Source organism: Leptodactylus fuscus, chromosome 10, assembly GCF_031893055.1.
Source record: "Leptodactylus fuscus isolate aLepFus1 chromosome 10, aLepFus1.hap2, whole genome shotgun sequence".
Classification (NCBI taxonomy): Eukaryota; Metazoa; Chordata; class Amphibia; order Anura; family Leptodactylidae; genus Leptodactylus; species Leptodactylus fuscus.
The window spans coordinates 52,495,467-52,567,555 of NC_134274.1; the positions used below are offsets into that span (position 1 = coordinate 52,495,467).

The 72,089-nt window shown below is 43.1% G+C and overlaps 1 protein-coding gene across 4 annotated transcripts; it reads right to left on the reverse strand.

The window, feature by feature from the left end:
• Window positions 1-6,616: 6,616 nt before the first annotated feature.
• On the reverse strand, window positions 6,617-33,784 carry CUEDC2 (CUE domain containing 2). Of its 4 annotated transcripts, none has more exons than XM_075288275.1 (9): window positions 33,758-33,784; window positions 25,473-25,564; window positions 23,170-23,313; window positions 22,780-22,841; window positions 20,943-21,055; window positions 13,359-13,526; window positions 11,288-11,340; window positions 8,793-8,853; window positions 6,617-8,225 (listed from the first exon to the last, which is right to left on the reverse strand). In XM_075288275.1, the coding sequence occupies exons 2-9, from the start codon at window positions 25,544-25,546 to the stop codon at window positions 8,079-8,081; spliced, it is 822 nt and encodes a 273-aa protein (XP_075144376.1). In that variant the 5' UTR covers window positions 25,547-25,564; window positions 33,758-33,784; the 3' UTR covers window positions 6,617-8,078. The 4 variants fall into 4 exon arrangements, with proteins under 4 accessions (XP_075144376.1, XP_075144374.1, XP_075144377.1 ...); XM_075288273.1 differs by lacking the exon at window positions 33,758-33,784 and adding an exon at window positions 33,502-33,685; XM_075288276.1 differs by lacking the exon at window positions 33,758-33,784 and adding an exon at window positions 33,502-33,683 and having other exon boundaries at window positions 20,943-21,052.
• Window positions 33,785-72,089: the final 38,305 nt, after the last annotated feature.

The following is a 72,089-nucleotide window of genomic DNA, read 5'->3' on the forward strand; positions in this document are numbered from 1 at the left end:
TCAGCAGGGTAAACCCAGAGCAATTGCTATGAACAGGGCCCATCAAATCACTTTATAGACTTCCTTTATAGAGGAAACTTTCACATCCTCTTGTGCCCAATGGTCTTATATACTACTGGAAAGCCAACAGTATGCTGAAGTCAGCGATAACACTAAGCTGTAAGAGCCGTCCTTTTGACAGTATAGAAACACTGGAAACTAAACTAAAGACACCAATATGTCTGGCACCCAGGCACATACAGTTGACTTTCAACAACAATAAAAAAAAATTATGTCCTTATTATACCTATACAGAAACCGTCAAAGTTTCCGTAGGTATAAATGACATGCTGCGATTTACAGAAACGCAACAGTTTTTGAACTCGCAGCATTTCCACTTACTGATATTTTTCTGCAGTGTGTGGATGGGTTTAGCCAGAATCCTATCCACTTTGCAGGTACTGTAAAAATGCTGCGTTATTTCTGCCACAGCCAAATCATGTCGTTTTTGCAAGGTGGGGCCCCGGCCTAAAGAGGTTTTGCAGTGGTAACATACAGATATAGCAGGGTTGATACGAACGTCTACAATTGCTTAAACTGCTGCAGCGTGACATCTTATCACAGAAGACAGCAAAAACCAAATGAAAAGTACTTTAAAAATGTTTTTACAATAACTTTTCATTGGTTTTTCTTGCCTTCCGTTATAAGCTATCAGGCCACGGCAGTGTAACCAATTGCAAAAGTTCAAGTTAACTCTGTGTGTATTATATTAGAATAAAGTGCTGTATTTTTACCTCTCACAATCCCTATCACTTTGGTTGCAACGCAAGAATATCACTGCATTGCTGTCAAGGATACCTGAAAGGTTGATAGAATCACATCAATGCAGGTAAGACACGTAATCTAAGGATGAATTCACATGTAGCACATTTCTTCCATTCATCTGAATAAGGTTTTCAGAAAACCCATGTACTTACTACAGAAACCACCCCATTCATATGTAAGGAACTGGTTTTCAGTTGAAGATACTTCTATTAGAAATTCTGATACATTCACATAATAATTGAGAAAATGTAAAAAAAAAAAAAAAAAAAAATCAAACCCATAGCAATAGTCATCAAATAATCTAATCTACAATTTATTGAACACCACAGTTGTATAAATAAAAGACAGTATACACAAACATTAGCGCCAGAAATATCATTGTTATATAAATATGGCCGAGCAGGATGTGCTGCAGAATTGACGACAAGTAATATAATATTAGGGCATTGAGAATCATACCTGTTACTATAACCACCAGAATCCTCTTCTCGGTCAGGATGATAAGCTGTAGATCCTTCCTATCTATATTCGGTGCTAGTAATGTAAATGCAATTATTTCAGTTCTCCAGTCTAAAAGGAATGAAATCAACAAATATTGTAGCAAACAACTGGATTATATAAAGCTTAGAGGTCTACAGTGAGTAAGTAGGACACATTTGTTTCTAATAAACCTATGAAATAGGATGGTATACAGGGAAAAAAACTAAGCAAAAAGTTTGCTATTACCAAGGGTAACAGCTATTCAAGGAAATTGTTGGCTGACAGCGCATGCCCACAGGCCACAAGAAAATGGCCGCTTATTTACTGTGTAAGCGGCCATTTTTCACGTGGCCACGGGCATGTGCAGTCGGCTCTGCCCGAGGCCTAGAAGTTTGATCACCGCGCTGGAAAAAGCCACGTGAAGAGGCGGGGCAGGAGAGTTCTCTCGCAGCATTGGGAACACCCCCAGTGCTGTTGAGCGCTAAGGCCCACCCCTAGTGCTGCGAGAGAACTCATTTCTATACCGACGAAAACCGGGATTATACCGAATGGCGGCGCGGAGAAGACCTCTAAAGGTAAGAGAAGAATAGCCTTTCTTAAGGCTATGCCTAAGTGTCAACGAGGAAAAATTCGATTTTAATGGTAGAATCCCTTTAAATTCATTTTAGAACTCACCACCCGAAATATATGAATAAACTGACATGTTACCATTCCTTCTCAAAGGGCGAATCCCTACAGTCTGATAGCACTGATTGGAATGTGAAGAAAATCTGCAGGTCTGAAAAGCAGATGTACGGCGAGATGCACATCTGAGTTGTAGATTCCACCTAAAATTGTCAAGGAGAAAAGTACTTTTCTCTCCGGTTTTATACTGGGTGGATTCCATTACAGGGCCCGCGAGTAACTGCTCTTTGTATTTCGAGTCCCCATGCAGACCCAAATGATAGAGAGCCAAACGCTAATGTGAACCTCGCAAAAGCATTAGAAGGCCTAGGAACAAGCACAAAATTTGAAAGACAAGAATTTACTGTGTTATCTACCTTTAGCTTTATCATAGAGGCGTTATCATCTGTCATTGTAATATTATCTAATAATGAGTTAATTACTGAGATGTGATCTCAACATTAGTTATGTGTCAGCCTACTATGGCGGTCAATGCTCTGTGTGAACACAGGATTTTAAACACAGTAACACGAAAAATCAGAAGAATCATGTTAGTTTTAGAATATAAACTTGACAAACAATAGATTATTTTCAGTAAACACATGTCTCTTTAAAATGAATAAGGCTATATTCGCATTACTGCCTCTGCTGAATCCCATTTTTGGGGCAGGGTTAAGTGGTTATTTGGGGAAGGTTGCCATCAAAGAGATAGATTATTGTCTGATGGGGCACAGTGGTTGATATCCTAAATTTCTCAGTGTGGCACAACTTGGGCTTAATCCCTGCCATGTCAACAGGGACGTGATTTCAGATACATAGGGGGGTGGAATTTATCATCCTCCCAACACTAAAAAACTAGCTTAGAGGGATGATATAGAGGCATATGTTTGGCACATGGCCTCAAGCCCTGATCCACACCTACCATTCTGGTAATGTGGGTATTGCAGGGGCACTTGGGCTCAATCTATCTACTAAAACTCACACCAGTTTCCTGCAGTGAGTTACAATGGAAATCTAAACTAGTTCCTACCTGATGTAGATTTCCATTCTGGCACAGGGACCTCCGATAGATTTATGAAGAGGCCATTTATGAAAAGTGACATTCAATATTCCAGTCTTAATAAAGTTGCTCTATAGTATTTTTCCATAGACGTAGATAACCTACTGGATGGCAATGTCAATTACTACATATCTATCACAAATATCCGAATATCTTGAGCTTTAACACACACAGGATTAAAGAGTAACAGAACTTAAACTAACAATAGATCTCTACCACCGACTACATGAATAAAATAAGTCAATAGTGGCTCAGTGCAGACTCTTTTATGGGGGTATCAGGATGTGTTCATAGAGTTTTTGCAGGCAGATTTAATGAGTCAGAATATCTGCAGAAATTGCGCTGTGAGGCCTTACACTAGATTATCGCCATGGTATATGAAGCCAATCATGTGCAACCCCATGGCAGAAAGCACACGATTAGCTTCAGCTTTCCGCAGTGGGGTCTAAAGGATCGTTTTTTGGACAAGATTTTGAGGGGGTTGGCAACTTCAAGTCCATATTCAAATTCAGTTGTGTGAATGTACCATTAAAGGGACACTGCTCTAGAAAGCTGTTTGAGTATAACTATGTGGATAGCTATAACTATAACAGTCAAGCCTCAATAGCTTTATACCTATAACAGGCCTGGGAGCCTTCATAAGACTCCTGGCTGTCATAGGATTATCATAGCTCTTGGTTCTTCTAACGGTAAAGATACAAGAGGGGGCTACTGGAGGGTCGATTGGGGACCATAACAGGACAACATTTTCGCGATCAGCAAGAACTGTAATTGTGGCCATTACTGCCAGGTCTCTGCTGTGTAATACAGCGGAGACCCGCATGGTTATAGCACCCACTCTGCTTCTGAGTATGCACCATATTTAAAGATTCGACTTCCACTGTATTAGTATGGCAAATGTTGGGAAGGGATTAATTTCTAAAATTAAAGATACAATAAAGGGGAAAAAGTATTTATTTCTTTAAATGTTCAAGTAATTACACGCTCAGTCACTTTGTAATTGACATCAACAAGTCAACTAGCACTGTAATAAAGCAACTCCGATAGAAATTACATTAAGATGCAAAAACCCTCCGTACAATAGATAAGGATGAACAAAAGCAGTATATATACAGTACAGACCAATAGTTTGGACACACCTTCTCATTCAAAGAGTTTTCTGTATTTTCATGACTATGAAAATTGTAGATTCACACTGAAGGCATCAAAACTATGAACACACATGTGGAATTATATACTTAACAAAAAAGTGTGAAACAACTGAAAATATGTCTTATATTCTAGATTCTTCAAAGTAGCCACTTTTTGCTTTGATTACTGCTTTGCACACTCTTGGCATTCTCTTGATGAGCTTTAAGAGGCAGTCACCGGAAATGGTCTTCCAACAGTCGTGAAGGAGTTCCCAGAGATGCTTAGCACTTGTTGGCCCTTTTGCCTTCACTCTGCCGTCCAGCTCACCCCAAACCATCTCGATTGGGTTCAGGTCTGGTGATTGTGGAGGCCAGGTCATCTGGCGTAGCACCCCATCACTCTCCTTCTTGGTCAAATAGCCCTTACACAGCTTGGAGGTGTGTTTGAGGTCATTTTCCTGTTGTGAAATAAATGATGGTACAACTAAACGCAAACTGGATGGAATAGCATGCTGCTGCAAGAAGCTGTGGTAGCCATGCTGGTTCAGTATGCCTTCAATTTTGAATAAATCCCCAACAGTGTCACCAGCAAAACACCCCCACACCCTCACACCTCCTCCTCCATGCTTCACAGCGGGAACCAGGCACATAGGGTCCATCCGTTCACCTTTTCTGAACTCGCACAAAGACACAGTGGTTGGAACCAAAGATCTCAAATTTAACCAAAGCACAGATTTCCATTGGTGTAATGTCCATTCTTTGTGTTCTTTAGCCCAAACATGTCTCTTCTGCTTGTTGCCTGTACTTAGCAGTGGTTTTCTAGCAGCTATTTTACCATGAAGGCCTGCTGCACAAAGTCTCCTCTTAACAGTTGTTGTAGAGATGTGTCTGCTGCTAGAACTCTGTGTGGCATTGACCTGGTCTCTAATCTGAGCTGCTGTTAACCTGCAATTTCTGAGGCCACCATGAACTTATCCTCCGCAGCAGAGGTGACTCTTGGTCTTCCTTTCCTGGGGCGGTCCTTATGTGAACCAGTTTCTTTGTAGCGCTTGATGGTTTTTGCAACTGCACTTGGGGAAACTTTCAAAGTTTTCCCCATTTTTTGGACTGACTGACCTTCATTTCTTAAAGTAATGATGGTCACTCATTTTTCTTAGCTGCTTTTTTGTTGCCATAATACAAATTCTAACAGTGTATTCAGTAGGACTATCAGCTGTGTATCCACCTGACTTCTGCACAACACAACTGATGGTTCCAACCCCATTTATAAGGCAAGAAATCCCACTTATTAAACCTGACAGGGCACACCTGTGAAGTGAAAACCATTTCAGGTGACTACATCTTGAAGCTCATCAAGAGAATACCAAGAGTGTGCAAAGCAGGAATCAAAGCAAAAGGTGGCTACTTTGAAGAATCTAGAATATAAGACATATTTTCAGTTGTTTCACACTTTTTTATTAAGTATATAATTCCATATGTGTTAATTCATATTTTTGATGCCTTCAGTGTAAATCTACAATTTTCATAGTCATGAAAATACAGAAAACTCTTTGAATGAGAAGGTGTGTCCAAACTTTTGTTCTGTACAGTGTATATATATATATATATATATATATATATATATATATATATATATATATATATATATGTTCATATGCCTACACTTTATCTGTAAACATTATCCTCTCTGTTCCATGAAATACTGATGAAAATGAGATCAAGTACTTATACTCATTACACATGCTGGAAAATTTCCATGCACTGGAATCACAAGCACGCAGTGACTGTAAGTAAGCATGCAGATTCACATTAGGATTATCAAACTAACAAATTCATTTCAACATTCCTTGATGTGAAACTATAATAAAAGGGTGCCCGGTAAAGTTGGCAGTGACACATTACTAGCACATGCCATTGAAGCAGACATGTCATATGTCTAGTTAGTATCCAGTACAATACAATAAAAATTAAAAAGCTCTTAAAAATAGCATTAATAAAAACAACCTGCCCATAGCAAACAGTATAATACAAGGGAGATGCACTGAAAATCGGGAGCTTCTGGAATGGAAAGATTAAAGGATTTCATGTAAATAACATAGTCCTACTTTACAAAGGTTTATACAGTATAGTAAAGTTTGTTGTACACGAGTAAGATTTTGATTGGCCAGAATATTATGGCTGTTCAGTCGTACACAGGAATATTTACACAAATGATCCCACCAGTAACACGGAAAACAAGATGGAAAAAGCACAAAGAAAAAAAAAAAGTGTAGCGCAAAGTAGGCCAATCGTGCCGTACACTGGGATTCCCAGCAGAAAAATGCAGCCTGACAGTTTGCCATTGGCCATCACGAACTTAGAATTTCCAATGATGCTGGATCATTTGTGTATCTTAAAGACACTTTTCTTTATATGTAGTAATAAATTACAATTATACTCCATTTCCAGTCTAATAAAAGAATTGCTGGGAAAGTGAGACTTTCTTTTTTTTAACTTTCCATAGTATTGTCATGATCTTTGTTTGCAGGCAGTAAATGAAAACCCTCCTAGCTGAGGGCAGGTGCCGGACTGAACACCTTGCCACTGAAATCAGTGGACAATACTAGCTCCAGGCCCTGATGGTTGGACCTTCAGCGATCTGCAAATTATACTCCCTTAGGTTGGGGCCCCACCGGCCCAGAAACGCTGCGATTTGGCCGCGGTGGAAATGCCACGGTAAAAATTGCGGTGTTTTACAGTACTTGCAAAGTGGATGGGATTCATGTGAATCCCATGCCCACTTTGCAGAAAAAAATCACAGAGCGGACACGCTGCGATTTCCAAAACAGTTGTGGCTTAGAAAATCGCAGCATGTCAATTATATCTACGGAAACACCGGCGGCTTTCCCATGGACAAAATGGTAACAGAAAGTCCGCGGAGGAAAACTATTGTTCAAAGAGCTGCGGAAAGAACCGCAACGTGTTCACGGTTCTGGCCCGTGGGGCCTTAGCCTTAAAGGGATTTTTCTTTTTTTTTTTTATGCAGATTGTGAGCCCTATATAGGGATCACAATGTACATTTTTTTTTCCTATCAGTAAGTTTTTGAAGAATGGGAGGAAATCCACACAAACACGAACATACAAACTCCTTGCAGATGTTGTTTCTGGCGAGATTTGAACCCAGGACTCCACCGCTGCAAGGCCCCTAGCATTGCATTGCCCCTAGCCTTAAAGGAATGTTTCTGACAGAAAGGAGTATATTATTTTGTAATGTTTTGTAATAGTTTGTATGCTTGGCATTTATTAATGCCATTTTTTAACGAAACTCTAATTTAAAAAAATGTTAATTATGCAATTAAAAATTAAGTAGAGAATTTTGTCATTGTCCTTCTCTGCAGTCAGCGTAAAAAGGAATAAAACTTCTGCATGATAGAGCGGATATATCTCAGCTCACAACCCTGCCGCTCAGGGAAGTGTTATCGGAAATTATAACATTAGGCGGAGAATTGGAAATGACAGGATTTCCAAAAACAATAGTGACAGAAGAATAACAGTACTGCTTTGTGACTAAGATTTGTCAGACACCTACTGGGCTTCATAGCTTTGTGTATTAGTGAACAGCTGAGGGCAGCTTCATAAATACAGAGTTCCTGAGAACCAACATGGAGCTACAGTGTATATGTAATGCACCTTTGACACTTTAGGATCCCGTGGATATGGACGTACTAACTAAAATGGCCTGAGATGCTGTCAGGAGAGATTTACATGTAGAGACTAAGACTCTCCTGACATCAAATATTGCTTATTTATTGTGAAGGAAATACCCAAACCCCCATGAGTGATTAAACCAGTGATAAATCCTGAAAGTTCTCATCTCTGTTACAGAGTGTATAGGTATCTACCCATTGTGGTCATATACTCCAGACTACACAGAAGCTGGAAAGGACCCAGTGCGTCACGCCTCAGTGAAACTTGTATTTTCTTGCAGGCTTGAGATTTATGTAAGTTTTCTTCATCTCTTCACTCTCGGGCTTCTTGACATCTTTGTATCTCTCCCCCTTTGTGCTGACCACTTGATTGTCAATGTATCGAATCATTTTCTTAGGCGCCTGAAAATAATGGTAAACACCAAAGCCAATTCATTAGATTCTGGGACTATAAGCGGTAATATTTTATTATACTGTGGGCTATGTATCAGTAATTGAACTGAAATGAATTATTCTTAAATATGGGCACCATTTTTTTTTAAAGGGGTTGTCTGAAGAGTTATATTTTACTTACATGGGCCAGGGTTTATTTTGGTTTTATGCTGGACCCTGGGGTTCAGGACTCTTTCTGACCCTGGGTCACAAGATCAGAACCAGCACCTGAGTCACTCAGTCTCATCTCTCCAAGGTCACGTTCACAGGTATCTGTGCTATAGTAAAGGCAGCCCCCATAACACAGACAACTAAGAGATTTGATAACACAGCATATATCACGCACCATTATAAAGTGTATTCTAATTTTAGACATATATGGCACAAATGTCTTATAGATGTGAGTATGACTTCCTGTTAGCCCCGATATCGTAGTCACCATCTGTTTGGAATACCCCTTTAATAGAAGACAAAAGTGATAGTGCTACATTCTATATTAGGATCCTACTTTGGGCTCTGACATATTTTCGCTCTTACCTCTTTAGGCATTAAAGGTCTGTGAATTTTTTTGTCATCTTCGTCGTCAACCAACATGTATCTGAAGAAAATAAAAGAACCATAAATAATAGATGCTTACAAGTATGAGTATGCCAACAACCACATGTATCAGAAACCATACTCAAACATTTTTTAGAACTAATCTTAACCTAAGGAGAGAGGTAAAAAAAAATATCTGAAAAAGTTTTTAACAGTAAAAAGAGGAGAACTACTAGTCAAAGACTACCCCATGGCTGTAAGTCTCAGAAACATTCTTTACAACACTTGATCAAGGAGAGTGGTTTACTATTGTCTATTCTACTTGCTATGTCAGTGGTCCTGTAACAATTTTCTTGAGGAGTAACTGAGGCTTTTTTGCCTTAATTCCCCTATGCGTCATGTTTGCAAGGTAAGAAAGAAAGATAAATCATTTCACAATCTCTCCAGATAAGGTGTAATGAAGGAATGTAAAAACACATGTAGCCAAGGTGCATAGGCATCTGATTGCCAAAGACAAAGGAAAAGGCTTGGTAGAAATGCTGCTCCTTAGTACCGTATTTTTCGGACTATAAGACGCACTTTTTTTCCTCCCAATATGGGAGGAAAATGTGTGTGCGTCTTATAGTCCGAATGCAGCGTGCGCAGCGTCTGTCTCCCGTCTGTGCGAACAAAAAGGAGAGCAGCACGGTGCCTGCCTGCTCTGCCCCTCCTTCCCTGTCTGTGTCGCGTGTTTGCAGGAGCGAGATATGAGAGGCAGGGAAGTAGGGGCGGGCCAGACAGGTGAAGGAAGCGTGGTTTCAAGCTTGCCGAGAAAACCACGCCTCTTTCTCCCGTCTGGCCCGCCCCTCCTTCACTGCCTCTCAGATCTGGCTCCTGCAAACATGCGACACAGACAGGGAAGGAGGGGCGGGCCAAACGGGAGGAGGAGGCGTGGTTTTCTCGGCAAGCTTGAAACCACGCCTCCTTCACCCGTCTGGCCCGCCCCTACTTCCCTGCCTGTGTGGCTTCATTGCAGAAGCAAGATCTGAGAGGCAGTGAAGGAGGGACGAGCCAGACAGGTGAAAGAGGTGTGTTTTCAAGTTTGCTTAGAAAACCACACCTCCTTCATCCGTCTGGCCCGCCCCTTTTTCTCTTCTTGCATAGCTTCACTGCAGGGTGTCTCTTTCCATCCATGGATGAGATGAGATTAGATAGATAGATAGATAGATAGATAGATAGATAGATAGACAGATAGACAGACAGATAGATAGGATAGATTAGATAGATAGATAGATAGATAGATAGATAGATAGATAGACAGATAGACAGACAGATAGATAGATAGGATAGATTAGATAGATAGATATGTTCAAATCACCCCCATATCCCTAGAATACATATAAAACAAAAACATTACTGTGAAACGCATACACATTTGGTATCCCTGTGTCCGAAAGCCCCTGGTTCTATTTTCATTGGTGAAATATTATATTATTAGGTTATTAAATATTTCACCAATTTTTTTTCCTTAAAAATTTTTTTTTCCCTATTTTCCTCCTCTAAAACCTTAGTGCGTCTTATAGTCCGAAAAATACGGTAATTGTCATGTGCACAAATAAGAGGAATAATACTATTTCGGGCGATTATATAATGTGGGTCTAATGCCCCCCCCATTTGAATGAAGCAGTGGTCAAACATACATGCTGCTGCTCCATTCAACACTATGGGATTATCCTACTAATATTAGATAGTTTGTAACCTCGATTAACACACAGAATACTTTTTATCCAGGTAAATGACATTTTATGTTCACATACATATTAAACTGCTCTTGCAACAGCCTTATCTCAGGTTCTGATAAAACCAGGTATATTATCTCACTGTGTAAACACACACACTAACCCTCAGACCATTCTGTACATGAATTTGCTTATTATCTGATCTGCTCCAGGCAACATGCTAACACACTGGATGGGAAAACACCTTTAATCCAAATTGGCAGTTTGCTATTTTTAAACATGTCGGGAAAAAGAAAATCCAATTTGTTGCAAAATTCTAAAACAACGAGAGCTATGAAGGAAGCCAGAAGTCACAGAGTTCTTCTCAAGCGGAGCTGAGGGGGATCATCGACAGCAACAACACGCTCATTATATGGTGTCCCAGCGAGCTGCTGAGATGCTGGAACAATGACAGGAAACGGCGTGAGGAACAAGTTCAGCCACAGCACAGATTAAGAGCAGCCGAAAATGCCAGAGCAGGCAAACCATCGACGGCAGCAATTTGCTGAATATAGGCAGATCATTGACGCCAACAACACGCAGACAAAGTCACGGACACAGGCTAGTAGGAGATAAACAAGAGTCCCACAGCCTTTGCGAGAAATGACAGTGTAAGTCTGTGCAGCAAGCTGCTGGAAACAATGAGCACAGTGTAATACCACATTTTCCCAAGGAATACTATGACCGCACAGTTTCCCCTGGCAATAACAGTCACACTATTTAACGTGAAGAACTCACTTCTGTAAGATGAATTCTTTCAGATCTTCTTTTTTTGGAATTTTTTGCAACACCTACCGGAAACAAAAAAAAAAAAATATATATATTATGTCGGGAAAAAGAAAATCTAATTTGTTGCAAAATTCTAAAACAATGAGAGCTATGAAGGTACCCAGAAGTCACAGAGTTCTCCTCAAGTGGAGCTGAGGGGAATCATCGACACCAACATGCTCATTATATGGTGTCCCAGCGAGCTGCTGAGATGCTGGAACAATGGCAGGAATGGCGTGAGGAACCAAAAAAATTTATATATATATATATATATATATATATATATATATATATATTTTTTTTTTTTTTTTTATTATGAAAAACTATATAGAACATTGACAACACTAAAAGGGTTTCCATGAATTAAAGATATATTTAAAAAAAATACAAATTGTGTTTGCAGTACAGTCAAGAGCCCCTCTCCCAAACAGATGAAAACATTAATCTCACAAGTACAGCCACCATTAGATGAGTACTATCAGGAGGGGAGAGAGACGTTCCTCCCTGCTCTCAAAGTACAGCGCAATAGGCACTGCTGTAAGGAAGGACATTCCTGACAGACTGTCAGGAACACCCTTCTGAAGGTGAAGAGCTACGGTACCAGCACCGATAACTCTTCACCTGGAACACAGATCGTAAAAGCCGACAGTGCACTGTCGGCTTTCTAGCGATATATAAAACCGCATGTGCCCCAACTGATGAAAGGATAGATAGAAGAAATGGAACAGACAGGGTCTGATGGAGAAGGCCCTAAAAATCACCTGGGGTGTTGGTGAGCAAACCCTGAGGATTTACTTTCTTGTATCCTGAAATTGTCTTGCACTTGAGAAAGGGCTGTGAGCGCGTCGTGCTCAATAAAATTGCCTTACGTACCTGTGCAATTGGGTGAGTGCTGGTTTTTGCCTATCTCCTTGGAGGTTGGTCCATTTCTTCTATCTATTCAGACGTCCCTGTGACGGAGACTAGCAGCTGCCCTTCTTCACCTTATTGATACGTCCATTGGTTGTTGTGTCTCACACAACCTGATCAGGTGAGCAGTCACCTGTTGTCCTTGTTTGTCTTTTCGTACACTGAAAGTACTACACCAGGAACGGCTCGGTGCCGTGTTCTTCTCTTTTTTTGTTCCAACTGATGAAAGGTCCTCTTTAAAGAAGTTTGCTCACAAAGAAAACCTATCCCCTACACACAGGGACTTCCATGATCACAAGGACAAGGGTACCTCGCAATCCATCTGAATGAAGAAGCAGTTAGACACCCTGCAACTCTATGCATTGCTATGGGAATAATGGAGGTATCAAAGCGCTCCACTTCAGCAATCTTTGGCAGGGTAACTTGCGTGACTACTATTCCATTTCAGATAAGGATGCAAGGCACCCCCATTCTTGTGCTCTCCACCAATTTTAATTTATTCGACAGGGGAAAAGTTGCTTTCTTGAGAAAACCCCTTTAGGTTGAGGCCCCTTGTTGCGAAAATGCAGCTTTTTTGGTGCAGATTTTGTTTCGGTTTATTGTCAAAGCCAGGAGTGGATTGAGCAAAACGTAGAAGTATACAAGCTTCCTATATATTTCCCATTCCTCTTCTTGGCTTTAATCTCAAAAATCGTAGAAACGCATCTTTTTTTTCTTTTTTTTTTGTTGCAGATGTTGCTGCAATTTTTAAGACAAAGGCAAGAATGGCTACAAAAGGAATGGGAAATATATACCTTAAAAGGAAAATTAAAAAAAACAAAAGAACAAAACACTGGCTCCTGTGCCAACACACCTGGGTGACCTGCTCATCCCTTCTTCCTTGCTCAATCTAAACATACAGAAAGAATCTACCAGCTCGCACACTGTTTTCTGTGTGTCAAGATAGAAGCAAGAATCAGAGACCAGTAGGGACCCAGGCAGAGTTGGAAGAAGTGAGGAATTGGTGAGATAAGTATTAGTTGCTTTAAGCCCACTGCCACCATTTTTTTTTTCCTGCTGAAAAACCTCTGTGCTGTTGCACTAAAAATAATTTCTCTCTTCAAATAGGGAGTAGATGATAGTGTTCAGTCACCTGTGCTTCTGACGGATCTTCAAGAGTCACATCTCCTTCCACTATAATCTGTACAGCGTCTTCAAGGTTTCCTTTAGCCATAGAGAGGACCTTTTCAGCTTGACGCAGCGTACAGGCTGGGAACATCTCCAGCAGCACCTCCACGTTATTTCTTATATTACTTTTATCCTGATAGGAAAAACAAAAGTTAAGAATAAATTACGGCAGAGAATAACAGTGAATTGTGGATATCAGTAACTGAATTAACCGGTTAAGGACCGCTGGCCGTAAAATTACGGCCAGTGATCCTGGTCTCTAAACACCGGCCTATTGTAAAAATACGGCCGGTCTTCAGAGACCTCCTTGGCGGGGGGAGGGGTGCGGGGGGGACAGGGGTTAGGTGTTACTAACACCTAACGCCCCCCCTCAATAACGTCCAGTCGGAACTGAGTCCGACTGGACGTTTTAACCCTTTCGATCGCGCCGTGAAACATCACAGCGCGATCGAAAGGGGTCCGCTGGCAATTTCATTGCATCGGCACCCCCTCGCCATTGCATCGGCGAGATCGGGGGTGCCGATATCAGTAAAAGGTAGCCTGGGGTCTGGCCAGTGACCCCAGGCTGACCGGAGCCCCCACATACCTGGTGATCCTGCCAGGACCTTCTGATGTGAGGCTGTGCGTCTGCACAGCCTGACATCCTGCTACGGAATGCCATGTGGGACACCTGCAGGCTGTGTCTCACATGGCATTCTATATCAGCAAAGTATTGCTGATTGAAGTGTCCTAAATGGACACATGAAAAAGTAAAAAAAAATGGAAAAAAATAAAATGAAGTGTATGAAAAAAATTAATAAAGTTATAAAGCCCAAAAATCCCTTTTTCTCTATAGAAAATGAATTATATAAAAAAAGAACTAAAAAGTAATAAAAATAATGCATATTTGGTATTGTCACGTCCGTAACAATCTGTACAATAAAACTGAAATAATATTTAATGTACACGGCGAACGCCGGGAAAAAAAAACGGAAAAAACTCGCCAGAAGTAATGATTTTTCGCCATCTCACCATACAAAATATGCTATAAAAAGTGATCAAAAAGGTCATATGCACCCGACAACAGTACCAATAAAAAGCGCAGGTTGTCCCGCAAAAAATAAGCCCTCAACCAACACTGTCAACCGAAAAATAAAAATGTTACGCCTCTCAGAAGATGGCGATGCAAAAAACATTGATTTATGTCCCCAAATGTGTTTTTCCTCTGCAGAACTAGTAACACATAAAAAAATAATATAAATGAGGTATCGCCGTAATCGTACTGACCCGCAAAATAAAGGTCACATGTTATTTATACTGTACGCTGCATGGTGTAAAATTAAAAAAGTAAAACTCAATACCAGGATTGATTTTTAATTTTTTTTTTTTAAATCCAGCAAAAAAGGGTTAATAAAATGCATTCAATAAGAAGTAGACACCCAAAAACGGTGTCATTACGAAATGCATGTCATCCCGCAAACAACAAGCCCTTATATGGCCACATCACCAGAAAAATAAAGAAAATATAGCATCTAGTAATGTGAAGACAAAAACCCGCAAAAATCGCCAAATTATTAGAACACAACTGGCTGCGGCAGGAAGGGAATACATAAGCTGTGCGAGCGAATATCAGGGGACACCCCATATTTACATCTCATGAGGGAACAGACACCAGAAGTGACCCCCTAAGTGACCCCAGAGTGACTCCTCCAATCATAGGAGCTACGGGGACATAGTAGGGAATTTGGTGTTTGCAATGTTCTCCGCACAGCTTACCGTATTTTGCGGACTATAAGGCGCACCGGACTATAAGGCGCATTGCCCATGAGCGCCTTATAGTCCTGCCTAGGTCCATATATAAGGTGCACCGGACTATAAGGCGCACCGAACTATAAGGTGCAGCGCTGTCTGGTGCGCCTTATATGTGATGGAAAGCGGCGGCACGCCGATTTTGCTGGCGGCCGCTTAACCCCCCGCGTGCCAGCCGCTTCTATTCATTTCAATGGCACGCTTCCATTGAAATGAATGGAAGCGCTCGGCACGTGAGGAGTTAAAGGGATTCTACCATTAAAAAGTTCTGTCCTCTTGACCACGTCGGAATAGCCTTAAAGGCTATTCGTCTCCTACCTTTACCAGCGCCGTCTTCTTCCTGAGCTGCGTCCACCCCTTCTGTGTTGTCTTCTTTGGGCCTCATGGATGAAGCATGCGCAGTCGGCTCTAACAGGCTCTCGCAGCCAGAGCTGACTGCGCATGCGTCATCCATGAGGCCCATAGAAGACAACACAGAAGGGGCGGACGCAGCTCGGGAAGAAGGCGGCGGCTGGCTATGGTAACAGGTAGGAGACGAATACCCTTTAAGGCTATTCCGACGTGGTCTGAGGAAAGAACTTATTTTAATGGTAGAATCGTTTGAAGCGGCAGGCAGACTTTGCCGGTGGCTGTCGCTTCCATACATTGCAATGGGAGCACACTATTCAAATAGTATTCGCGCATCTCTAACTTCAATTGTAAGAAGTTACAATTGAAGTTAGAGATGAACGAATACTATTTGAATAGCGCGCTCCCATTGCAATGTATGGAAGCGGCAGGCAGACTTTGCCGGCGACCGCCACTTAACTCCTCGTGTGCCGCCGCTTCCATATATAAGGCGCACCGGACTATAAGGCGCACTTACGATTTCTGAGGAAATCGTAGGATTTTACGTGCGCCTTATAGTCCGGAAAATACGGTATATATTCCCTCTTCGCCATCCGCTGTGCAGTCACATCTGGGATACTAATACTCACTACGCCCCCTGATAAATTCTTTGAGGGGTGCAGTTTTCAAACTCCTTTTGGGAATCCACTTTTCTGGTACCTTACAGGCTCTACAAACATGACATGGCGTCCAGATACCAAACATCTGAATCTGTACTCCAAAAGTCGCATAGCGCTTCTTCCCTTCTGCGCCCTGCTGTGCGCCCAAACTGCAGTTTATGACACATGTATGACACTGGTGATAACGGACGTAATGTCATATGTGGGTATAAACTGATATTAGGGCACAGCCGGACACAGAAAGGAAGAAGGGTCATTTGGTTTTTGGAGCACAAACGGTTTGGTTTTTGGATGCCATGACACTTTTGCAGAGCTGAAACGCCAGTAAAGTGGAATCCCCTGATATGAGATGTTATTTTGGAAACTACACCCCTGAAGGATTTCTCCAGGGGTACAGAGAGCATTTTAACCCCCAAGTGTTGCTATAACTTATTATCCATAAATGAATACGAAGCTGATTGTGAGAGATGAAAATGACCATTTTTCCAGGAATACTTCATTTCAGTGCATAATATGCTGTGCCCGACTTGTATCAGAGATGAATGCTCTGAAAGCTGTTGTGCCCGGGATACCCGCTTAACAGTTTTTGGAGTGTCTCTGCTGACATAAGTCGGGCACAACATGTTGCACACTGAAATGGCAAATCTTTGTAAAATTTTCATTTTTAACTTCTCGATCAGTTGCGATTTCATTTCTGGAAACTAAATAAATGCAACACTCAAGGGTTAAAAATTCTCGCTACACCACTTGATAAATCCCATCAGTGGGCTAGTGTCCAAAATGGGGTGACATGTCTGCAGATTCCACTTTATTGACAATTCAGGGGCTTTGCAAAAGTGGCATGACATCCAAAACCAAACTATGCTCCAAAAACCAAAATAGCGCTCCTTCCATTCTGTCCCCGGCTGTGCCCAAACAGCAATTTCTACCCACATATGGCATTAAGTACATTATCTGGGGTACACCAGTGTCATACATGTGGGCATACACTGCTATTTGGGTACCCAGCAGGGCGCAGATGTGAAGGAGCAATATATGCTTTTGGAGTGCAGATTTAGATTCTTCGTTTTTGGACACCATGTCACATTTGCAGAGACCCTAAAATTGCCCCTACAAAATGGGGTCACTTCTTGGTGAATTCCAGTTTACTGGCACCACCAGGGCTCTGCAAAAACAACATGGTGCCCAGAGGGTCCCTCTAAATCTGTACCCCAAAAGCTAAAACGCACAGTGCTCCTTCCCTTCTGAGCCCTGCTGTGTGCCCAAGCAGCAGTTTACACCCACATATATAATTTTTTGACTGCCGGGATGGCCCACTTAATAGTTTTAGGAGTGCAGGTCTCTGACAACACAAAGTGGGTGCAACGTATTGGGCACCGAAATGGCATATTTTTAAAAATTTCAATTTCAATTTTCATTTTGTACATTAATTTTTGGGAAGCATTTTAGGCTCAAAATGATAATACCCCTTGATACATTCCTTGACAGGTGTAGTTTCTAAAATGGGGTCACTTTTGAGGGGTTTCCATTGTATTGGTACTTTAGGGGCTAAGCAAATGCGACATGGCACCTGAAAACTATTCCAGCAACATCTGCCCTCCAAAATCCAAATAGCGCTCTTTCCATTCTGAGCCCCAACATGTACCCATACAGCAGATTTTGGCCACATATGGTGTATTGCCGTGTTCAGAAGAAATTGTGTAACAAACTGTGGGGGGCTTTTAATTCTTAAACTATTTGCAAAATTAAAACTATGGTGCTAAATGGACGATTTACTGGGAAAAAAAGTAATTTTTCATTTTTATGTCCCAATGTTAATAAAATCTGTGAAACACCCGTGAGGCCAAAATACTCACTCTACCCCTAGATAAATTCTATGAGGGGTGTAGTTTCCAAAATGGGGTCACATTTAGGGGGGTTCCACTGTATTGGTACTTTAGCGGCTCTGCAAATGCGACATGGGACCTGAAAAATATTACAGCAAAATCTATCCTTCAAAAGCCAAATAGCCCTCTTTCCATTCTGAGCCCCGCCATGTTCCCATACAGCAGATTATGATCCCATATGGGGCATTTCTGTGTTCAGGAGAAATTGTGTAACGAACTTTAGGGAGCTTTTTCTCCTTTATCCTCTTGTGAAAATTAAAAATTTGGGGCTAAATTGACAGTTTATTGGAAAAAAAAGTAATTTTTCATTTTCATGGCCCAATGTTAGTAAAATCTGTGAAACAACTGTAGGGTCAAAATGTTGACTATAACCCTTGATGAATTCTGTGAGGGGTGAGGATTCTAAAATGGGGTCACTTTTGGGGGGTTTACATTGTTTTGGTACTCTAGGGTCTCTGCAAATGAGACATGGGGCCTGAAAATTATTCCAGCAAAATCTGCTGTTCAAACACCCAGTGTCGCTCCTTCCCTTCCATGCACTGCCGTGTGCCCAAAAATCAGTTTACACCCACATGTGGGGTATTTCTGTGAACGGGAGAAATTGCACAATAAACTGTCAGATGCATTTTCCCCTTTAACCCTTTTTGAATGTGTTAATTTTAGGTCTAAATGAATGTATTAGTGAAAAAAATTGAAATGTCTAAATTTCACTGCCATATTTTTATTCTTATGAAATGCTTAAAGGGTTAACAAACATCCCAAATGCTGTTTTGAATAATTTGAGGGGTGCAGTTTTGAAAATGGGGTGATTTATGGGGGTTTCTATTATATAGGCCTTTATAATTACTTTCAGAACTGAAGTGGTCCCTAAAAAATTGGTTTGGGGAATTTTCTTGTAAATCTGGAAAATCGCTGTTACACTTGTAAGCCTTGTAACGTCCAAAATAAATTAAAAGACAATCAAAATATGATGCCAATATAAAGCAGAGATCTGGTAGATAATATTTATTTATTTATGTATTTGGATGGTATGATTATCTGCCTGAAAAGTAGAGAATATCACATTTTGAAAATTGCAATTTTTATCAAATTTCCATCAAATCTCCTATTTTTTTTTTATAAATAAATACAAAAATATTGATTAGTGTTTACCACTAACATGAAGTATAATATGTTACGAAAAAAACAATCTCAAAATCACTTGTGTAAGTTAAAGCGTCTCAAAGTTATTGCCATTTAAAGTGAAATGTCAGTTTTGAAAAAAGAGGCCTGGTCTTTAACATACTTTTGGGCCTGGTCCTTAACCGGTTAAGATCCCGAAGAAATAAAGATCACAATAAGAATGAAAACTGCACAATAATTTTAGCTAGAGGTATAATTTATAGACCTGGCAGTTGATGTGTATTCCTAGGGTAGCCTGGACTGCGAAATACCTGAGCCTTTACAACACTGTATGTAATTTACAATGCAGTCTGCACCAATTTGTTATATCAGCCACAAGTAGTGCACCTTGAAAACTTGCACCCATTTCACAAACAAATATGAGCATTTTATGGGTAATAAATTTGGTGTTCAGCATAACCGTCATTCTTTTCTATGCATTTAACCAGACAGACAGGAACACTGCATTCACAAACACGTCCCATAACATTCTTTCATACTCTCGTGTTCAGTTAAGAACTGCAGACAAGGGAATACACATGGACTATACCCTCGAAATACCATTCACCATTTCCACTCTTTATTGTGTACTACTATAACATTATGCGGTTTACAGCTTGAATTGATACACTGTTTGCCTTTTATAATATATGTGTGTTCTATAATACTTAGAATACAATGCACTGGCGTCTATTAAGCAGTTAAAAAAATATTATATAGGGGCAGCATAAAAGCGAGCAGGTTTTTTGTGGATTGGTTTTGTGCCTCCACATCAGAATGGTAAACAGCCAGCAAAAGGGGGTCCTGTGGATGAAATTAACTTAGGCTGCAGGCACATGACAATTTCAGTTGCGACTCCTGTTGTGCAACCAAAGATTGCTAATGTAGCCTTGCATCTCCTGCAGTAAGGTAAGGGATGATTTGGCTTCTTGACATGAGACATTGCAAATATTGCCATGCATCCTCAGCCTTAAAGACTAAAGGGGTCCGAGGAGGATGTTGCCCAAGCTGGATGTTGAACAAGCGGTGTATAGCCAGCAAACTGCAGACAAATATAAGGATCGTGCTCCATCTAACATATCTGGACATACATTTCAATGTTTCTTTTGCATCATGTTGATGAGCAGGTCACAATTTGGTACAAGCAAAATGACAATTGACCCTGTCATGTATCAACAGATGGTGGAGGATAAACTAATGGTGTGGGGAAAATACTCTTAGTACACCCTGGGTGATACTGGTGAATCATCTCTTTGTACTTCACATCTATTTATTGCAGTTCTGAAGGCCAAAGAAGATCCAATGATCCAATGTTCCTAGATGAATTTCTCTAGCCTAGGGGCTAATCGGTATAATATTAGGCTACATGCAAATGACCATTGTGGATTTTACTGTACCAAAAAAGGAGCCATAATTTTGAAAAAAAAAAAAATTAAATCTGCATTGTGTTTGTATGATCTGCTGCATATTTTGTGGATAGTTTCTACAGTCTGGACAATGTACAGTAAAAACCACAGGTGTGTATGTGGATCTTAGACATGAATGGGTCTGTAGACTACCTGCCATAGCAGACAGTATACCGAGTACAACTGTGGACATGTGCATGGAGCTTTAGATAGATCCTGGGTTTGCTCATAGGAACCAGTTATTGCTTTTAGCTGAGCTGAGAAATCCCACCATAGAAGTAACTTTCAGAATGTGTCTCACCTGTGCCTCTGCTCCTTCAGATGCTACATGCAATCTGCTTTCTCTGGGTTCGATGCCAACAGATTTAGGTGCACTAAATGAAATCTCAGATGTTTCAGGGGAACAGTTTTCTCCTAGAAATGGAAAGTAAATCATGAAATGATAAATCATTTCCACTCCAAGTACAGTTATTATTGTTATTACTATTTATACAGCAGCGGAAGTTCAGTGAGCACTGTCTGCTGTGTGTACACAGGGGGAGGTGAGGACAGGGAGGCTGATGAGTCATCATCATCAACATCAGCCTCCCCCTGTGTGCACACAGCAGACAGTGCTCACTGAACTTCCGCTGCTCGTTGCTGACTAATTAGCATATCAATAAAAGCGGGCTAATTCAAAAATGGCAGGGGGATTAACAAACAAAAGGTATGTGTGGAATAGCCTTTCTAAAGGCTATGCAAATATATGCTTAGTCAAAAATGAGTCTTCTCAATGATAGAATCTCTTTAACCTCTTCCCGCCAATGGCATTTTTTTATTTTCATTTTTGACACCCCCCCCTTCCAAACCCCATAACTTTTTTATTTTTCTGCTCAGAGCCATATGAGGTCTTAATGCTTATGGGACAAGTTTTTCTTCATGATGCCACCATTAATTATTCTATACAATGTACTGGGAAGCTGGAAAAAAATTCTGAATGGGGTGAATTTGAAGAAAAAGTGCATTTGTGCGACTTTCTTATAAACTCAGTTTTTACGGTGTTCACTGCGTTCACAGCCAGAATGACCTGTCACCTGTATTCTGTGTTTCAGTACAATTGTGAGGATCACAAATTTATATGGTTTTATTTACATTTTAACCCCTTAATAAAAATCCAAAACTATGCCAATTTTTTTTTTTTTTTTTTAAGTTGCCATATTCTGACACCCAAAACCTTTTTATACTTCAGTGTACGGAGATGCATAGGGCGTCTTTTTTTGCGGGGCTGGGTGTACTTTACAGTTTTACCATTTTGGGGAATTGGTATTGCTTTGATAATTTTTTATTCAAATTTTTATCAGAGGCTTTTGACTTTTCTTCCTGCTATGGCATTCACTGAACAGGTAAAAATATTTTCATAGATTTGTAGAGCGGGTGTTTTTGGACATAGGGATACCTAATGTGTATGTGTTTCACAGTATTTAAGTACTTTTATATGTATACTAGGGAAAGGGGGGTGATTTGATTTTTTATAATTTTATATATAATTTATTTTTTAATTTTAATGCATTTATTAGACCCCATAGGGGTCTTGAACCCCAGGGGGTCTGATCACTAATGCAATGCATTACAATGCTAATGCATTGTAAAAACCCGTCTCTTCTATTGCAGGCTTTATTGTATACATAGAGTAGCCTGCAATAGAATCCATTGAATGACAGGCCTTCACAAGGCTCCCCACTGTTATGACAAAGCAATCCTGGCCCCGGACCTTGCTCGCCAGCAAAATAGTGCCTTGGTGAGCTTTGACTGACGCGCTGAAGGGGTTAATGCCTACAATCGGTGTGGGCACTGATAGTGGGCATTAGTGCTGGGTGTCTACTGTATAAAACAGTAGACACCCGGCGTCTATGGTGGCCGCCATGTTTAAACACCCGGCATCCGCTGTACTAGTACGGCAGATGTCGGGAAGGGGTTAAGAGCTCCCCTCCTACCGAAATACCCTAGACAGGATAATAAATGACCACTGTAAATGCTTTAAACCAAAAACCTGGAAGCTCTAGAAAATGAGCAAGCAAATATTATTTGCTTCCAAAGAAAAATGGTATGTCCATAGTACAGGTGTCATGATGAAAAAAGATCAAAGATGTCTGACGTACCTTCATTACGAGCTTTACTTAGTCGTCCTGATAGTTCAAACATCATTTCATACACTTTCTCACTGCAAAACAAAACAGGTAACTTTATGTCCTGTAGGGATCAGGAAGACATGTTTCCCATTTTACACTACAGCCTCACAGGTAACCCCTGTGCAGTGTGAAAGGTTTACAACAAAAATGATCAAAAGTCAGCTCAGTTAGTCATTTACATTAACTATTTCTAATTAGTTAAAGGAGATGAGCCCTAATTCTAAGAATTTGTTATATTAAAGATAACCATTTTATTAAAGGACAACAATGATCATGGACAGCAGAGGTTTCCTCTGAATTATGTAGCTCTCTGGTTAATGACATTGAGACAATGGTGGGTTGAATTGTACAGCACCAGACCTGCCAATGTCACCGAATCCTGGGATGTAACCCTCCAACATTTCCATAAATGTTTCCATATCAATGTCTTCTTCTGAGGAGTCTTGAGATCCCAGTTCTTCTAAAACCCCAGTGACATAAGAAAAGAACACTTCATCCATAGCACTGAGAAGGAAGGAGAAACCAGAGCAGTGAATGCAAAAATTACAAGACATTATTTCATATAATAATTTCCATTAAAATTAAAGCATTGGGAAAGATTTTTTTTTTTTTGTAGATTTTGAGCCCCATATAGGGATCACAATGAACTTTTTTTTTCCTATCAGTATGTCTTTGTAGAATGGGAGGAAATCCACGCAAACATGAGGAGAACATACAAACTCCTTGCAGATGTTGATCCTGGCGGATTCGAACCCAGGACTCCAGTGCTGCAAGGCTGCTGTGCTAACCACTGAGCCACCGTGTTGCCCCCACATTGGTAAAGATTTCTGTCAGAAACCTGCTCCATTTACATCAAATAGGTAAAGGGGTTATCCGGTTTGTAACATTGATGGCCTATGGTTAGGATGGGTGCAGGGGTCCAGCACCTATACTCTCGGAAATGTTTACATACTGCAGGTCACACTGCTCTCCTGTCATACAAACTGTAGTGACGAGAGTAGTCACCGCAGATATGTCCTATAGACTTCAAAAGGGGCAGTGCCACAGTATGTACACTCAGCGCTACACTTTTTACAGCGAGTGAATAGCATGGCTTGTGGTATGTAACGGTTACTAAAAGCTGCACTGTCTTAGTACAGGAGATCTGTGGGGGGTCTTGGATGTCGGACCCCTGCAGATCTAATATTGATGTTTTATCCTAAGTGTTTTATCCACTCTTGTTAGAAAATGGCTAACCCCCTAAAGAGTTACAGCACGTTTATTATGCGTTTTAGACCACATGTTGCAGAAAGGCTGAGGTAAGGAAAGGCTGTTTTACAGTCTCAGCAAAGTGAGTAAGATTTTATTTAACCTCATCCACATTTTACAGGGTGCGGAGAGCATGGAGGTGGATATTTTTGAAAAAACACAACATAATAAATTGGGATATACAGCGTTGCTTTCCCATATTGAATCCCATGGGCTGAAGAAAAGACAAAGCGGAGAGGCTGATGGAAAACAGCAAACCACAATGTGTGGTCTTCGCCTAACACTAGGTCCACACCATGTTCGGGTTTCGGTTCTTCAGGTTCACTTGGGGAGCCAAAATTGGAAACCAAATCGGTTTAAAAAGTGGTTACCCATGAACCCAAGACTATAATACGGTCCGCCTGATTTCCGTCCAAAAAACGGGGAAAGAAAAGTGACTTTTCTCACCATATTTTTCAAGCGAAATGGGGAACGGAATCCTGAAACGGAAGCCAGACGCAGGTGTGAACCCTGCCTTACATATTTGCTACTCCTCACTCAACAAGGACAAGACACGTACCTGGTTTAGAGATGGAACCAACTTGAGACTGTTCGGTCTAGCTTTAATTCTAAATTTCAGACTTGATTATTTTATCTGCCCCACTGTCTACAAGGACATTCTCTCGCCATGTGCAACCTGCACTTTTTATTTCCGTAACCACATGGCAATGAGCCTTTGGTGAAGGAATAGCTTGCTGCATTAAATGTACACTAAATCCAGAAATGAGAATTTTAAGCTCACTGCCTGTCAGTCCGCGGGATTTTCTGCATGAACAAACATTCTGCAGAAACCACAAGAGTAATCTGCTGATGCTTTTTCAGCAGGTGAACAACTTAGACAGGGGGGCGGGGCCTCCAGTCCCAGCCAGTTGTCTTACAGTTATACAGAGGACAGTGGGAAGGAGGAAGGGGAGATGGCTGATCTCCTGGGACACACATGAGCAATTTATTTGTAGCTTTCTCAGACAAATATATGATTAATAGAAAGGCGAAGATTAGGGAATATTGAAGGAGAGCTTCTTTTTTTAGTGTGTTATCCCTGCTAAAAGGGCTTTACCACTTTTTCATGGCTGGGACCTTCATCAATGGGCAGTTGCAGGCCCATTCTTCTCTAAGGGACTGCCAAAGAGAGTATACAATGCTTTGCCTTCTCAGACAGTCCCAAAGAATTCAATGGAGCAGCAGCACATGCAAATGGACATAAGTACGGAACACTGACTGATCCAGGGTAAGAAGACTAAATTGTCCTAAGACTTTTTACAATTGCAGCATATGCGGTGCAGTGTTAGAAATAAATAATGTCACCTCTCTCGAGTGTGAAAACCAGGTCACATATTTGCATTTTAGGTATCAAGGCTATCAAGTCTAAAACCTACCTTAAGTCAGCACTAGGTATATGAGATTGGATGAAATCTGTGAGTGCATCTCGGATAATCTTTTCCAGTGACATCCCCTTTATGATCTATACCTAGAAATCAATAAGATCAGGATTCAGAATGTACTTCAGTATCTGAGCGCAGCTGATAAAGAAATAAATATAGGCTTTCACATTAGATCTTTCTGCTTGGAGACGAGACTCTAAAATAAGCAGTAATTTGTTGTGAGCGGATAGTGGGGAAAGCGATAGAAATAGCACTTTAAACCCAAAATGAACAAAGCGTACATTAGTGAAATCTATCTATACTGCCTGACTCAGATCAGTGTCTGGTGAACAGGCTAGAGACAAATTATAGAATATCAGCATTGTCAATGAACAATTCCAGGCTCTAAGCTCTCAACTTGTCACCCCCGTCTGTCACCAAAACTCTCATTGTCAGGTCATACAAAGTGCATTACTTACAGTAGAAGAAAAATGGAGTCCAGGCACTGCTAGAGAAATGGTCAGGAACCAGCAGGTATGGATAAGGGCTGGGAAAGATCAAGTACAGCTCATGCTGATCTTCTAGAACTAGTTATACAAAATGAGAAAGACACGTCCTTACTCACTCTGTCCATTGTCTAAGGGGGCGTTCACACTACCGTCAGTGTCCGACAGGTAGTGTCCGCTCCTAGTGTCCGTTCAAAATCTTGCACGGACATTAGGAGCGGACACTAGCTGTGCCCGTGGCACTTGTCATTCATTTAAATGGCGATCGGGTGCGTTCTTTTGCACTCCGTGCCCTTCCTTCACTGTCCACTTGTAAAGATGTCCGACTTTTGAAGTGGACAGAAAAACCCGACATGTAGGTTTTTTCTGTCCGCTTGAAAAGTCGGACATCTTTACAAGCGGACAGTGAAGGAAGGGCACGGAGTGCAAAAGAACGCACCCGATCGCCATTTAAATGAATGACAAGTGTCACGGACACAGCTAGTGTCCGCTCCTAATGTCCGTGCAAGATTTTGAACGGACACTAGGAGCGGACACTACCTGTCGGACACTGACGGTAGTGTGAACGCCCCCTTATAAAAGGGGCAAGTAGGGAATAAAGCCATTGAGATGTAAATCCGGACTATGTCAGTCTTCTGGTGAAGCAGCTTTAGGGCGGGTTCACACCTGCACCCGGTCACCGCTTTGTTGGTTTCCGTCTTCTGCCGACATGAGACGGAAACCGGCAGTCAGTTTTCAGACCCATTCATTTGAATGGGTTTGCAAAGTGAGCATCCGTGAGCGTTTTCTGGTCTCTGCGGCAAAACAACCGGACACAAAGTCCTGCATGTCTGACTTTGCAAAGTGTCTGACGCTCACGGGTAGACACTTTGCAAACCTATTCAAATGAATGGGTCTGAAAACTGACTGCTGGTTTCCGTCTCCGGTCCAGTTTCTTGGGCAGAAGACGGAAACCTGAAAGCGGAGATTGGCTCAGGTGTGAACCCGCCCTTAGTAAATTTTACATATTATGCAATTATCAATATTATATAATTAGAGGTGTAGTTTGTTGCAGTTTTACTTCCATAGGAATTCAATCCCTATTTCTATCCTAAACTTGAGGTACTTTAAGGGCCATTCACATGGTATCAGCATTTCATTGCAGCTATCTGCTGCTGAATAGGCCCAGGTAAATGGGGGGCTAATCAGAGGGGAGTCTCGAGAGCCACGGCAAGATCAAGCAGGACACTAATTTTTTTTTTCTGCATCTTGCTGCGATCTTTGCCTCACATTGAAAACAATGAGAGGCAGAATTTGGGAAGAATCTGCAGCTAAGTCGTGGGTGGAATCAGCTCCCAAATCAATGTCAAATTCCTACGTGTGAACGGGCCCTTGCTGCTTCTGTCTGACAACGTCAGCTGACTCTGAGCAGGAGTCTACCAGCTCTGCAGGTTGAAAAATAGCCCATCTTTAGGTGCAAAGAACCGTTCACAAAAAAGCTTACATGGGAAAGTAAACTCCCCCCAGTGGGGCAGATTTACTAAGTTAAGGGTGCCAGGATTCTGGCTTTAGCTGTAATTCTGTATTACATACTGTGTGTTACACTTATGTGTTTTTTCCAGCTTGTGTGGCTTACTGGAAAGCAGGTAATTAATATGCAACAATGTGCACAAGAATTGCGCTAGAGCATACTTCTGTTGCACACTAAGGCTTGGTTCACATATGCTGATGTGTTCCATCCGTAAGAGTCTGCATGAGGACCCCTACGGATGGAGCACAAGCGCAACTGCTGTTCAGTTCAAACGCACGGGCCCCACAGACTATAATGGGGTCCGTGTGCTTGCCGCGCACTGCCCGCACGAATCAGCGCGCGGCAAGCACACGGACCCCATTATAGTCTATGGGCTCTGTACGCTTGAACTGCACAGCGCTTGCATTTGCGCTTGTGTTCCGTCCAGGGAGATCCTAATGCGGACTCCTTCCGGACGGAACACATCAGCATGTGTGAACCGGGCATTAGTAAGGTTTCATGCACACGACTATAGATTTTACCCATCCATTCATTCATTTTTTAAGCTCTCATTCACACTGAGTAAACGCGCGTGTATTTTTGCAAAATACACGTGTAAAAATACATGTGTAAAAATAAGACTCCCATTGACTTCAATGACATTTTACAGGCGTATTTTTACACGTGTAAAAAAATATCATTGAAGTCAATGGGATAGAAAAATTTACAAGTGTAATTTTACTCTACAAAATAAGCTAGCGTTTACTCAGTGTGAACTCATACGAAGCATCTTTTGCAGCCGTGTGTCCGGGCCATAGAAGAGGTTGGCTAATTATGAAGCATTTCCTATTCTTGTCCACATTTGGGACACAGAGAAGTATAGTGGATCTATACAAGTCTTTTTGTGGTCTTTTCGTGATTGATGATGATACACTGACATGTTTTTTGCAGACAGCGAATCAGTATTTGCGGAAAGTGTAAATGTAGCCTAAATGCCCCTGTGTCTTCATTTACTAACAGCAAACACATACAGTGAAGGAAATACTTAATTGATCCTTCGCCGATTTTGTAAGTTTACCCACTGACAAAGACATGAACAGTCTAGCATTTTACGGGTAGGTTAATTTTAACAGTGAGAGATAGAATATCAAAAATAAATGCAGAAAATCACTTTGTATAAATTTTTGATTTTCTATCTCTCACTGTTAAAATTAACCTACCCGTAAAATGATAGACTCTTCATTTCTTTTTCAGTGAGCAAACGTATAAAATCGCCAAGTGTACACATCATCCACCGTACATTTACAGACCTTGTGCTATGTAGTTGGCATCTACAATAAATCTACATTGCAGGGCTGGTGGATGTACAGGCCCATCCACAGTGGTTGTCAGCTGACACGGATGTACCTGTTATTTAACCCCTATTAACCCTATCAGTGCCCCATGACAAGCCTGCAAAATGTCCACGTCCATGTCCCATTGCAGCTGGGGCCTAAAGAAGGTCTACTATTTGTGTTTGCCTATGGCCCTGCCAGTGTCAACCCTCATATTGTTACATTAACTGAAAAAGTTATGTCTCTGTGAAAGGGATGATAAAATAAAAGAATCCCCCAACCCTCAAGGGCCAAAGCAGCTGAAAGACATACCATACATATTGCGCTTGTAAGGAAAAGAATAAAGACGGCTCTCTGCAGAGATTAGAGGAGATATTTTGGTAGCCCACCAGCAGACCTGCGCTTCTCCATAGAACAATAAGGGCATTTGTAAGAGTAACAAAACATTATCAGCCTATCCAGAAGTAAAACAAGGAAAGTGATCAGATATTTTGCATGCATTTACCACTGAAGGACAGATAAAAAACCGCTACATGAGAAAACAATTCCTGCAGTTGTCACAAGTCGGATGTAACATCAATCAGATCTCTGAAGCAGCCGAGGGATCAAAGTTACACTTGACAGAACCATTGAATTCCCAGTCTGATCAGTCATGGACTTGTGCAACTTCACAATTGTGTCTGGAGCTGCTATTAGACTGACTGGTATTCAATGCAGTAATTAATACCGATCCGGCCCCGCACACTGATGGAGAAAGGCGCTCAATTCACAGCTTCTCTAAATAGGAATAGTCCTCGACAGCTGCCACTTCAACATCAGAGGTACAATATGGAGGGAGTTACAGCCGACCAGAATACAAAAAATATGGAAAATTGATATAAAACTTGTGTAAGTACTATACATCTATATATCATATACAGACAACGTAATGTAAAGTATAAGAGTGGCTGTGTATATAGGATATACAGTAAACAAGCATGTTTATAGGGGTTGTCTGTCTAGAGCAGGGGTAGGCGACCTTCGGCACTCCAGGTGTTGACAAACTACAACTCCCAGCATGCTTACTTGCTCTACTGTTCGGAACTCCCAAGGAAGTGAATGGAACATGTTGGGAGTTGTACGGTAGTTTCATACCAGCTGGAATGTCGTGGGTTGCTGACCCTTGGTCTAGAGCAGTGATGGCGAACCTTTTAGAGACCAAGTGCCCAAACTGTAACCCAAAAGCCACTAAATTATCGCAAAGTGCCAACATGGCAATTTAACCTTAATACCATGTGGATCCACAATTGCGGACAGTTACGAACCCACAATATATGGCTTTGTGAATGGGGCTTATACTGTACTGTGTGATATAAATACTGCTCTACAGTGGCCCCCACACAGTACAGTCTACTCAAAAGTGGCCCCCACATAGTGCAATCTGATGCAAAATGGCCCCCCACACACAATAATCTGTTCCACTGATGGGTCCTTTTTTTTTTGGGGGGGGGGGGGGGGGGGCTTTTTTTTAGCCAAAGCCAAGAGTGGCTTCATAAGAAATCTAAAGAGGGCACTTCAATATCTACCTTATGTAGAGTCCACTCAAAGTCTCCTTCAGCCTCCTCCTCTCATAGCATGACAGCATCCAGCTCAAGCTGCTCAGCACTAGGTAGATGTACTTTGTTGTTAGCTGAGACCCCATTTGCCAGGGCAGATTGCTTACTTACCAAGCAGCTGGGTTTTACATAGCCCTGCCATATTGTGTCACTGAAGGAATTTAAATAACTCACATACCAGGCCAAGACAAATGGAAGCCAGGTCAGGCCAATAGCCAAAATAGAACTACTCTTAATTGGTAGTTAGAACAGTTACTTCCCCAGTTGTCAGGACATAACTCTCCTCAACTTCACCAACTATGACAGCAGGCCTAACACAAAGTAATCACATTCATTGCACCCTCTGCTGCCAAAAGTTACCTACAGAAGCCCATTGCTGACCCATGTCTATGGTCAGAGCACAAAGCACTAAGTATTCCCCTAATGAGGTTGTGCGGGTATAAGCTGTCAGATAGGATGTTAAGAGAAAGCAGTGGACAGAATTGTGTAAAATTCCCAATTTCAGACCCCCTCCACCTCTCCATAAGACTTTTCACCTCCGCGGGGCACATTCGGTGTAATACACCATTAGAAAGCCGACCATACGCTGAATTCAGCACACTATCGGCTTTCCCTTTCTGTGCCTCCGCTGAAGAGCTATCGGTGCTGGCCAGTCAGGAACGCCCTTCCTCACAGTAGTGTCTATTGTGGTGCACTGTGAGAGGGGGTGTTCCTTATCGCCCATCCATGGTGCTGAACGGTGAGGAACGCCCCCCCAGTACTCTTCTATGGATGAGTCAGGAGGGGGGAGGGGTGGCATTCCTCACCGCACAGCATCATGGCTGGGTGGTAAAGAATGCCCCCTCTCACAGTACAGCGCAACAGACACTACTGTGAGGAAGGTTGTTCCTGACTAACTGTCAGAAACGCCCTCCTGACACTGAAGAGCTATGGTACCGGCACCAATAGCTATTCACTGGGGACACAAAACACGAAAGCCGATTTCACACGAAAGCTCAATTCAGCGCACTGTCAGCTTTCTAGCGGTTCATTACACCACATGTGCCCCGAGGACGTGAAAAGTCCTCTTTAAGGAGGAATGACTCATACTCTGGCTGACTTAACCAAGCCATGTACCAATAGGTTATTTATTCCTCTTCATGAGTTTCACATGATGTTACCCTTTCCTTATAGCAGCCACTACAGCAGAAATGTGTGACTGAGTGTAGTTTTCTCTGATAGTACCAACCAAAAGCAGTAATTTTATTTAAAGAAAAGACAACCGCAACTTCATTCACGGCCACACCATGAAGAGGAATGGGAGCTCAACATCCAATTCTAGTGATCTGTGAAATCCCTGTCTTGTGGAGGGTGATACATATTCACTGTGGGACAAACATTGCAAATGGGTCATCCCATTAGCAACACATCTCCAGTCTACACTGAGATCCCCACCGTTCACAGAGGACAGAGTGATAATGCGTATACAGTGGCGATAAAGGGGTGTTCCAGTATTCCAGGATACTTTTAACACGTAAGGAGGCTTAAAATGACAAACCATACATACTCACTTGCACTTTGGCCAGAGATGATACTGGGAATATGAATCTTTGACAACATTCTGCCTGTACGCACTCACTTGCAACTTAAGATCAGCTTTTAGCCACTGATCCTGTACAGGCCAAAAGGTTTAAAAAAATCGGGGACCCAAACAGAGACTTTTCACTGGATCCCTGGCCAAATGTTACTTTGTTATTTTATGCTCCTGTATGTGTTAATAAATGTAATGGAATACCCCTTTAATATCGGATCAGTCAAGGACAGATACCCAGGACCCCCACAAATCAACTGCTCGATGTACCAGCAGCACTCCAGTGGGTGCCACCTCCACTTTAGAGGAGTCACATTCATTCACCACGTCACCTATGTGCGGTTCAGTCCCATTCAAGTGAATGGGTCTGAGCAGTAATACAAAACACAATACCATGTACAGCATAGTGCATGGTGATTGGTCTAGAGGCCGCAGTTCTCTCCCAAGTTGTGGTTTCTTCAAACAGATGATGTGTCCCAGGCGTCACCTTCCCACTGATCACATATTTTATATACTAAAGGATTGGCTATCATTGGCTATAGCAATTTTCATAGCACAGCCTTTAGAAAGGCTATTCAAGGCATACCTTTTATCCATGGATTGGACCTGACGTTTTTGAATTTGCCCGCATTTCTTAAAATCGCTGTGCTGTGCGTGACTAACTGCTCTGAAGGAAGCAGTGAAGAGATGTAGGAGGAGGGATCATCTCTGTAACGAAGGGGGAGGCTGATGACGCAAGCGGGGCTAAGAGAACATCTAAAAGGCTTCCAGTGCTCTGTGTGGGGTAATTAGCATATCAAGAAAAGCAGGCTAATTAAAAGAGAAACGGTGGCGCCAATGAATGAATGGTATACCTGAAATAGTCTTTCTACAGGATATGCAAAGATATGCTTATTTAAAAATCGCTACAGCCAATGATAGACTCCTTTTAATAGACTGACACTAGAATGAAGTGGTTTAAAGACTCTTCTCTATGCTATGGTGTAGATGCATTATTTGGCGCTACCTTGACTCTGGACCTGTTAGCTGTGCGGTCTGGTGGCCTCTGCCTGTCACAGCCAATCCCCCACCTCCTCCCCATTCACTTCAGCATCTTTAGTGGCAGTGTGGTTCAAGTAGTGACTAAATACGACTCCTTAATACAATGCTAACCCACCTGGTTTGACATGGACACAGAAGGTGCTGCTTAGAGCGTCACCTAGTGGATCCACCTCTTACCAGAGAGAACCTTCTATTAATCACTCCATGTTAGCATCAGCTATCACCAATATTACAGGTCCAGAAATCCCCTTTAACCTATAACACAGACACAACATGTGCCCCTCCAATGGCAGCAGCTCGTATAATCACATACACACTGATGTGCACAATACAGAGCACACAGCACTGCCTAGAGATCACCATGGCAACAACAGGTAGCACATACAAAGCCATGACAGCTACTGTGACATATTCAGCTAGTGCAGCCCCTCACAGTGACAGTATATGGCGGCCTCTGAGGCCCCGGGGACACCAACACTGCACAACAACCTGAGCTTGTTCAAACCTACCGCTCTAATCCAGGACACAGGCAAAGGTGCAGCGCCGCGCCTCTCACTAACGTCACTTCCGGAAACAACATCTTCGTCTGCTGTCGACTACTTCCGCCATCTTGGTTTTGGGCAACGATAACGCTATACTTTCCTAAAACTGTTCTGGTTAGAGAAGGGCGTGGTAACTAGAGTGTACAGTATTGTGTGTAAGCAGCAGAAGTATACAAGCCCCATATGAACGAAGGAATGCACTAACACTGGAGGATTACCTCACCTCATCCTCGTCAAGTTCCAGGTTAGCAGGCAGCCAATGGGTGCAGAGGGCGGGGCTTGTTTGTTTACAAATAGTGGCTCTTCTCACGTGATTCCAGTTGTGGCGCCTTTTGTCTTGTGTGTGTGTGTGGTGTTCTAGTCATTGATCCCATTTATACAGGATTCTGCATTCAGGTTCTGACGTGTGAGGCATAATATAGATGACAGGTGTTACCCCCAGTCACAGGATTGCAGCCGCCTTCTATGCAACCTCTGGGCTAGACCTAGAGCCACAGCAGGGTTTCCATCACTGTGTATGCAGAGCTCATTGAGCGCTGTACACTCTGCAATTTAGAAAGCATGGACAATGATGAAACTGGGGGAGAGATGGAGGGGGGACATGAAACTGGTGGTAGATGAGGGAGAGACATGAAACGGGGGGAGAGATGGAGGGGGCAGATGAGGGAGACATGAATTGGAGGAGAGATGGAGGGGGGCATGAAACTGCAGGCAGATGAGGGGGAGACATGAAACGGGGCAGATGAGGGGGACATGAAACTGGGGGAGAGATGGAGGGGGTCATATAATTTATGGGTGACTGTAGGAGGATTAAACTATATGGGAGCACATGAAAAATGAATGAGAATGGGCGGAGTCTATATAAAAGTGGGCGGAGTAACATTTGTCACCACGTGCATTGGGGGTATGACTAAGCCTCTCATTTGTGAATTCCAAATAAAATTATCTCCACCATGAAATGCGGGGGGGGGGGGGGGGGCACTAATTATTTTCTCATAACACTCCTAAACCTTCTGCCACATTAACAAAGCTTTCAGTTCCCACAACATAACACTGGCAAACCTTCTTCTGCTCGAGCATATGATTCTTTAATCCGGCATCCCATAATCCAGAATATGTGATAATCCGGCACTGGTCCCATTGATTCTGGATATAGTCTCATGGGGCCCTCCTCAGGCCCATCAATGGGAGCGTGTACGGCCCGCAAAGGGTCCCACGGCGTCTACGTGCCACATCACGCGGCACGTAACTCCGTGTGAACTCCCTCAATCCACTAAACAGCAGACTTGGTTTTGCAGCAATATAAGAGCAAAGAAAGCTGGACAACCCTGTCATGGGAATTGGAACCCAGCTTTCCCAGACTCCTGAACAAGAAACCAACTACTATTTATACCGTTAGTATGGGATATATACCTGTATAGCTAGGCAGAGATCTGGACACAGCTCAGTGGTGACCCTATAAATAATGTTATGGTTGTCATAGGAATTCTCACTCAGCTTCCCTAAAGTCCTGAACAGCAAATCTGCCTAGCTATACATGAGTATACAAGCATAGAATGTATCGCTGCATGACAAGGCAGTCTTGGTTACCTCAGTGATGATTGTCTGATTATTCTTATGATTGTCATATGAATTTTTATTCAGCTTTCCTGGAGCCCTGATCAGATACTCTACCTAGTTATACAGCAATATACATGTGGGAGATATATTGCTACATAACAAGGCAGATTTGATATTGAAGGTCCTGGACAACTCGGTGTTGTCCTTCTCATTGATGTTACGTTGTCAAATAAATTGTCACCCAGCTTTCCCAGAGCCCTGAACAGATAATCTAGCTAGTTATACAACTATACACATGTGGAGGACAAATCACTGCATAACTATAGAGATTTCAAGGTAAAACTGGACATCCCTTTGATTGATGTTCTGGTTGCCAAAGGAATGTTCACTCAGCTTTCCCAGACTCCTGAACAGCACATTTCTCTAGCTTTACTGCATTACATGAGTTGGCACAGGGTCCCTGCATAACAGGGGAACATTTACTGTGCAGGAGGAAAAAGGACAACTCTATGGGGGAGATTTAGGACTGAACTTTTTGTATCCCTTGTGCCAGCAGAGGGTGTGCTTCATTTATGATAAGGCACACGACTTCACCAGACCGCGCACCCTCCGCTAGGCCACACACACTCTGCCAGGCCACGCACCCTCCGCCAGGTCGCACACACTCCTGCCAGGCCGCGCACCCTCCCGCCAGGCTGCACGCCCTCCGCCAGGCCGCACACGCTCCCGCCAGGCCGCACATCCTCCACCGGGCCGCACGCCATGAATCTAGAGTAAAATCTGTGCCAGTTCATACCTGCCGTAGATTTCCAGCCTCATCTATGTTAGTTTTCTGACATAAATGACAACAAATCTGGCTGAGCCAATAGTCCCGCTCCTAGGACGCTTTTTGGGGAAAATGGCGTGGGTGACGCAAATAAATAAATACATAAATTAATTAATTCATCGTTTGTGACAATTTATGTTTCAACTGCCGTTGGAACCATCACCCAGCTTTCCCAAAATCGGATCTAACCAAGAACTAGATGATCTAAAGCCTATTTATTATATGGTGATTGAAAAAGCCAAAGCCTGTAGTTAAAGTAACTCCTCTGAGAAGGAAGATAGTGACCCTCCTATAACTCCTCTGAGAAGTAAGATAGCTGCTACTGCGCCAGTGACTCTCCTATAACTCCTCTGAAAAGTATGCTAGCTGCTGCTGCACCAGTGACCCTCCTATAACTCCTCTGAGAAGTAAGATAGCTGCTGCTGAGCCAGTGACCCTCCTACTGCTGCAACAGTGATCCTCTTATAACTCCTCTCAGAAGTATGATAGCTTTTGCAGCACCAGTGACCCTCCTATAACTCCTCTGAGAAGTAAGATAGCTGCTGCTGCACCAGTGACCCTCCTATAACTCCTCTGAGAAGTATGATAGCTGCTGCTGCTGCTGCACCAGTGACCCTCCTATTACTCCTCTGAGAAATAAAATAGTTGCTGCACCAGTGACCCTCCTATAACTTCTCTGAGAAGTATGATAGCTGCTGCACCAGTGACCCTCCTATAACTCCTCTGAGAAGTATGATAGCTGCTGCTGCACCAGTGACCCTCCTATTACTCCTCTGAGAAATAAAATAGTTGCTGCACCAGTGACCCTCCTATTACTCCTCTGAGAAGTATGATAGCTGCTGCACCAGTGACCCTCCTATAACTTCTCTGAGAAGTATGATAGCTGCTGCACCAGTGACCCTCCTATTACTCCTCTGAGAAGTATGATAGCTGCTGCTGCACCAGTGACCCTCCTATTACTCCTCTGAGAAATAAAATAGTTGCTGCACCAGTGACCCTCCTATAACTCCTCTGAGAAGTATGATATTTGCTGCTGCACCAGTGACCCTCCTATAACTCTTGAGACGTATGATACCTGCTGCTGCACCAGTGACCCTCCTATAACTCCTCTGAGAAGTAAGATAGCTGCTGCTGCGCCAGTGACCCTCTTATAACTCCTCTGAGAAGTATGATATCTGCTGCTGCACCAGTGACCCTCCTATAACTCTTGAGACGTATGATACCTGCTGCTGCACCAGTGACCCTCCTATAACTCCTCTGAGAAGTAAGATAGCTGCTGCTGCGCCAGTGACCCTCTTATAACTCCTCTGAGAAGTATGATATCTGCTGCTGCACCAGTGACCCTCCTATAAGTCCTCTGAGAAGTAAGATAGATCCAGGTTAGGAGATCACTGGAGGTGGAGTTGTGGATGTTTTGAGGTGGAGCTCCAGTTGGTGGAGTGGAGGATGTGTTGCTGGGGCTTAACCAAATAAGCTGCAGATTATGGTACAGAGCAGGTCCAGTGGATCAGTAGAGCTGGCAATTGCAGTGATGACTTCGATGGTGGTTGTCATCTAGGTTAACGGATCGCTGTGGTCAATGATCCAGCTGAGTAGAAAACTGCCGCTCACTATCCCGGTGACATGGGTGAAGGTGCTGGCCATCCAAAGTAGGAGGCTGCAGCAGATGAGGCTCCATTTAATCAGGTTGGCGAAGTTGGTGCCCCAGCTGATCAGGTCCGGGCTGGCGATAGTGATTGTGCTGTTGCTCCAGTCAGTGGTCATCTCTGGCATGATGTCACTGTAGCTGATTACTGCAGTCCAGAATGTTTTTTGGGTGACCCAGCAGAAAACAAAAGTGTTGATGTTAATGAGGCCCAGTACATAGCTGCCTAGGAGCACAGTGACCGTCCAGTCAATGGAGTAGATAACTGACCAGTCAGTGGTGTACATGAGGTCCAGCAGTTGTGGGGAGCCTTACAGTTATCCAGTCCAGCAGGTCAATAACAGCCAATATCCATTCTAGTGTGTCGCCCAGCTTGGTGGTAAAGGTCAGGATGAGGTTCGGTGTTGGTAGCCAGGTGATGATATTGGTTGTAACAGTGACCCAGGTAAGTGGACCGGCTGTCTCCATGATCCACTCTAGTTGGTCCGAGGTAGTAGCAATCCACATGGTAAAAGCTACTGCCAAGATGAAGGTGGTGATAGTCATGTTGAACGCGATGAAAACAAAGAGAAGTAAACCAAACTTGCAAATACACAGTGTGCGGGCTAGTCTGGACTCTCAGAAGACAGGGGTCTGGGCACCCACATTTATAGGCCCGTCATGTCATCGACCATTATCATAAGGGGGTTACATTGTGATGTTACCAGCCATGAAGGTGTCATAGGGGGTTAGAATGGCAGCTAGGCCCGTAGCTCTGTGATGTCATTGCGGAATGTGATGTCACCAGAGCCTAGGGTTGAACCTATAGCAATTACAGGGGCTGTTCAGAATAACTAGAAATCCCTACACAAGTCTAAACACCCTCCTACTTTCTAAATAACATCATTTATCAAATATGGATAGTTATCCTTAACCTGGGGTAGTCATGTGACCGCGCCAGGGACATTTTCTGATTATTTAGTAACGATCCATTTCCCCATTTCTGGAAACTGGTCATCGCTATTACCCCCCCCCCCCCCCCAGGAGCAGATGAAGGAGAGGCATTAAACTGGGGGCATTTGAAGGGGGGAAGGGATTAAGAGGGACAATTAAACTGGAGACAACTGGAGGGGGAAATTAAACAATGGGGGTCACTGGAGGAGGACATTAAACTGTGGGAATAGCTGGAGGTTTAATGTTCCCCTCTAGTTGCCCCCAGTTTAATGTCCTTTTCCAGCTGCCATTAATTTATTGAGAGGGACCAGGAGAGGGACATAATACTGTGGGGCAGTTGGAAGGGAACATTATAATGTGGGGGCATATAATGTACGGGTGACTGTAGGAGTATTATACTGAGTGGGGGCACATTGAAAATGGGTGGAGTCAATGTAGAAGTGGGTGGAGCTAAATTTGCCAGGCTGCACATTTTTTCCCTCTTTCTGTCCTTTGAAAGTTGGGAGGTATGAATGTATACAGAGGTCAGGATTGCTAATAAACCTGCCCTGCCTTCTCTTTGGGGAATCTGGCTTTCAGAGACAGCCGATATTGGCTCATAAAACCGCTGTATAAAGCCTCAGCCTACAGAAGTTGTCCAGGATTTCACTATTTGCTACTTAACTGTGGCTCTGGCAAACAGCTGATCAGAGTGGGTGCTGGGAGACAGACCCAGGCCAATCTGATATAGATGAGCTTTCCTATGTATACAACGAACAACAACAAAGGGAGGCCAGCTAGCCAAGGGGCCGGTAACAGTCAAGCAATGCAGTGCCAAATCGAAGTAAGTGATGGAAAATGATTTCCTGCTCCCCCTGTGGTGAATTTGAGCAGTCCATCTGAACAGGGACCATATAATACTACATTTCACCCGGCGCATCCACTGCTGTGGGGGTATCTGACCACCCACAAACTCTATATAATCAACTGTTTGCTAAGTTGTCCATGACGCATCCCATTTAACCAGCTGAATTGAGTATGGACCTCCAAAGTGTTAGGACTATTGCTCCATCTTTAATACCTGTCGCTTTCCTGCTGTGTGTGTATACACATGATTTATGCACATGTAATATTTTATTAGTCAAAGGGTAAGTTCACACAGGGTTTTTTGGATCGGAACCTCAGGTTTTTAAGCGGCTAGGGTCTCTTTCTTTCAGGTTCCCATGTGGACCTGAATGACGAGGACCAGAATGCTAGTGTGTACCTAGCATTAACCTGCGTTTTCAGCTCAGCTGACCATTCACATCATTTTAATTTAATAAGGGAAAATAAAATATTGGGCTGACTGAAGTAAAATCTTTCTGCCCCCAGTTGTCATGTACTCCAGGATTGTGCCCCAATTAGCAAAGTAGATTTTAGCAAATTTCCTCCATTAAGTTTTTGAGTCGTATTCAATAAAGGCTTTTTTTTTTGTTTGTTTAGTAGAGATGAATATCTGAAGATTTGATTCAACTTGAGTTCGGACAAGTTCACAATCTAGTTCTTATCTGTCCAAACTTTTTGGATAGAACTGGAAGTGAAGTTTTATTTTGGGGTGTTTTTAATCCCCCAAATATAATAGGTGGAGGTCCAGTGGTGGTGTAAGAAACTAAGACATTTATACTCTTCTGGGCCTCCTCTTGGTCCTCTTCTGTCTTCTTCCTGCCCCCAGGTGACGACATGCACCTAGGGTCACTGCTGAGGCCTGTGATTGGGTCTCAGCGGTCACATGGGGCATGCTGGTTAACCCCAAAAGTTTTGTGTTTGGACGAGTACAAAACTTAAGGAAAATTCCGTTGGAACCCGGTTTGCTCCAAACTGGTTCACTCATCTCTAGTTTTTAGTATATTCTTATTACATACACTATGCAAGTATACAGGAGTCCTTCTACTTGATAAAGTAATTGTGTTTTCTATAGTGAATAACTATAGTTTTGTAGCTTTTTTGCTCAGTAGGGCTGCTTCTTGGGCTAAATTCACATCTCCAGAATCTCTTGGAGATTGCAGGCAGATTGTCTGATAAAATGACAGAAACTGGAATGGTAGAACCATGAACCCCATTATAGTCAAAGGGATCTTTTATGCTCCCTTGGTATTTGTAATTTAAAATTTCCAGTAGTTTGGTCATTGTTCTGCTCCTTTATCAGAGTAAAACAACGGATGCTGGGGCGCTGATGTCAAAGTAGCCTTAACTCTAAATTCCATCTATTAGCTGCCAGTCCTTAGACATAAATACATTCCTTTAAAAATAGTCTTTGATGTGACATCACGTTCCTTTAAGGAAAATATTATTTATGGTAACCTATTGAGTACACGTTAATGTTGCATTATTCTGTATGTAAATGTAATGTACTGCCTGACCACTAGGTGTCAACCTCCTCCCATTATAATGAATTTCCTGTTTTATAACCCCGCTATTGAAAGTTTACCTAGGATTCTAGAATTTTTTTCACATAAATAAGGCATTGTTTACACTATGTTTCTGAATATAAATTGATGCATATATTTTTTGCTTCTATTTCCAGGTGGAGGTTGAGATTATTTTATACATTGATGCTTGTTCACTTAAATCATTTTGTAGTCGTATTAAATAGTGAATTTTAGAATGAAACATAAACATGAATATGTTAAAAAAGAGAGAACTTGACATACATCTACTAGCCATAACATCAAAACCGCCTACATAATATTGTACAGGTCCCGCAATTGTGCTGCCAAAACAACTGTGACCCCTTAAGGCATTGGTATCACAAGACCTCTGATGGTGTATTTTAGTCAGAGGTGTATTAACTCCATCTACTAGTACAGCAGATGCTGGGTGTTTAACTATGGTGACCGCCATAGCCGCCGGGTGTCTGCTGTATCATACAGCAGACATCATGCGATGGTGCTCACACCGATCGCACCGATTAACCCTTATGGCGCCTCAATCAAAGATGAGGCGCTATTTTCCCGGCAGTGCATGGGTGCCACCATTTTGCCAGTGATCGCCAGCACCTGGAGCAAGCTCCAAGGCCAACGTCACGTTGGCATGACAGCCGGGAGCCTTGTGCAGTGATTTTCTTTTGCAGGCTGCTCTATGCAGCCTGCAAAAGAAATGATGATTTTTGTGCAATGTATTATAATGCATTGCATTAATGATCAGACCCTAGGGGGTCTAATAAATTAAAAAAAATAAATTAAAAAAAAGTTTAAAAAAAACTATAAATTTTTTTTTAAAGTATTAAAAATTCAAATCACCCCCCTTTCCCTAGAACTCATATAAAAGTACCGGTAATTAAATACAGTGAAACACATACATATTAGGTATCCCTGTGTCCGAAAATTCTACAGATCTATGAAAATATTTTTCCGTATACAGTAAACGCCATAGTGGGGAAAAAAAAGTTGAAAGTGCCAAACTGCCATTTTTTCACTGTTTTGCCTCTGATAAAAATTTTAATAAAAAATGATCAAAGCAATGCCAATTCCCTAAAATGGTAGAACTAAAAAGTATAGCCGAGCCCACAAAAAAAAAACGCCCTATACATCCCCGTATAAGTATAAAAAGGTTACGGGTGTCAGAATATGGCGACTTTTAGAAAAAAAATGTGGCACAGTTTTGGATTTTTGTTAAGGGGTTAAAATGTAAATAAAACCATATAAATTTGGTATCCCCAGAATCGTACCGAAACATAGAATACAGGTGACATGTCATTTTGGCTGCACAGTGAACGCTGTAAAAATGAATCCCGTAAGAAAATCGCACAAATGCACATTTTCTTTAAATCCACCCCATTCAGATTTTTTTCCAGCTTCCCAGTACATTGTACAGTATAAATAATGGTGGCATCATGAAGAACAATTTGTCCCGCAAACATTAAGACCTCATATGGCTCTGAGAGTGGATATCTAATCGCTAGGTGGGTCCCATTAGATCAGACTTGTTTCTCCAGCACATCTGAACGATTCTTGATCAGATTTAGATCTGGGGAGTTTGGAGGCCATGTTGAATTTATTCTCATGTTCTTGACATATCATGCCTAAACAATCTTTGCAGTGTATTAGGGTATTTTATCTCAGTGAAAAAGGCCGCTGCCATCAGAGAATATCCTAATATCTGGTTGTCATGAAAGGGTGAACATTACACAGAATTTAGTTAGGTGGAAAACCATTTCAATGCCAGAAACCAGAGTTTCCCAGTCAGGCGAGTTTTCTTTAATTTACGATGATATTTGAAGAGTTCTGGTAACTGTTTTGTCAGTGGCGTAACTACCGCCATAGCAGCAGAGGCAGCTGCCACAGGGCCCGGGACATTAGGGGCCCGGTGACAGTCGCTACCGCTACTATCATTATACTCGGGGGGTCTTTTCGGACCCCCGAGTATAATGATTGGCAGACCAGGAGAGGTAAGAAACATAAAAAACACTGTTACTTACCTTTCCATGATCCTGCCAGGCCTCCTTCCTAGTTGTCTGATGTCTCTGACGTCACATGAACCCGGCCTGCGTCCCGGGTCATGTGACGTCCGACGTCACGAAGAAGGACGGCAGCGGAGAAGGGGAACAGGTAAGAAACAGTAGTTTTTTATGTTTTTATTCCCCCGGGTCTCCGATTATTATGCTCTGGGGTCTGAAAAGACCCCAGAGTATAATAATTGTTTATGGGTGTCCACAGTGGGACATAATACTGTGTGCAGGGGCCACTATGGGGAATAATACTGTGTGAAGGGGCCACTATGGGGCATAGTAGAGTGCGCAGGAATGCGTAGGAGGGGGCCATGTCAAAAGTTCGCCACGGGGCCCCGCCATTCCTAGTTACGTCACTGTGTTTTATTGTGCTAAATATACTTTATATTTGTGCATATACTGTATATGACAATTGGATGGAATGGGTTTTACAGGATATGGATTAAAAAAGAAACAGAAGATTGTTGTCATAAAAATGGTCTCACTACAAGAGTCTTCAAGAGTGCCAAAGAAAGAAATAATTTTCCCAAGCAGAACATGACTTAAATTCGGCCACACCATACACTTGTACAGCTGTACCATAAAGGGGTAATCCCACTTATACCCAATCCACAGGATAGAGGTTAAGTGATTACTGACAGTGTGACAACAGGGACGCAAAAGTTTTTGTGTGTTCCTTGTGAACTGAGTGGCGATGAGTAGCCACTGCTCCATTCACTTCTGTGGGACTGCCAGGATGGAGAAATTTGGTGGCCTCATAGAAGTGAATATAACTATGGGTGCACCACTGCCCCATTAGTATAGATCCATTTTGAGGATTTGCTCCTGATTGCTGGGGTTCCTGTTTATACATTGCAGAATAGATTGCCACAAGTGAAATGATAAATGTCCTGGCTCTACCACTCATAATAAGAGTTGTCCAGAGCACCCTCCTTATCTGCACATCCGCATTGAGTTGTGATTGAGGATCTGATCTGCCACTTCACCAAACACTATGGAACTAAGGGAAACAACCAGCATGGTGGCTCAATGGTTAGCACTGTTGCCTTGTAGTGCTGGTGTCCAGCGTTTGAATCTGATCAAAACCAACATCTGCATGTGGTTTGTATGTTCTCCTTGTGTATAAGTACTGGGTACTCTGGGTTTCTCCTACATGCCAAAATATATTAATAGGTACATCGGCTTCCTGTAAAAATAACTACCCCTTGAGGATGTTTGGGGTAAGATTTGGACAGTTGAGCCAAAGTGAAGAAGACAACTGGTATTTATTTGCATTAGTCCATCACCCTTTTAGACCCTGCGCTTAAGGAATGCATTGTGCACAAGGACCCCCATTCTACTGATTGGTAATGGTCCCATTGGGTATGCTTAGGTCTTTACAGGATTTAACTTTTTTATCTCTCATTCTTTTTTTGCAAAAAGATGTTTGTGTGTCCTGTACACTGTACAGATAGTATGTACAGTCCTATGAAAAAGTTTGGGCACCCCTATTAATCTTAATCATTTTTAGTTCTAAATATTTTGGTGTTTGCAACAACCATTTCAGTTTGATATATCTAATAACTGATGGACACAGTAATATTTCAGGATTGAAATGAGGTTTATTGTACTAACAGAAAATGTGCAATATGCATTAAACCAAAATTTGACCGGTGCAAAAATATGGGCACCTCAACAGAAAAGTGACATTAATATTTAGTACATCCTCCTTTTGCAAAGATAACAGCCTCTAGTCGCTTCCTGTAGCTTTTAATCAGTTCCTGGATCCTGGATGAAGGTATTTTGGACCATTTCTTTCTACAAAACAATTCAAGTTCAGTTAAGTTTGATGGTCGCCGAACATGGACAGCCCGCTCTCAAATGATCTGAAAACAAAGATTGTTCAACATAGTTGTTCAGGGGAAGGATACAAAACGTTGTCTCAGAGATTTAACCTGTCAGTTTCCACTGTGAGGAACATAGTAAGGAAATGGAAGACCACAGGGACAGTTCTTGTTAAGCCCAGAAGTGGCAGGCCAAGAAAAATATCAGAAAGGCAGAGAAGAAGAATGGTGAGAACAGTCAAGGACAATCCACAGACCACCTCCAAAGAGCTGCAGCATCATCTTGCTGCAGATGGTGTCACTGTGCATCGGTCAACTATACAGCGCACTTTGCACAAATAGAAGCTGTATGGGAGAGTGATGAGAAAGAAGCCGTTTCTGCACGTACGCCACAAATAGAGTTGCCTGAGGTATGAAAAAGCACATTTGGACAAGGCAGCTTCATTTTGGAAAAAAAAATTGAGTTGTTTGGTTATAAAAAAAAAAGGCGTTATGCATGGCGTCCAAAAAGAAACAGCATTCCAAGAAAAACATATGCTACCCACTGTAAAATTTGGTGGAGGTTCCATCATGCTTTGGGGCTGTGTGGCCAATGCCGGCATCGGGAATCTTGTTAAAGTTGAGAGTCGCATGGATTCCACTCAGTATCAGCAGATTCTTGAGAATAATGTTCAAGAATCAGTGACGAAGTTGAAGTTACGCCGGGGATGGATATTTCAGCAAGACAATGATCCAAAACACCGCTCCAAATCCTCAGGCATTCATGCAGAGGAACAATGACAATGTTCTGGAATGGCCATCCCAGTCCCCAGACCTGAATATCATTGAACATCTGTGGGATGATTTGAAGCGGGCTGTCCATGCTCGGCGACCATCTAACTTAACTGAACTTGAATTGTTTGTCCAAAATACCTTTATCCAGGATCCAGGAACTGATTAAAAGCTACAGGAAGCGACTAGAGGCTGTTATCTTTGCAAAAGGAGGATCTACTAAATATTAATGTCACTTTTCTGTTGAGGTGCCCATACTTTTGCACCGGTCAAATTTTGGTTTAATGCATATTGCACATTTTCTGTTAGTACAATAAACCTCATTTCAATCCTGAAATATTACTGTGTCCATCAGTTATTAGATATATCAAACTGAAATGGCTGCTGCAAACACCAAAATATTTAGAACTAAAAATGATTAAGATTAATAGGGGTGCCCAAACTTTTTCATAAGACTGTATGTGTGTGTGTGTGTGTGTGGGGGGGGGGTATAAAGACTTCAGTGCTATTACAACTTCATTTTAGCACTTCACCACAGTATAACTTACCTACCCAGACCTATTGATATACAAAGTGATTTTTGGTACAAATTTTACAACTTGTAAGGTAGGTAGTAGACCTAAACTCTCGCAGCCATGGAATATAGTGTCTGAATATAGTGTCTGGGGTCCCACAAATTACTGTGGCTTTAGGTTTCCTTTCTGTGAATCAATATAATGATACAGTTAACCACGTTTAGAATCAATTGGGGAATTTATTTACATACAGCGCATCAGGGCTGATTTACTAATGCTGTCTAAGCTTTAGACAGTGGAAACTTAGACTAGACTGTTTTAAACTGTATCAGGTTTGTTATATACAGTATTCCAAATTATTTTGCAAATTATACCCACCCCCAGCTCTTATAGCAGCGATAAAAGTGGTGGGTGATCGGGGGAAAGCGTGTACTACTGTAAACTGAAAGACCTGTGTGTGACATCACATGACTAGGGAGGCGTGTCTTATTGTGACGGTCGGAAGATGAAGGGATGTGCCGTCTAAAGGTACTGAGGGGAGTAGAATGTGAGATGCAGGGTGGAGAGCGTGTGTTTGTCTGTCTGTGTCTATGTGTCTCTCAGTAACCTAGAGGCAGAGATGGAAGGGGAACGTTATACTGGGGGACGGAGATGGAGGGGGTGGACATGAAACTAGGGCCACAGATTGGAGAGGGGACATGAAACTGGGGGCAGATGGAGGGGGGACATGAAAATGGGGCAGATGAAGGGGGAGATGAAACTGGGGGAGAAATGGTGGGGGGAGATGAAACTGGGGGAGAAATGGTGGGGGGAGATGAAAAGGGGGGCACTTAAACTGGGGACAACTAAATTGTTAAACTGTGGGAGTAATACATTGCAATCAATAGGGAAAAAAGCCTCCCATTGATTTCAATGGGGAGCGCACGTATGCAGGCTCCCATTCAAGTCAATGGGAGCTGCTTTTTACACGCTCATTCTGAGCGTTTTTACGATCAGAATGAGCACAGCGTAACTCCGTGTGAAGGCTCCCTTAAACAGGCCAGGTTTAGGAAACAAGTGTTTATATGAAGGCTTGTCCCCAATAAATGGCCACTAAACACACCCTGTGTAAGGCAGCCTTATATTCTTACATTATGGCGGTTTATTTACTAAGATTTATAATCGTTCTCCTCTTGCTTACTTCATGTTTGAGCTTGTGATAGACTTGTGTTTATACACAGATACCAATCTGAAGAAACCAAGCTTCAGTGGGAAGGATTGGGCAGCAGCCTGAACCAATGATGAGAATTATCAACCAGTAAGCCTGACCTCTACTTTCTGTAAATAATTTAGAAGTTATTTTAAGGGATGAGCTCCAAAATTAACAAATAATTGACTACTAAGATGAATAAGGAATAATATGTGTAGCTAAGACTATGTCTGCACTTCCACCAGGAATCTGCAGTAAATGGAATGTAATGTATCTAGCTTTCAGCACTATGATGGCTGCATTTACATTAAAGTTTTCCCATGAACATAATCATATTTAAATGTGAAGACAATTAAAAGTTACACATTTTTGCAAATATAAATCATCAGTGTTTTAAAGATTTTTTGCTAATCCTCTTAGTGATGACAGTCTTTTGTTTTGATCAATGGTTAGGACCATGAATGCAGCAACTTTCTGTGATTTGGGACTCTTCAAAAATCTAACAATGATTTCCTTACTGTGGGCAGGGACACAACATGTAAGAGAAGATAGCCTGGCCACAAATCACTTGGCAAGTACCAAACCATCGAAAGTCCCTGTATTCATGGTTGTATCATTTGAGAACTGATCAAGAATAAAGACTGTCACCCCTACGATGAACGTTGAAATGTTGAAAAAAATTGTAATTATGTGTAGCTACAAATAAAATGGAAGATAAAAAGCAAGCACTTATATTACTTCCCTCTGTTCACACCACTCCTGGGTTTGGCTAAAAAAAAATAAAAAAAAATGCAGTAAATCTGCAACAAAAGAAGCTGTATTTCTGCAATGTGGAGCCTTAGGCTGAGGCCCCACGTTCTGGAAAGGCAACCTTTTTTGTGGCAGATTTTGCTACGGTTTTTCGAGCCAAAGGAGTGACTTGAAAAGGAATGGAAAATAAAGTTCTTAGACGTCTCCTGACTTTCACGACAATGCGCCTGACTCATCGTTCACATCTGCCTTTGGTATTCCGTTCGCCAAGTCCACATGGAGACCCCCCGAACGGAATCCTGAACGCAACTGCAAGCGGTGTGCCAGTAAAAGCACATGGACCCCATAGACTATAATGGGGTCTGTGTGCTGGCCACGTGCTGCCCACACAAATCATGCGGGCAGGAAAGTAGATTGTGAACTACTTTCCTGTCTACACGATCCCTGTGGAGATCTGGCGGCAAGCACACATTATAGTCTAAGGGGTCCGTGTGCTTTCACTGGCACACCGCTTGCAGTTGCGTTCAGTATTCCGTTCGTGGGGGGGTCCTCATCCGAACAGAATACAAATGCAGATGTGAATGAGGCCTTAGCCTTAAGTGGATTAGAGGGCAAGAGAATGATGTGGGTAAACTCAGTACCAGAAAGCTAAGCAGATGCACTCAAGCAACAACTACAGCTTATCAAAATGTAGGGTTCATAAAAAAAAAAAAATTGTGATGGATTTAATACTGCCTTATAGTAAGGGGTGCACTTTGGGCTTCATACTTTAAACATTATAAAAGACAGGTAAAGATGTTTTAGGCTAAGGCCCCACATTGCAGAAACACAGCTTTTTTTGTTGCATTTTTTTGAGCCAAAGCCAGGAGTGGCTATAAAAGGAATGTAAAATTTATAAGAAGTTCTTATATTTCTCCCTTTCTGCTCAATCCATTCTTTCAACAAAAAAGCTGCGTTTCCGCAATGTGGGGCCTCAGCCTTAAAGGCAGATAACTAGATTCATAAATGACTTGTACAGTATAGGAGAACATGCCCCAGCCTGAATTTAGCTCTACTGCTCTTACGTCAGAACGGAAAAGTAGAGCTCATAGTATAGATGCGAACAGGCCCTGAGGCTAGGCTCACATCATGTTTTTCTATCTTTTGTAAATGTCCTTTTTCAAATGGATCTGTTAGATGGATCCATAGGTGTTCAACTGGGCTTCTGTTATAGTGTCAATTGGTTTCGGCCAACAAGTCTCTTCAAGGGCACCTCATTCTGTCCTGTTGACAAATCAATATTTTTGTGCAATGCAAATCTAGGGCAACATGACACTACAGGATGGACATCTTGTTGTCCCATCCTGTTTCACATACATTTTTTACACAGAAAAAATAATAGGGTACTTAAACAGGATAAAAAAAACCTCTTGTTAATCTAACCTAAGGCCTTATAGGGTCCATTCACACAGAGGAAAATGATGAGGAATTTGGTGTGGAATATCAGCGCTGAAAAGAAAGCCTCTCATTGACTTCAATGGATTCCTTTATTTTTTTATTTAAATTTAAAAAAAAAAACAAAAAAAAAAACACAGCCGTAGCGTCTGTCGCCGCGCTCCTAATTTCCTGGGCCCTGTGACAGCCTCTACCGCTGCTACCCCAGTAATTACGCCCCCGGTCAAGACCTCTAAGTACCTGGGTGTGCTCCTCAATAATAAGCTGGACTGGGCTGATCACCTGGATGTGGTGCACAGAAAGGGTCACAGCAGGCTCTATCTGCTCAGGAGGCTGAGGGCCTTTGGAGTCCAGGGGCCACTTCTTAGGGCCCTTTTCAACTCTGTGGTAGCATCAGCCATTTTCTTCTACGTAGCCTGCTGGGGGAGTAGACAGGGATAGAAATAGACTTGACCGGCTGGTTAAGTCCTGGGGAACCCCCTGGACGCAGTACAGGTGGTTGGTGACAGAGGGATGCTGTCTGTGGTGAGCTCCATGCTGGAGAACCGCTCCCATCCCATATATGAGATCGTGATTAGAGATGAGCGAACAGTGTTCTATCGAACTCATGTTCGATCGGATATTAGGCTGTTCGGCATGTTCGAATCGAATCGAACACCGCGTGGTAAAGTGCGCCATTACTCGATTCCCCTCCCACCTTCCCTGGCGCCTTTTTTGCTCCAATAACAGCGCAGGGTAGGTGGGACAGGAACTACGACACCGGTGACGTTGAAAAAAGTAGGCAAAACCCATTGGCTGCCGAAAACATGTGACCTCTAATTTAAAAGAACAGCGACGCCCAGCTTCGCGTCATTCTGAGCTTGCAATTCACCGAGGACGGAGGTTTCCGTCCAGCTAGCTAGGGCTTAGATTCTGGGTAGGCAGGGACAGGCTAGGATAGGAAGGAGAAGACAACCAACAGCTCTTGTAAGAGCTAAATTCCAGGGAGAAGCTTGTCAGTGTAACGTGGCACTGACGGGCTCAATCGCCGCAACCCAGCTTTCCCAGGATCCTGAATGGAATACACTGTCAGTGTATTCCCGTATACCCGATATATACCCCGATACCCGTTCCAACGGTGTGCCCCCCCACCTTCACCCCAGAAATACCCTGCAAGTCCCCTAGCAATAGAATTGGGGCTATATACACCCACAATTTTTACTACTGGTATACAGTGCCATTGTCTGACTGGGAATTCAAAGAATATATTGGGAATACAAATACCCTCATTTCTTGCTACTGCCATATAGTGCCAGTTTCTGACTGGTAATTCAAAGAATATATTGGGGTTACGTGCACCCACAATTTTTACTACTGGTATACAGTGCCATTGTCTGACTGGGAATTCAAAGAATATATTGGGAATACAAATACCCTCATTTCTTGCTACTGCCATATAGTGCCAGTGTCTGACTGGGAATTCAAAGAATATATTGGGGTTACGTGCACCCACAATTTTTACTACTGGTATACAGTGCCATTGTCTGACTGGGAATTCAAAGAGTATATTGGGAATACAAATACCCTCATTTCTTGCTACTGCCATATAGTGCCAGTTTCTGACTGGGAATTCAAAGAATATATTGGGGTTACGTGCACCCACAATTTTTACTACTGGTATACAGTGCCATTGTCTGACTGGGAATTCAAAGAATATATTGGGGTTATAAATACCCTCATTTCTTGCTACTGCCATATAGTGCCAGTTTCTGACTGGTAATTCAAAGAATATATTGGGGTTACGTGCACCCACAATTTTTACTACTGGTATACAGTGCCATTGTCTGACTGGGAATTCAAAGAGTATATTGGGAATACAAATACCCTCATTTCTTGCTACTGCCATATAGTGCCAGTTTCTGACTGGGAATTCAAAGAATATATTGGGGTTACGTGCACCCACAATTTTTACTACTGGTATACAGTGCCATTGTCTGACTGGGAATTCAAAGAATATATTGGGGTTATAAATACCCTCATTTCTTGCTACTGCCATATAGTGCCAGTTTCTGACTGGTAATTCAAAGAATATATTGGGGTTACGTGCACCCACAATTTTTACTACTGGTATACAGTGCCATTGTCTGACTGGGAATTCAAAGAGTATATTGGGAATACAAATACCCTCATTTCTTGCTACTGCCATATAGTGCCAGTTTCTGACTGGGAATTCAAAGAATATATTGGGGTTACGTGCACCCACAATTTTTACTACTGGTATACAGTGCCATTGTCTGACTGGGAATTCAAAGAGTATATTGGGAATACAAATACCCTCATTTCTTGCTACTGCCATATAGTGCCAGTTTCTGACTGGTAATTCAAAGAATATATTGGGGTTACGTGCACCCACAATTTTTACTACTGGTATACAGTGCCATTGTCTGACTGGGAATTCAAAGAGTATATTGGGAATACAAATACCCTCATTTCTTGCTACTGCCATATAGTGCCAGTTTCTGACTGGGAATTCAAAGAATATATTGGGGTTACGTGCACCCACAATTTTTACTACTGGTATACAGTGCCATTGTCTGACTGGGAATTCAAAGAGTATATTGGGAATACAAATACCCTCATTTCTTGCTACTGCCATATAGTGCCAGTTTCTGACTGGGAATTCAAAGAATATATTGGGGTTACGTGCACCCACAATTTTTACTACTGGTATACAGTGCCATTGTCTGACTGGGAATTCAAAGAGTATATTGGGAATACAAATACCCTCATTTCTTGCTACTGCCATATAGTGCCAGTTTCTGACTGGGAATTCAAAGAATATATTGGGGTTACGTGCACCCACAATTTTTACTACTGGTATACAGTGCCATTGTCTGACTGGGAATTCAAAGAGTATATTGGGAATACAAATACCCTCATTTCTTGCTACTGCCATATAGTGCCAGTTTCTGACTGGGAATTCAAAGAATATATTGGGGTTACGTGCACCCACAATTTTTACTACTGGTATACAGTGCCATTGTCTGACTGGGAATTCAAAGAGTATATTGGGAATACAAATACCCTCATTTCTTGCTACTGCCATATAGTGCCAGTTTCTGACTGGGAATTCAAAGAATATATTGGGGTTACGTGCACCCACAATTTTTACTACTGGTATACAGTGCCATTGTCTGACTGGGAATTCAAAGAGTATATTGGGAATACAAATACCCTCATTTCTTGCTACTGCCATATAGTGCCAGTTTCTGACTGGGAATTCAAAGAATATATTGGGGTTACGTGCACCCACAATTTTTACTACTGGTATACAGTGCCATTGTCTGACTGGGAATTCAAAGAGTATATTGGGAATACAAATACCCTCATTTCTTGCTACTGCCATATAGTGCCAGTTTCTGACTGGGAATTCAAAGAATATATTGGGGTTACGTGCACCCACAATTTTTACTACTGGTATACAGTGCCATTGTCTGACTGGGAATTCAAAGAATATATTGGGGTTATAAATACCCTCATTTCTTGCTACTGCCATATAGTGCCAGTTTCTGACTGGTAATTCAAAGAATATATTGGGGTTACGTGCACCCACAATTTTTACTACTGGTATACAGTGCCATTGTCTGACTGGGAATTCAAAGAGTATATTGGGAATACAAATACCCTCATTTCTTGCTACTGCCATATAGTGCCAGTTTCTGACTGGGAATTCAAAGAATATATTGGGGTTACGTGCACCCACAATTTTTACTACTGGTATACAGTGCCATTGTCTGACTGGGAATTCAAAGAGTATATTGGGAATACAAATACCCTCATTTCTTGCTACTGCCATATAGTGCCAGTTTCTGACTGGGAATTCAAAGAATATATTGGGGTTACGTGCACCCACAATTTTTACTACTGGTATACAGTGCCATTGTCTGACTGGGAATTCAAAGAGTATATTGGGAATACAAATACCCTCATTTCTTGCTACTGCCATATAGTGCCAGTTTCTGACTGGGAATTCAAAGAATATATTGGGGTTACGTGCACCCACAATTTTTACTACTGGTATACAGTGCCATTGTCTGACTGGGAATTCAAAGAGTATATTGGGAATACAAATACCCTCATTTCTTGCTACTGCCATATAGTGCCAGTTTCTGACTGGGAATTCAAAGAATATATTGGGGTTACGTGCACCCACAATTTTTACTACTGGTATACAGTGCCATTGTCTGACTGGGAATTCAAAGAGTATATTGGGAATACAAATACCCTCATTTCTTGCTACTGCCATATAGTGCCAGTTTCTGACTGGGAATTCAAAGAATATATTGGGGTTACGTGCACCCACAATTTTTACTACTGGTATACAGTGCCATTGTCTGACTGGGAATTCAAAGAATATATTGGGGTTATAAATACCCTCATTTCTTGCTACTGCCATATAGTGCCAGTTTCTGACTGGTAATTCAAAGAATATATTGGGGTTACGTGCACCCACAATTTTTACTACTGGTATACAGTGCCATTGTCTGACTGGGAATTCAAAGAGTATATTGGGAATACAAATACCCTCATTTCTTGCTACTGCCATATAGTGCCAGTTTCTGACTGGGAATTCAAAGAATATATTGGGGTTACGTGCACCCACAATTTTTACTACTGGTATACAGTGCCATTGTCTGACTGGGAATTCAAAGAGTATATTGGGAATACAAATACCCTCATTTCTTGCTACTGCCATATAGTGCCAGTTTCTGACTGGGAATTCAAAGAATATATTGGGGTTACGTGCACCCACAATTTTTACTACTGGTATACAGTGCCATTGTCTGACTGGGAATTCAAAGAGTATATTGGGAATACAAATACCCTCATTTCTTGCTACTGCCATATAGTGCCAGTTTCTGACTGGGAATTCAAAGAATATATTGGGGTTACGTGCACCCACAATTTTTACTACTGGTATACAGTGCCATTGTCTGACTGGGAATTCAAAGAGTATATTGGGAATACAAATACCCTCATTTCTTGCTACTGCCATATAGTGCCAGTTTCTGACTGGGAATTCAAAGAATATATTGGGGTTACGTGCACCCACAATTTTTACTACTGGTATACAGTGCCATTGTCTGACTGGGAATTCAAAGAGTATATTGGGAATACAAATACCCTCATTTCTTGCTACTGCCATATAGTGCCAGTTTCTGACTGGGAATTCAAAGAATATATTGGGGTTACGTGCACCCACAATTTTTACTACTGGTATACAGTGCCATTGTCTGACTGGGAATTCAAAGAATATATTGGGGTTACGTGCACCCACAATTTTTACTACTGGTATACAGTGCCAATTTCTAACTAGGAATTCAAAATGCGCAAGGCTCCCGGAAAGGGACGTGGACGAGGCCGTGGGCGAGGTCGGGGGAATGGTTCTGGGGAGCAAGGTAGCAGTGAAGCCACAGGGCGTCCCGTGCCTACTCCTGTGGGGCAGCAAGCATTGCGCCACTCCACAGTGCCAGGGTTGCTTGCCACATTAACTAAACTGCAGGGTACAAACCTTAGTAGGCCCGAGAACCAGGAACAGGTCTTGCAATGGCTGTCAGAGAACGCTTACAGCACATTGTCCAGCAGCCAGTCAGACTCTGCCTCCTCTCCTCCTATTACCCAACAGTCTTGTCTTCCTTCCTCCCAAAATTCCGAAGCTTTACAGAACAATAACCCAAACTGTCCCTGCTCCCCAGAGCTGTTCTCCGCTCCTTTCATTGTCCCTCAACCTGCCTCTCCACGTCACGATTCCACGAACCTAACAGAGGAGCATCTGTGTCCAGATGCTCAAACACTAGAGTCTCCTCCATCTCCGTTCGATTTGGTGGTGGATGACCAGCAACCCACCCTCATCGACGATGATGTGACGCAGTTGCCGTCAGGGCATCCAGTTGACCGGCGCATTGTGCGGGAGGAGGAGATGAGACAGGAGTTGGAAGAGGAAGTGGTGGATGATGAGGACACTGACCCGACCTGGACAGGGGGGATGTCAAGCGGGGAAAGTAGTGTGGATGTTGAGGCAGGTGCAGCACCAAAAAGGGTAGCTAGAGGCAGAGGCAGAGGTCAGCAGCTTAGGCGAAGCCAGGCCACACCCGGAATCTCCCAAGATGTTCCAGTTCGTACCCAGCCCCGAAAAACTCCCACCTCGAGGGCACGTTTCTCGAAGGTGTGGAGTTTTTTCAAGGAATGCGCCGAGGACAGATATAGTGTTGTCTGCACAATTTGCCTCTCGAAATTGATTAGGGGCTCTGAGAAGAGCAACCTGTCCACCACTTCAATGCGCCGTCATTTGGAATCCAAGCACTGGAATCAGTGGCAGGCAGCAACGGCAGGACAAAGGCCGCCTGCCGTTCACGCCACTGCCACTGCCTCTGCCTCTGCCACTGCCACTGCTGACTGTGCTGGCGATGCACTCCAGAGGACGAGCCAGGACACCACTTCATCTGCCTCCGCCACTTTGTTGACTTCTACCTCATCCTCCCCTGGTCCTGTCTTATCTCCTTCTCCTGCACCATCAAAGGCACCATCAGGCGTTTCTTTACAACAACCCACCATCTCTCAGACATTGGAGCGGCGGCAAAAATACACTGCTAACCACCCACACGCGCAAGCCTTGAACGCCAACATCGCTAAACTGCTGGCCCAGGAGATGTTGGCGTTCCGGCTTGTTGAAACTCCCGCCTTCCTGGACCTGATGGCAACTGCGGCACCTCGCTATGCCGTCCCTAGCCGTCACTACTTCTCCCGGTGTGCCGTCCCCGCCTTGCACCAGCACGTGTCACTCAACATCAGGCGGGCCCTTAGTTCCGCGCTTTGCACAAAGGTCCACTTGACCACCGACGCGTGGACAAGTGCATGCGGACAGGGACGCTACATTTCACTGACGGCACACTGGGTGTAGTTGAGGCTGGGACTGCTTCCCAAACTGGCCCGGTGTACCTCGTCTCCCCGCCTAACATTCCTGGCAGGGACACGAGAAGAACACCCCCCTCCTCCTCCTCCTCTACCGCCTCCTCCTCCGCCACCGCCTCCTCCTCCGCCACCGCCTCCTCCTCCGCTGTTAGATTGACCCCAGCTACGAGTTGGAAACGTTGCAGCACTGGCGTTGGTAGACGTCAGCAGGCTGTGCTGAAGCTGATCAGCTTGGGGGACAGACAGCACACTGCCTCCGAGGTGAGGGATGCCCTCCTCGATGAGACGGCAATATGGTTTGAGCCGCTGCACCTGGGCCCAGGCATGGTCGTTTGTGATAACGGCCGGAACCTGGTAGCAGCTCTGGAGCTTGCCGGACTCCAACATGTTCCATGCCTGGCCCACGTCTTCAACCTAGTGGTGCAACGTTTCCTAAAGAGCTACCCCAATGTTCCAGAGCTACTGGTGAAAGTGCGGCGCATGTGCGCCCACTTTCGCAAGTCGACAGTAGCCGCTGCTAGCTTAAAATCTCTCCAGCAACGCCTGCATGTGCCACAACACCGGCTTTTGTGCGACGTCCCCACACGCTGGAACTCAACGTTTCAGATGTTGAATAGAGTGGTTGAGCAGCAGAGACCTTTGATGGAATACCAGCTACAAAACCCTAGGGTGCCACAAAGTCAGCTGCCTCAGTTTCACATCCATGAGTGGCCATGGATGAGAGACCTTTGTGACATCCTACGGGTCTTTGAGGAGTCCACAAGGAGGGTGAGCTCTGAGGATGCGATGGTGAGCCTTACAATCCCGCTCTTGTGTGTTCTGAGAGAATCCCTGATTGACATCAGGGATAACTCAGATCACACAGAGGAGTTAGGGATAGCATCCGATCCGTCACAGCTGGAGAGTAGGTCCACACATCTGTCCGCTTCACTGCGTTTAATGGAGGAGGAGGAGGAGGAGGAAGAAGAGTTGTCCGATGATGTGATGGTGATACAGGAGGCTTCCGGGCAACTTCGAATCGTCCCATTGTTGCAGCGCGGATGGGTAGACATGGAGGATGAGGAGGAAATGGAGATTGAACTTTCCGGTGGGGCCAGAGGAGTCATGCCAACTAACACTGTGGCAGACATGGCTGAGTTCATGTTGGGGTGCTTTACAACCGACAAGCGTATTGTCAAAATCATGGAGGACAACCAGTACTGGATCTTTGCTATCCTTGACCCCCGGTATAAAAACAACATCTCGTCTTTTATTCCGGTAGAGGGGAGGGCCAATCGCATCAATGCTTGCCACAGGCAATTGGTGCAGAATATGATGGAGATGTTTCCAGCATGTGACGTTGGCGGCAGGGAGGGCAGTTCCTCCAGTAGGCAACCAAGTTCTCACCGGTCCACACAAACGAGGGGCACACTGTCTAAGGTCTGGGACACCTTGATGGCACCCCCTCGCCAAAGTGCCGCCACGGAGGGTCCTAGTGTCACCAGGCGTGAGAAGTATAGGCGCATGTTGCGGGAATACCTTTCCGACCACAGCCCTGTCCTCTCCGACCCCTCTGCGCCCTACACGTATTGGGTGTCGAAGTTGGACCTGTGGCTTGAACTTGCCCTATATGCCTTGGAGGTGCTGTCCTGTCCTGCCGCCAGCGTCCTATCTGAGAGGGTGTTCAGTGCAGCCGGTGGCATCATCACTGACAAGCGCACCCGTCTGTCAGCTGAGAGTGCCGACCGGCTCACTTTGATAAAAATGAACCACCACTGGATAGAGCCTTCATTTTTGTGCCCACCTGTGTAAAGCACCCCAACATGAAACTCCATGTCTGTACTCAACCTCTCCAATTCCTCCGCATCCTCATACTCATCCACCATAAGCGTTGCACAATTCTGCTAATACTAGGCTCCCTCCAACATGATTTCCCCCAACTCTGCTGGTTAGAGGCTCCCTCCACCCTGATTTCCACCAACTCTGCTGGTTAGAGGCTCCCTCCACCCTGCTTTCCCACAACTCTGCTGGTTAGAGGCTCCTTCCACCATGAATTTGCCCAAACTGGGCTGTTTAGAGGCTCCCTCCACCATGAATTGGTCCAAACTGGGTTTTTTAGAGGCTCCCTCCACCATGAATTGGTCCAAACTGGGCTGGTTAGAGGCTCCCTCCACCATGAATTGGTCCAAACTGGGCTGGTTAGAGGCTCCCTCCACCATGAATTTGCCCAAACTGGGCTGGTTAGAGGCTCCCTCCACAATTAATTGGTCCAAACTGGGCTAATTAGAGGCTCCCTCCACCATGAATTGGTCCAAACTGGGTTTTTTAGAGGCTCCCTCCACCATGAATTTGCCCAAACTGGGCTGTTTAGAGGCTCCCTCCACCATGAATTGGTCCAAACTGGGCTGGTTAGAGGCTCCCTCCACCATGAATTTCCCAAAACTTGGCTGTTTAGAGGCTCCCTCCACCATTAATTGGTCCAAACTGGGCTGGTTAGAGGCTCCCTCCACCATGAATTTGCCCAAACTGGGGTGGTTAGAGGCTCCCTCCACCATTAATTGGTCCAAACTGGGCTGGTTAGAGGCTCCCTCCACAATTAATTGGTCCAAACTGGGCTAATTAGAGGCTCCCTCCACCATGAATTGGTCCAAACTGGGTTTTTTAGAGGCTCCCTCCACCATGAATTTGCCCAAACTGGGCTGTTTAGAGGCTCCCTCCACCATGAATTGGTCCAAACTGGGCTGGTTAGAGGCTCCCTCCACCATGAATTGGTCCAAACTGGGCTGGTTAGAGGCTCCCTCCACCATGAATTTGCCCAAACTGGGCTGTTTAGAGGCTCCCTCCACCATGAATTTGCCCAAACTGGGCTGGTTAGAGGCTCCCTCCACCATGAATTGGTCCAAACTGGGCTGGTTAGAGGCTCCCTCCACCATGAATTTGCCCAAACTGGGCTGTTTAGAGGCTCCCTCCACCATGAATTTGCCCAAACTGGGCTGGTTAGAGGCTCCCTCCACCATGAATTGGTCCAAACGGGTTTTTAGAGGCTCCCTTCACCATGAATTGGTCCAAACTTGGCTGTTTAGAGGCTCCCTCCACCATGAATTTGCCCAAACTGGGCTGTTTAGAGGCTCCCTCCACCATGAATTGGTCCAAACTGGGCTGGTTAGAGGCTCCCTCCACCATGAATTTCCCAAAACTTGGCTGTTTAGAGGCTCCCTCCACCATTAATTGGTCCAAACTGGGCTGGTTAGAGGCTCCCTCCACCATGAATTTGCCCAAACTGGGCTGTTTAGAGGCTCCCTCCACCATGAATTTGCCCAAACTGGGCTGGTTAGAGGCTCCCTCCACCATGAATTGGTCCAAACTGGGCTGGTTAGAGGCTCCCTCCACAATTAATTGGTCCAAACTGGGCTAATTAGAGGCTCCCTCCACCATGAATTGGTCCAAACTGGGTTTTTTAGAGGCTCCCTCCACCATGAATTTGCCCAAACTGGGCTGTTTAGAGGCTCCCTCCACCATGAATTGGTCCAAACGGGTTTTTAGAGGCTCCCTTCACCATGAATTGGTCCAAACTTGGCTGTTTAGAGGCTCCCTCCACCATGAATTTGCCCAAACTGGGCTGTTTAGAGGCTCCCTCCACCATGAATTTGCCCAAACTGGGCTGGTTAGAGGCTCCCTCCACCATGAATTGGTCCAAACTGGGCTGGTTAGAGGCTCCCTCCACCATGAATTTGCCCAAACTGGGCTGTTTAGAGGCTCCCTCCACCATGAATTTGCCCAAACTGGGCTGGTTAGAGGCTCCCTCCACCATGAATTGGTCCAAACGGGTTTTTAGAGGCTCCCTTCACCATGAATTGGTCCAAACTTGGCTGTTTAGAGGCTCCCTCCACCATGAATTGGTCCAAACTGGGGTGGTTAGAGGCTCCCTCCACCATGAATTTGCCCAAACTGGGCTGTTTAGAGGCTCCCTCCACCATGAATTGGTCCAAACTGGGTTTTTTAGAGGCTCCCTCCACCATGAATTGGTCCAAACTGGGCTGGTTAGAGGCTCCCTCCACCATGAATTGGTCCAAACTGGGGTGGTTAGAGGCTCCCTCCACCATTAATTGGTCCAAACTGGGCTGGTTAGAGGCTCCCTCCACCATTAATTGGTCCAAACTGGGCTGGTTAGAGGCTCCCTCCACCATGAATTTGCCCAAACTGGGCTGGTTAGAGGCTCCCTCCACCATGAATTGGTCCAAACTGGGGTTTTTAGAGGCTCCCTCCACCATGAATTGGTCCAAACTGGGGTTTTTAGAGTCTCCCTCCACCATGAATTGGTCCAAACTGGGGTTTTTAGAGGCTCCCTCCACCATGAATTTGCCCAAACTCTGCTGGTTAGAGGCTCAATCCACCCTGATTTTCAAAACAAATGTTGGTGCCAACCTCAACTTACTACAAGGGCCAAATTCACTGCTGGTGACAAGCTCTCCTCACTGCAAGTGCCAAATACACATGTTTCAAGGTGTTTTCCTACTGTCAGAGAGGTGGTATTGAGTGTGTAAAGTGTGTAGTTGTTAGGCTGTGATGTTGGGGTAATAGAGGGTCTTTGGTGTGTTAGATGCCCCCAGACATGCTTCCCCTGCTGTCCCAGTGTCATTCCAGAGGTGTTGGCATCATTTCCTGGGGTGTCATAGTGGACTTGGTGACCCTCCAGACACGGATTTGGGTTTCCCCCTTAACGAGTATCTGTTCCCCATAGACTATAATGGGGTTCGAAACCCGTTCGAACACACGAACATTGAGCGGCTGTTCGAATCGAATTTCGAACCTCGAACATTTTAGTGTTCGCTCATCTCTAATCGTGATAGCTCTGGACAGTACTGTTAGTGACCGACTGCTTCACCCCAATTGTGAGAATGAGCTATTGGAAATCCTTCCTCCCAACTGCAGTCAGACTGTACAATCAACATCAGGCTAAGCGAAGATCCGCACAGAGAACTAAATGATCCTGAAGTTTTTCTTTTTCTTTGTTATGACTCCTATTATCTTTTTTGCTATTTATTTCTTGCTATCTTTTCTGCTATTCTGAGCTTTGTATGTGTTTTTCTTGCACTATTACTTTGTGTCCCTCACTAGGAGACCTTGGGCTAACTACCCAGTATCTTTAAACAGAACTCATACAGAAATCATGTAAGCTACCACATAAAAGCCACACCAGTCCACTCAGGCTGGAGACCATTGTGGGAAAAGCTCATCACTATCTTACTGAGCTTTCCCATCCCACTTGGGTGGAGTTAGAGTTCCCTCTTCTGTCTCTCAGCTCCAGCTCTGTTCTTGGTTTTTCATCTGTTTTACATCTAACCCAGTTAATTAAGGGCTAACGGTGGCTTAGTGATTAAAATATGACCAAGGACAACATCTGCAAGCAGTGTGTATGTTCTCCCCATGTTGGTGTGGGTTTGCTATGGTTTCCTCCCACATTCTAAAGACATACCGATAGGGAAATTAGATTGTGATCCCTATATGGAACAGTGACTGACAATGTTTGCAAAGTGCTGCAGAATATTTTGGTGCTATACAAATAAGACTAAGGCCTCGCATAGTGAGCACAGCTAAAAAAAAAAAAGAGGACAGAAACACCGTGGTTTTTTTCTGCAGCACTTTTCACAGAAAGACCACAGAGATTTCCACTGCGGACTTTCTGCTTCAATTCTACATATAGGGAAACGGCGGGTGTTTCTGTAGGTATAATGACAATAATCCCGCTATTTAACTAACAAACTTTAAAATATAGATTTTTGGGGTTTTTTTGGCTTTTCCAAAAAAAATTCCGAAAACTTTTTTCTTTTTGTATTGTATAATGCAGTGAGAAAAGAGCACAAGTCAAACCAGAATTTGTGTGCTGGCTTTTGTTCCAGTCGTTGAGGGTCAAGCAGCATCACTTAGCTTCCAATTCATATGCATTGTAACTTGCTTCTCACATATAGAATTGAGTGGGTGAAGCTGTCAAAGGGTTACTGATTTACCCTAGAAAAATATTTCATACATGACATCTCATTCCACTTACACCAAAGTCCCAGTGGTGAAATGTTTTATCTACTAAAGGAATCCAGGCTGCATGCTCGGCTTATGTCGTTCGCATCCATCTTCCTAGAACCTCCTTGTATTAGCATTGATCTACAGGGGAAATAAGAAGCATGGGGTGTGTTTTTTATACCCTGTTGCAATTTCTGTTCTAGTGATTGAGTGTGTAGGCAGTTTTTTTGAAACATGGCCGTTCTAACTTATTTTGTCTTCCTGTCAATATCATGGCACTTGTCCAAATTATGGATCAATACCAACTGATCTTTTTATGTTAAACTGTAATGAAGCTGGCTGGTTCTTATTGGAGATGTGATTTTGCTCTGGGCGACATTTGAAATGGAGAACTTTGAAATGGAAATGAGATATAAGGAATGGAGAGTAGGTGAATTTTACTAGGTATATTATAGAATAAATGGCAGAAAGATCTAGAGCTCCCGCCTGTAACTTAATTAAAGAACCTTACCCACAGGAGGTCAGTTATCCACTCAATGATGAATTAGTTTGTGCGGTAAGATTAAGATACTATGTAGAGACAAGGATAAATTTTTATTGGTATTGGTACCTACAAATCATATTATACAGATGATATGACATATTATGATCAGAGCTTGTATGCTATGGTGAAGTGTGTCATTACTAAGAGGTATTCTTGTGGAAATGAATCCAAGGCTAAGCCTAATTGCACCTTTCAGGCAAACTTCACAAGCTTATTGGATATCCCACTTATGAGAAGTTCTCTAAAATTTTATGGCTTTTATTACAAAGCAAATATGATGATTATTGGAATAAGAAGCAAAAAAGTTTCAGTTGTATATAAAATAGTAAAGAATACAGAAAACTACATAAATGCACCTTAGGATGTATATTAACGGTGTGAAAAGATTTTCCAGTTTTTACTATCAAAAAAGGGAAAGATTCAGCATACATGGGGTATTCTATTTGACTCAACTCACTAAATATGGAAGACATATTGAGTATGCCAGGCATGTCAAACATGCGGCCCGCGGGCCGCATGCGGCCCTTTACAGGCATATCTGCGGCCTGCACAAAAGTCTCAAACTTTGTCTCTAAAGTTTAGAGACAAAGTTTGAGACTTTTGTGCGGGCCGCAGAGGTGCAAAACTTACGCTGCTACTCGCTGCTGTGTAGACGTGATGTGACGTGATGACGTCACATCGCGTCTACAACTGTTAGCGCGCGCGAGAGAGAGAAAGTGCGGCGGGGGAGCGAGGACTCAGTCATCGGAGAAGGCAAGTTTAATGTGTGTGTACACATAGAGGTGGAATGTGAAACTGGGGGCAGATGAAGGAGGGGACGGCATGAAACTGGGAGCAGAGATGGAGAGGACGGCATGACACTGGGGGCAGAGATGGAGAGGACGGCATGACACTGGGGGCAGAGATGGAGAGGACGGCATGACACTGGGGGCAGAGATGGAGAGGACATGAATCTGGGGGCAGAGATGGAGAGGACATGAATCTGGGGGCAGAGATGGGGGGCATGACACGGGGGGCAGAGATGGAGAGGACATGAATCTGGGGGCATAGATGGGGGGACATGAATCTGGGGAGCAGAGATGGGGGACATGAATCTGGGGGGCAGAGATGGAGGGGACATGAAACTGGGGGCACATGAAACTGGGGGCAGATGAAGGGTGTATATGTAAACAGAATTTTCTTTTATGAAACTAACAAAATCTTCTCAGAGAACAAGGCTGACTGATCCCCACTTATCTTTGATCAAGGCACTGCGCTGTCATTTCAGCCTGATATACCAACAATTGTTAGCACAAAGAGGTGTCAAGCCTCAGGACAAAACACTAAAAAAGATTGAAAAAAATGATAGCAAATAAATGTTTAGTTTTTAATTGCTGTATTTTTGTTAAATATATTAGTTGCTATTGCGCACTGCAAATATATGTTGTTGTTACATATTACTACTTCATATCTCGTTTTCATGACTGCTGTTAAAATACGTGTGTGACATTAGCTGCTGTGTGCGGCCCTCGCAACAACCTCTTGTTACTCATGTGGCCCTCGGGGTACCCTGAGTTTGACATGCCTGGAGTATACCACCTAATGATTGGTGAACATGGACACCATATATTTGCAGGAAAAACTGGTGCACACATGGAACGATTGACATAGTTACATAGTGGGTTGAGAAGACCTAGGACCATCAAGTTTATTCTTATAGACCAAAGTTGACCCAAAGAAAAGCAGAAACCATTGAGTTAATGGTGTATATACATTTCATTATTAAAATGTTGTGCTCTTAAGCACATTTATCCTCTATCCACACATGTTCAAAGTGTTCAATTGCAGATGGCCTGATGACAGATCCCCCAGTGATCAATAGGACAAGCAAAACGTCATCACAAAAGTCTCCTGAGTATGGAGTACCAGTGTGCTTGGTAAGGGTTGGTTCACATCTGCGTTGGTATTCCGTCCAGGGGAGTCCACATGAGGACCCCCCGAACTGAATACCAAATGCAATTGCAAGCAGTGTGCAGTAAAAGCACACAGACACCGTAGACTATAATGGGGTCCATGTGTTTGCTGTGCGCTGCCCGCACGAATCATGCAAACAGGAAAGTAGGTTGTGGACTACTTTCCTGTCCACATGTTCTGTGCGGAGATCTGGCATATCTATGGGGACCGTGTGCTTTTACTGCACAGCGCCTGCAATTGCATTTGGTATTCCATTCAGGGGGGTCCCCATGCAGACTCCACCGGACGGAATACAAACGCAGATCTGAACGAACGGTTATTCGTGGCTATGGGACTTCTAGGACTAATAATAATCTCCAGATGTGCCCGCAACACTTCAGTCTCCCATTCTCCTAATCACATGGAGATTCATCTGGTGGGCTCGCGTTGATCAAAAACTTATCCCTTGTCCTGTGGACAGGGGATAAGTGCCCTTAATGGCACAACCCATTTTATTGGGAAAAAAATGCCATCTTGCTGGCAATCGGACAAGTACCTGGATTAATTCTACATTAATACCAAGAGCCATTAGCAAATGGCCTAGGCCAACCCATGAAAAACATTGCCATAACATTATCTACAACTGTGCTGAAAAACTGGGACCAGTGTTCTTTACTTGCCCCTAGCCTATGCGGTGTCCAACCAACTGCCTAAACAAGGTTACCATGTTGTCCAAAACATTACACCTTATATGTGGCACTGAAAGAAATAAAAGGACAATATTTTATGTGGAAGCATTTTTTATCTAGTAATCCTTATGAAGAGGGATCTCAGGGACATGCATTGATGACAGGCTGCAGTCCACACTGTTGTATTTGTGGGTTCTCAAACTAAGACCAAAAACAGGTAGCTGCGACTGAATGCCCATGCACTGCACCGTTATCCCGTCACGCACTCCGCTTTGGGTTAGGCCCAATAAATGGGCCTAGTCGGGAGGAGGGACTGTCTTCAGGCCAAATCGCGAGGCGAATCGGCCTGAAGAATGAACACCTCGCTTCTTTTTTCTGGGAGCCGGAACAAACAGCTCCTGGAAAAAAGAACTGACGTTGATTTCAATGGGAGCCGTCTTTTTGGTCAGGATTTTGAGGTGGATACGGCCTCAAAATCCTGACCAAAAAACCCTGTGTGAACTTACTCTAAGTGAACAATTACATTCTATAATGGGCCATAGTAAATAAGGTAGATTATTATTTTTAATGAATAATAGCCCTGTTATGATCTAGTAATCCTCTATTGTGCGGACATGTGAGTAAACCATATCGGAGGTTTATTCTTGATGCCCTCTGTGCTGCTTTCTGCCACATCCTATTTCCTTATCCGATGTCAGATGGTCAATTTAAATAGCTTAATTCATCTGGGCAAGGTAGTTCAGAGAAAGGGCTTGTATAGATTCCCTTTAAAACAGATGTCCTAAGCAATAAAACCTGGTGTAAAGCAACCTTCTGTCTGGATGGAAAGTGGTCCTTGGCCTAGCTTCTGATTTTAAAATCTATTTTTGGACCAGGTCTCCCTACAAATAGTTCAGTTCATTAGCCAGCTTGGAACATTATTCATATAGGAGATGGCAAGGTAATACACAATCCTTGTTAACAGATCAGGTTTGGTGATTTAAGTTTGCTAATTTGGCAATACATGATCATTTATATTCCCTTCCCCGGAGACTGCGCAGATTCATCATTTTGTCTGTCACCACTTGCTTTTTTTCTCCTCTTTATCCAGTTTGTGAACATACTCCGCGCGCTGCTCACTACAGAGAGGCACCTGAATGCTGTAACCTTCACTCGAAATGTAAAATGTTTTCATTTTGGAAATAATTTGTTACCTCTTGGACAATTCAGGCTATTGGTAATAATGAGGTGACCATTGATCTTACCCTCACATTGTTTTCACACAGGCAGCACCATTGCTGTGTACAGCATACAGAATTAAGACTGTTAGAAAGTCCGATGTCCCTGGACGACAGGTCTTCTCCTTTCATACCTTGACATTGATGTATTGTATTTCCAGGTCCCACCGTAGTCTATGGTCAATCTTTACCATGATATGACTTTAGGCAAAGTTAGAGGTGATTCTGTCATTGGGCTAAGGCGGGGAGTCAAAAGAAAGGGACTTAGCGGGCATCATGACTAGAATACTGCTGGTTTTTTAAATGGAGAGTGTAAGTAAATGGAAAGTATCAGTATAGGCAGGACAGCTCAAAACAGACATCAATCTTAGGGCTCATGGTTCAAGTGGGCCTGGGCACTGCCTAACCAACTGGCTGAGTGCAAATAACTTCCCTATTGATAACAACTGTGTGGGTGAAAAATCCCAGCTACATAATCGCTTCTATGATCAGTGCAAGGAAGGAAGAGAATCCCAAGGATGGGGATACGCTGGGACAAAACACTGTAGGTTAGCCACTTGATTTACAATTCCGCTCTGTGAATGGGGTTTAATAAACCCAACGCTAAAACCGGCAATATGTAAATGATCATTGTAGGGTAAACCTGCAGATTTCCTCCGTTGCAAAAAAGTTGCAGACAAAAACCATCTTATGCATTGATATATTCCACTACTCTTGAGTGCTGGGAAACCTGAGACAAAGCGTCAGCAACCATTGGCTCTCCAACTGTTGTGTAACTGCAACTTTATTTATGTACTTACTCGGTTGTTCTCAAAACATACATAGAAGTAAATGGAGCATGCTGGGAATTGTAGTTTCACACCCGCAGTGCCAAAGGCTGCTGATCTCCTTCTTAGGCCATTAGCTTGTTATTAACCCATACGTCTCCCAGAGATTTAGCCAACATATGACAAACTATTATTGTCTGAAATAATTGTAATTGATAGACATTAGATCTATTGTTTATCACATTGAACATGTATGGCCACTTGGAACAAATGTAAGGACTAATAAGAAATAAAATGCCAGTGCAGACACCTCCTTGAGAACAAAAGGGTCAGTCAGTGGAAATTCAGATGTCCGATTGTTATGGTCAGTAGGATTTATTAAAAAAAACTAAAACAACTGAAAAACCCTGCGGAGCCCTCTGGGCTACTGACTGCTAAAAACCTGGTATGAACAGTGTCTGACAGTTGATGTCACTGCCAACTAAATTAAACAACCAGGTTTGCTCTGTTACCAATCACAGAGTCCTGTGCAGACAGAGCAGCCGCACAAATAAACAAACTGGCTAGCCTGAACTCCAGGACAAGCCAAAGACCAAGTAAACCCTGTGTGTAGTTGTTCCACCCAACCACCCAGGCAACAACTGCCAAGCCCACTCCCAGTCACCCTGTCTGAGAAGTTATGCTAGCTGACCCTACTGAGTTTTACCACACACATACAAGGCAGCATGCTGCCTGACTAACAGTGGCATTGCTACTTCAGGGGTAATTTACTAGCTAGGGCAATTCTTGTTTACAGGCTTGAACCCATACATATATATACACACACACACACACACACACACACACACACACACACACACACATTATTTCAGGTTTTGGAATGTGATCATAGAGCGCTGGGCGTCCAGACCAGCCCCCGTATATAGGCAAGGGGCGGTCACCAGCAAATAGCCCAGCTGCCCAATCCGAGCGTCCATTGGTCGACACACCAGTCCATCAAAGACTCGACCACACCCGGCTGTTGCAAGGCAGATTAACCCTTGCAACCCTGGACTGTGCAGAGGAACTGACAGCGACGCCCAGATCATAGCCGCAGCTTCTACACAATCCTAACACTGATCCTTTTGTCCACTGACATATGCCATTAGGGGAAAATCAGGAGGCCCCCATACATGTTAGATGATTGGCCGGTCCTGCAGAAATTTGTAGGTTTAACATTTATCCAATGTGTATAGTCACTTTAGCTTGAAAATCTCTGGCTACTTGCTATAATAGCACATTTCCCCCATGTGGGAGTAGAGCTGACCATAAACATAAGATAGTTTTCTGCAGAACTTTGATCTGATCCCGCTAAATTTAGTGAAATCTGCCAAGTATTTTATGTCTCTGGTATTCATAGCAGATACCACACAACAGCACGTGCTACTAATATAAGTAGAATCTGTCCATGGTCTTTAGGTAAACTTTTCATCTGTATGACCAACTTAAATCTAGCCATGCACATCAGTTGTCCAAATTTACTGACTGCACTTGTTTTGGCTGACAATCTGCTGACAATCCATTTGCGATGGTTGACAGCAGACCTAGCTTGCCAAAAGAAGATTGGCCATGGTCAGAAGTAAATAAAAGTGTTGGCTGTTTTGACCAATTAGCCAACTTGGGCAGACTTACTGAGCACCTTGTTTTTTTTCCTTAACTAAGCAGATGCCCAATCAGCCACTTTAGTTTTTAGGCTATTGCCATATGGCGACTTGTGGCGACTATGGCTGGCCACAGTGAAAGGGCTATGCTGGAAAAACTGCAGCGGAAACACATTGCATTTTTCCTGTCTCGCTTCTCCCAGGAAACCTATAGGAAAACCACCAGCGTTTCCATAAGTATAATTGACAGGATTTGATTTGGAAAATGCAAATATTTTTCAAATTGCACAATTTCCCCTGCGGATTATTTCCTGCAATGTGTGGATGGGATTAGCCAGAAATCCAACCAATTTACAGTTCCTGTAAAACGTCGCTGCAAAATTGCAGCGTTTATGCTACATGGGGCTCGGGGTTTAGAGAGATTTCTACAAGACGGCTTGCTTCAGGAGCTTATAGAGAGCACTAAGGAATGTTGTTTTTAAAAAGCATTTTGATAAATTCTGTAGGGATTTTTGTGTTCTGTAGTGTTGTTTTCTTTTTCCTTTCTTGGTTTAATTTTGCAGTTTTTTTATACTCCAAAAACATAACTTTTTTACTGATATAACTGCAATCTTTCTGACTTCAGTTATACTGTATGAAATAACCCTACCTGACCGAAGTGCCTTTGTTCTGTGTCATATCACTATTGAATTGACACCTCAATAAAGTCTTATATTCTTCCCTGGCAAACTTTTTATCTTAATGTCCCTTCTTTATATCTCAAGAACTACTAGAAATATCATGTTTCCTTTCCTTCCAGATACACACCTGCTCCATAAAACGATGGTTTTGTTTTAAACCTCTAACCAGCGAGCTTTAATTAAAGAGATAGTAGTCCTATTTTATTAGTTTACCAAGATTATGTTTCAGCAGCGATTGTCAAAATCCAGTTCACATGCTGCTGAAACAATAACCCATTTACATAGTCTTGCACTAACTTTGTGTGTTTTGCAAAGTGCATCAGGTTATCTTTTTGGGGGGATTATTAGAATTATGTATTCTTTCCTTCTTACATAGGACTACTAATTTGAAATTACACCTCCGAAACCTCATAAAAAAGCATTGGTCTCCCAATCTTTTCAATGGGTTTGTAAAGTGGAATCTGCCTGAAGGTAGCTCTGGTGGAAAAATCTTTGATATTGAGAGGCAAAAAAGTGCTACGGGAAAAATTGCAGTGGCAGCACATCATGGTTTTTCCTGCAGTACTTGTCACAGAAAATTCGCAGAGAAAACCTTTTTGAAAACCTTTCTTCCAATATACTTATAGGGAAACCGCCTGTATCTTCATAGGTATAATTGAAATGCTACAATTTCCAAAACTGCAACGGTTTTGAAAATTGCAGCCTATCTACTGCACATATTTGTCATTAGTTTTGTTGGGTTTTACTAGAATCTCATCCACTATACAGGGATTGTAAGGCCGAGGCCCCACGGGCCAGAGATGGCGCGATTTGGCTGTGGCGGAAACGCCACGGGAAAAATCGTGGCGTTTTACAGTACTTGCAAAGTGTATGGGATTTATGCCCACTTTGCGGGAAAAAAATCACAGCGCGGACACACTGCGATTTCCAAAACCGTTGCGATTTTGAAAATTGCAGCATGTCAATTATATCTATGGAAATGCCAGCGGCATGCCCACAGATATAATTGTAACAGAAATTCCGTGGAGGAAAACTCCGTGAACTTTCTGTTCAAAGCGCTGCGGGAAGAATTGCAATGTGTTCATGCCATGGTTCTTCCCACAGCGCGGAAGTTCCGACCCGTGGGGCCTTAGCCTAGGGCTAAGGTCCCAGATTGCGGAAAAGCAGCTTCATTGGTTGCAGATTTTGCTGCAGTTTTTTGAGCCAAGGCCAAGAGTGGACTAAGTAGAAGGCAGAAGTATTAGAACTGCCCATATAATTCCCAGTCCTTTTGTAGCCATTCCAGGCTGTGGCTGAAAAAAATGCAGCAAAATCTGCAACAAAAAAAAGCTGCGTTTCCGCAACATGGGGCCTCAGCCCTAGGCAGAAACGCAACTTTTTTGTTACAGATTTTGTTGCGATTTTTTTTTGAGCCAAAGCCAGGAATGGCTACAAAAGGAAATGGAAATATACAGTACAGGCAGCACTTATACTTCAACCTTTTGCTTTATCCACTCCTGGCTTTTGCTCAAAATATCACAACAAAAAAAAATCTGCTTTTCCTCAACAACTAAATGCAGTTATGAATAGCACAATTCTTTTATGACCGTAAACCAGAGACGTACAATGTAATGGCCATTATCCTACAGTGACAAACATTGCCTGCATATCTTAAGTAAAAAAACACTATATAAACCCTAAACCACAAAAGCAGGATTCAGTAAGACACCAGGATCAAATTGCATCCAGCCAGCATCATGTTCTGGGTGCTTAGTAAGATAGTCCAGTTACTGAGGATACATAAGAGGATGAAGCAGAGAGAGCGGTGAGTGCAAACCGAGCAAACAGCCCTATTTGTGACAATAAAATATTCAATACCAACCTAAGTTTTGCATCTGCTATATATGTTCACAAAACTGCAGCATTATAGTATTATTATGCTTGTTCAATAAAACAGTCTTGTTTTTCTAATTCACCTTAAGTTGCCACTGCAAGATGTAGACGGTTCTATTTAACTAAAACTGTGACTTGAAGATATCTAGACCAGTAATTGTTGCAATTGAACCTCCTCGGCTGAGCTTCATTAGCAGCTCCACTGATTAATATGTGGGTGGGAATCGGAGTATTCTTTCTTTAAGCAGTTGTCAGGTTTCATTTGGACAAGAGCTTGTCCACCCTCTGCCACCTGCATGTGTGTGTGTGCACATTGACACAAATACTTACACACACACTCCTCTTAAGGTCTTCT

What these genes read in the sequence shown, in the direction of transcription:
- CUEDC2 (XM_075288275.1), bottom strand. Translation starts at nt 25,546, where the DNA reads ATGTCACTGGAAAAGATTATCCGAGATGCACTCACAGATTTCATCCAA. An exon ending in GGATTCGGTGACATTGGCAG is followed by an intron (nt 22,842 to 23,169) that starts GTCTGGTGCTGT and finishes TTTGTTTTGCAG; the next exon opens with TGAGAAAGTGTATGAAATGA. An exon ending in AAAGAATTCATCTTACAGAA is followed by an intron (nt 8,854 to 11,287) that starts GTGAGTTCTTCA and finishes TATTTTCTTCAG; the next exon opens with ATACATGTTGGTTGACGACG.